The 60,948-nt window shown below is 46.3% G+C and overlaps 1 protein-coding gene and 1 non-coding gene across 2 annotated transcripts; both read left to right on the plus strand.

Moving 5' to 3' along the window:
* Positions 1-37,701: 37,701 nt before the first annotated feature.
* Positions 37,702-53,478, plus strand: LOC137547318 (histone H2A.Z-like). The gene is made up of 5 exons (XM_068270781.1): positions 37,702-37,875; positions 46,151-46,228; positions 47,702-47,815; positions 49,150-49,279; positions 52,817-53,478. Exons 1-5 carry the CDS (start codon positions 37,873-37,875, stop codon positions 52,876-52,878), a joined length of 387 nt encoding a protein of 128 aa, XP_068126882.1. The 5' UTR covers positions 37,702-37,872; the 3' UTR covers positions 52,879-53,478.
* LOC137532855 (small Cajal body-specific RNA 18) lies at positions 48,623-48,716 on the plus strand. The gene has a single exon (XR_011024037.1). It is a non-coding gene; the product is annotated as a small Cajal body-specific RNA 18 (non-coding RNA).
* Positions 53,479-60,948: the final 7,470 nt, after the last annotated feature.

Consider the following 60,948-nt stretch of genomic DNA (forward strand, 5'->3'; position numbering starts at 1 on the left):
ACATGTTGCCCGCATTGCGTTTATTTTGTACTGACATGTTTGCCCGCATTGCGTTTATTTTGTACTGACATGTTGCCCGCATTGCGTTTATTTTGTACTGACATGTTTGCCCGCATTGCGTTTATTTTGTAGTGACATGTTGCCCACATTGCATTTATTTTATACTGACATGTTGCCCGCATTGCATTTATTTTATACTGACATGTTGCCCGCATTGCGTTTATTTTTTGGTGTCCGGGGTAACTGTTACTGCATTTATTATTTAATGGTCATAGATGGCTATGTTTGCTGCTTTGTGGTTGCGGTATACTATTAGCATCACACAGTTTCTGCACACCCATGATGCAAAGTTTCGTTTGTCCACATCATGGCGTAAACACTGCTTTCTTATGCCTCGCTGTTACATCATTACGTTAGCTCCGCCCATACAATGTCATGGCCACGCCCATTTTTTTTTGCAGCGCCCCCCCCTGGTCTTCATCGCTGCGCGCTCCTCAGTCCTCCCCACTTCTCCCCTGTCCCAGGTTGGACTCACAAAAATCTGGTCACTCTAGATTAAGTTAAAATAAAATTTGATTTAAACACAAAAAGTGTTACAGGAATTAATAAGGTATACTCCTCAATGTCTGTTTCAAAAATTGTTTTTTACTTACAGTAAGAAGTATTTGATCCCCTGCTGAATTTGCTTGTTTGCCCTCTGGCCAAGAAATAACCAGTCTATAACTATAATTGTAGGCAAGGCTAGATTTATACTTTTTGTGCCCCAAGGCCAAGTATGTTGTGGTTCCCCTTTCTTATGCAACATTGCCCCTCCCATTCCATGTGCAGTCCCTTCTTCCACGTGTAACATCCACGTACATCAGTCCCTTTTTTTAACCGCTTGCCACCCGCGTCACGCTGATGGGCGTGGCCACGGCGGCAGCCCCAGGACCAGCTAACGCTGATTGGCATAAAGTCCTGGGGCAGCAGTTTACGGGAGATTGCGCGCACGGTGCTCCGCGTTCAGTTTCCGAGTGGCGATCGCCGCTTGGAAGACTGTTAAACGGCAAAACCGCCGTGTATTTACATGTACAGCGCTGCGATCATCAGCAGCGCTGTACTGGGGTCAGCCGCGTGACACGGCTGTTCCCCTGGGGGACAAGAGAGCGATCGGCTCTCATAGGCAGAAGCCTATGACAGCCGATCGCCGTGATTGGCCGACTGGAGAGAGGGAGCGGATTTAGAAAAAAATAGCAAAAAATATTTAAAAAACCCCCAAACAAATATTTATAAAAAAATAAATAAACACAGGGGGGCGATCAGACCTCACCAACAGAGAGCTCTTTTGGCGGGGAGAAAAGGGGTGGGGGGAATCACTTGGGTGCAGAGTTATACGGCCCAGCAGCTTGGCCTTAAAGCTGCAGTGGCCAATTAAGGTTAAATTAGCATGGTCACTAGGGGGGTTTAACACCATGGTCCTCAAGAGGTTAAAGGAGTACTGTAGAGGGTAGAGGGAAAAAGAGATGAACTTACCTGGGGCTTCTAATGGTCCCCTGCAGATGTCCTGTGCCTGCGCAGCCACTCACCGATGCTCCAGTCCCCGCCTCCAGTTCACTTCTGGAATTTCAGACTTTAAAGCCGGAAAACCACTGCACCTGCATGGCCGTGTCCTCAATCCCACTGACGTCACCAGAAGCGTACTCCCCAGGTAAGTTCATCTCTTTTTCCCCCTACCCCCTACAGTAATCCTTTAATGAATAGCTCCCTTGAGCATCAATTGCACTTTATCATGTGCTCCTCCCCATTTTTAGCCTCCTCTTTCATATTTAATATGCCTCTTTCATGTCCAGGTGCCCCTTTCAGCTGCAGCCGCCCAGAGCCTGGGCCTCTGTGCCCTTCCAGAAATCTGGCCTTGGTGGTAGGTTTATTGTAGCTGTGAGAGACAGAATATCAACAAAAGAACCCTCAAAAACACAGTGTCCAAAAGCCAAAGCTTGATGTGTATTGTTATCAGTGAAATAAGTATATAATCAGTATACCGCACCCCACCGCCGGGCAATGAAAGTCTATGGTGACTTCCATACTTCCACGGTACGGCGCGGCGTAAGTGACGTTTTTGTCACATCCCCAACGCAGGTCCAAAACTATGTTAACACTGTGATGATGCGTAGACTTGCGTCAATCTGCGTTGGCCCGGAAGTCATGTTAGGCTATGGCGATGCGTGGACTTTACAGACGTCGCAGCGTGCATGTGCAGAAGCATATTTTAACAATACGCTTCCGCATATTTGGAGCAGGAAATGGCGGCAAGTGTGTGTCACTTCCTGCTTGGCTGGTGGCCAGACAGGGAGCACCGCGCAATACAGTGGTGTTCCCTGAAGGCCTTTTGTTGACGGTGTGATGCGGTGCGTCGGGCGCAACGTACCGCATCACCTATGCTGGTTTATGTTGTGAAACCAGTCTCAAGTTTATTGGTCCCTCAATGCAATGTCCTGCAGTTGTCCTGTTCCCTTAGAAGAAAAACAGCTGCAAAGCAAAATGTTTCCACTTGAAACGGTCCATGGTCCACTCGCTGTACTTCTGAAGACAAGAACATCCGTTCTGTGCCTTGTGCATGTGCAATACAGATGTGCTTTTCTTTATAAGTACTTGGAGACACAAGTACTTCAAAAAGTGAGATGAATATTCCTCAATTTGGAGATAGACACCATGAGAAACAGTTTATGAGCTTTATCCACACTATCCAAAATTAACACATATGGTTAACTGGATCAACCAGTAGAAGCTGTGATTTGCCAATCTAAACTTCTGCCTCCTGGGTGGGGTTGATTAGCATATTAATCATTGTTTCATTAGCTCTGTGTGTGTGATTATAGAAAAGTTAGACCTCCCCTTCACCACTCCCCTGCAGGTCAGTATTGTAGATCCTGATGTGGTTTTTGCCTAGCACTCAAGGCAAAAATGCTAAGGTGCCCCCCTTCCACTCTCATCAGACTTTTTGCTTAATCAGGGCTCCCCCTTCTCTTATTCACTTTTATTGGGAGGTGCGCACCCACACATCCCCTTTAAATCAGACCCTGCTCGCAGCTAGCTCATTTAATCAGGCTGACTGAGAGAGGCGTTGTCCATTTGTATACCACCCCCTTCACCAATCAGCCATACACAGGGTTATATAACCAAACTCTCATCTGCCCTTCTGATATGCCAAGGGCTTGATTCACAAAGCCGTAATAACTCTTATCACGGTTGCACTAGTGTTTTGATTTCATGCGCAAATTTGCATTTGCACGAAAAAGTTACACGAGCTATAACGCTAGCGCGACTGTGATAATAGTTATCACGGCTTTGTGAATAAAGCACCATGTGTGTAACAGAGTGGATGACGATGGGCTGGGACATACACCAGCAATCAAATCCAGCTGCTCATTTTGATCAGCATACTGACTGCCTATACTGACTGCCTACCGCATCGAGGTCTAGCGTATCTGCAACTGGTGTAAGGACAACAATCTCGTCCTAAACGCAGCAAAGACTGTCGAATTGGTTGTGGACTTCAGAAAGCGCCCCCCCCCCCCCTCTAAATCCGGTCTACATCAAAGGCACCAAAGTCACAAGAGTATCAAGTGTCCGCTTTCTGGGTACCACCATCACCAATGACTTGAGATGGAGTGAAAATACCACTAAATGCCAAAAGAAGGCTCAGCAACGGCTGTTCCTCCTAAGACAACTAAGGAAGTTTGGTATGCCGCAGGAGCTGTTGTCAAGTTTCTACACTGCAACCATCGAGTCTATCCTTTGCTCCTCCATCATCGTTTGGTACGGTGGAGCCACGTCTAGCGACAAGTACAGGCTACAAAGGGTCATAAATGCCGCAGAAAAGATTATTGGTACTCCCTTACCACCACTGGACCTCCTCTACGAATCCAGGATGAGAACCAGGGCAAACAGGATCACGAACGATACTCACCACCCCGGTGTAACGATCGGTGAAGCACAGAGAGGATCTGATTACCGGTGATCTGCAGTATCACTGGAAATACAGATGTATACCAGATTATAAGTGATCTGCAGTATCACCGATAATCCGATATACCAACTAACCTCTGTTCACCTGAGTAGAGTGTAGTGTTTTGGTGCAACAGTAACAATTTGAGGACAAGGCCTCAGTGCAGTCAGGAGTACTGCACGGATTCCTTCCGCAGACCTGAACTCTCCGAGACGGGAGGAGTCAGGCTGACAGTAAGAAGGAAGGTCTGAAAGTAACCTTTAGGAGGAAGTGTCACTAACAGAACGGGAAACCGCCTCTAACAGGAAGGTCGGTTCGCGAGGTCGGGCAAGCCAGGTCGTACACACACGGACAGATAAAGTACAAGATCAGGAGGCAAAGGCGGAGTCTAAGTACAGACAGGGTTCGGCAACAGAGTATCAGATATATCGAGGTACAAGATCACGAGGCAGAGGCGGAGTCTAAGTACAGGCAGGGTTCGGCAACAAAGTATCAGATATATCGAGGTACAAGATCACGAGGCAGAGGCGGAGTCTAAGTACAGGCAGGGTTCGGCAACAGAGTATCAGATATATCGAGGTACAAGATCAGAGTTCTGGAGGATAGTCAGGCAGGCAAAGAGTCATAACAGATAAACACAATCAAACTAGTACTTTAAGCTATCAACAGAATCTAGCTAAGTGTAGGATTACAGCTCCAGCTGGTCCCGGCACACTTGCGGATCTGACTACGGATCTGGGTGCTTCCACATATGTGATCGCAACGCCAGACACCAGAGAAATGACCAGCCAGCAGTATATATACCCAGGCACCTCTCCAGCAACACCCTAAGTGCTGGACCAATGAGGAGTGGAGCCAGAGTCAGCTGACCAGCCTGGTCAGCTGACTCACTTCTGCCTGCCATATATTTCCTGCCTGAGTGCGCGCGCGCGCGTCACTCTAAGACTAGAGGGACAACGAGTCCCAGCCACAGCAGCCCCGCTCTGCGGAGTCTCCGCAGCGGGGACATGCGCGCTAACCGCCGCATCCAACGCGGCGGTTTCTCCGTGCTCCGCTGAACCCTGCACGGAGACAGCCGCCTCACACTGAGAGGAGGCGGCTGCCTCTCCGTGTGCAGCCACACTATGCGCGGAAAGAGCCGCCTGCCGCTGACTCATGGTGGCGGCTCTTCCGCGCTTCTTGACACCCGGCAGTCACTTCTTCAACCGCATGCGCTCAGGCCGCTGCTACAGATCTATTCCCGCCAAAATCTACAAGCACAGGAACTCCTTCTACCCTCAAGCAGTGCTCCTTCTGAACTCCAGCTGTACTCGTGCACAGCACACAGCGAAGCCCCCTAGGATGACTGTAACCTAGGCCAAAATAGCTTGTATAGTCTTATTATATGTCTGCTCATTGCATGTTTGTTGTTTTTGTTTTGTTTTATTGCACTACTATGGTCAATGACTTTCTCTTTGTAAATTTCTTTCTCTCTTTATTTTCTCCCTGCACTATGCACTTGCACTATACTACATGTCGATGTGTACCACTTGGCGAAATAAATATGATTCTGATTCTGCAGGGAATGAACGTTTGATTGGGCTATGTGGGATGGCACATGTTTCTTTTGGGTAAATGTCTCTGGCCATACTCACTACCTGCACCCTTAGGGCCTTGGGGTGAAGGTAACCTGGATCCCCTTACCCAACCCCTGCCGCAACACATTCAGTTCCCTGGGCCCCTAAGACAGCTGCCACCCCCTCTCAAGTGGTCTCCCCCAGGGCCCCTGCCTCTAACATAGTACCTTGGTGCTTCTGGTGCTGAGGGCATTTACCTGCCCCTACGCAAAATATAAATTATCTGCTGGCCAGAAACGTACAGCACGGGTGTCCAGCATCCAGCTGGGTGCCTGCAATTTATCAATCCTGTGGGGGCAGGCAAATGTCTTCAGTAACAGGGGGAACGTTGGCACCACATTATTTTCAGATTTAAAAAAAAATTGTTGGAGATTCACTTTAATTGCTGCTTAAACCTTATCATATTAAAAGATTAAAAGGGGAAAAAAATATCAAATAGCATTCAAAGATGTATTACAGTTTAACAATAACAATAGAAAGTGAACAATATTTCAAAATGTCTTCAGCACTTTAAATTCTTCCATCTGACCACTGCTCTGCAGAATCCAAAACTTGACTTCCCAATGAGGGAAGCGATGAAGCAATGTTGATGTGCTCTTATTGGTTTGTATATGATATGTGGGGGTGTGGCAATGCTCCATGTAAAGAGCGAATGTTAAAGCTATTGTGTGTATAAAGAATAATGTCCTGAATAAAGCTCTTCCAAATACCTAACACACTTGTTACATATGGCAACAATTTCAAATCTCTGTAAAGGTGCCCATTAAAGGTACAATTGTTCCTTCAAATTTGATCTTTCAACGCAAATTCTATAATCATTTATGATCAAATCGGAATGTAAAATGTTCTTAAATTGTTCTGTTAATGGGAACAATGGATAATTGCCTTTTGATTAGTTCAGATCATTCAAATTGCGTCAAAAGAGCAAATCTGAAGTAAAAAGTACCGTTGTTGGGCACCTTTAGAGCAATGTTATGTGCCCCACCTCCTCAACATTGCACAAACCAGGACTAGTGCAGGAAATTGGCTGCTGATATGATCTCACAGGTTTAGGTAATGGGCGGGGGCATCATAGAACTATATGTTCAGTGCAAAACAAAACAAAAAAACATTTTTTTTTAAATACTGTGTATTAATGACTTTGGTCAAAGCCCTGAACCCAAAGTAAGAGAACCCATGAAAAACTCACTGCTGCAAGTCTGGGTTCAATTTTTGGTGAATAACAGGTTCAGCTCTAAAGAGGGGCGCTGCCATTACTCCCAATATTGTGGATGATCTCTGATAGGTTTGTGTGATAGATAGAGCTTTAGATTCAGAACTGTAGTGCAAATTACAGATAACGCAGGTACCAGACTTTGATCAAAGGCCCAGATTATTAATATGGGGCCCTGTAAAATCCCCACCTCTACAAGCCTAGGTGCATGCTGTAAATTAAGCAACAGCTCCAGCTCTGAGTTGGATCATCACCATAACCCCCACCCTCCCCAGTATCACATACATCAGTAAGCTGCTGGTGTCTCTAATTGGTTTATGCAATGGGTGGGGGCGTGGCAATGCTCTAAGTTTAGAGCTAAAGTCACAGCTGCAATTACAACACATACACAAGGATCATACATTTTTAGAAACCCATGGACCTCTATGAACCCCCTTCCAAATACCTAGTACACTTGTTAAAGATGACATCAATTTCAGATCTGAGTTAGAGCAACGTCGTACTTCCCACAAATCAGGACAAGTGCAGTGAATTGGCTGCTGATATGCTTTCACGGATTTATGTGATGGGTTGAAAGCATCATAGAGCTCTATGTTCTAAGTTCAGAGTGGTAATTAATGCCACAAATACTATACATACATGCAGAGCCGGGACAAGGTCCTCCAGCACCCAAGGCTGAGACACCAAAGTGTGCCCCTCTATCCCTCCCACCCCAGCTGTCACACACTGATTGCTATTAGACTAAGAGGCGCCCCAGGGCCCACAACTTCCCCAACACCTTAATATCTAGTTATCTGGCTTGCAGTCACTGCCATGTATGCCCTTTACTTATTTCTTTCTGCTTCAAACACAATTAGGAATGACAGCTGAATGAATTCTGCGCCCCCTCCTACACTGCGCCCTGAGGCTGGAGCCTCTCCAGTCTATGCCTCGGCCCGGCCCTGCATACATGACTTTGCTCAAAGCCCTGAACCTACAATAGGGGAACTCATGAAAAAAACACTCTGCAAGCTGGAGCTCATTTTCAGGCCTCTTTTACAGTTGCAGGGGATCGTTGCATTGCAATTTTCTACCGCAAGGGCTGCAAAAGCAATGAAAGTCTATGGAGACATTCACACTTATTGCGGTCAGTTGCGGTGTGCCGGATGTATCCAATCTGTTGAAATTGCAGCAGTGCATTAACACAAGCACTACGCTTAAAGGGAAACCGTAACCAAGAATTGAACTTCATCCCAATCAGTAGCTGATACCCCATTTCTAATGAGAAATCTATTCCTTTTCTCAAACGGATCATCAGGGGGCTCTGTATGGCTGATTTTGTGGTGACCCCCCCCTTCCCCCCACAAATGATGTCAGCGCCTCACAGCACTGAGGTACTGACATCACACTGTGGGAGCCTCGTTGCATTGTGGGAAATAACAGCTGTTTCCAACTGCCAAAAAAACAAGCAGCAGCTGCTTCCAGTGACATCACCTGTCAGCAGTAAAAATGTCACCATGTGATAAATGTCAGAATTTAAATCAGGGAGAGGAAAGATTTTACAATGGTCAATCGCTGACTAAATCCTTTATACATAATTATTGTTAAAATTAAGTACTTTTTCATTACATTATTTTCACTGGAGTTCCTCTTTAACATATAGTGATTGGGGTAAAGAAAATCTATGGGCGACACAGTACGTGGAAACGACAGACCCCAATTCATCACAGCACAATGTTATTCAGCAGGGAGTACGTCACTGAGTGGGGGGTGGCGCTGTGCATATGACCCTGTTGATGCCCTCTGCCGCAGGGTCATATGAGTGATTTTTTTTGTGTTGTGGTGCGATGTAGCAGGAGCACTGCAACACAAAAAACAAGACTAAAGCCAGCCTAAATGACAACAGGTTCAGGTCTAAAGTGGGGCTCTACCATGCCCCCCCCCCCCCAACCCCCATACCCACTAATGTCCCACAAACCAATAAGAGCTCTGCTTATATAGCTGCTGATCCACACTCATAGGTTTGTGTGATGGACGGGGGCATAGCAAAGCTCTTGCTTCAGAAATGATGTGCAAATTACAGATAAAGCAGGTGCATAGCTTTGATCAAAGACCTGAATTAACAATAGGGCACCCTGCAAAATCCTCACCTCTAGGGAGCCTAGTTGTATGCTTTAAATGTGGCAATACTTTAAGCTCTGAGTTGGATCCTTGCAATGTGTCTCCACCCTTCCTGATATCACACAAATCAGTAAGAGTGCAGGTAATAGACTGAATATGTCTCTTATTGATTTGGCAATGGGTGAGGATGTAGCAATGTTCTAAGTTCAGGAATAAAGTCAAAGCAACGGATAAAGCACAAGGGCAAATCATTTTTGGAAACCCCTGGATTAGCCTGAGGAACCCCACTTTCATGACCCAAATTAGACAGTAGCTTCAGTTCTGATTTGGAGATGTCAGGTTTCCCACAGCCCTGACATTATACAAACCGATGAGAGTTCAAAACATTATATGTGTGTATGTGATCTGTATGATGGTGTATAGTGTATGGGAGATGGAAGCAGTGATTCTTATTATATAGCTGCAGCAGATGACAAGAGAGGAAGCAGATGACAGGAGCTGGAGGAGAATTTTGCTTCAGTAGCTGGCAATCATTGCAGGGAATGTTGAAGAAGTCACTCACTGCAGGAGGTGGCCATCACTGCAGGAGATGATTATTATTATTTATTATTTAGTATTTATATAGCGCCGACATATTACGCAGCGCTGTACATTGTATATATATATCTTGTCACTAACTGTACCTCAAAGGAGCTCACAATCTAATCCCTACCATTGCCATATGTCTATATTATGTAGTGTAAGTACTGTAGTCTAGGGCCAATTTTAGGGGGAGCCAATTAACTTATCTGTATGTTTTTGGAATGTGGGAGGAAACCGGAGTGCCCGGAGGAAACCCACGCAGGCACGGAGAGAACATACAAACTCTTTGCAGATAGTGCCCTGGCTGGGATTCGAACCAGGGACCCAGCGCTGCAAGGCGAGAGAGCTAACCACTACGCCACCGTGCTGCCCAGTAAATGTTATGCTAGGTACACACAATACAATTTTATGTCAGATTTACCTGCCAGATCGATTTTTTTGTCAGAACTGAATTTAGATTGATCTCCATAAAAGTGAATGAAAATCGATTGGAAAATCGATTGAGATTCAGATTGGGCATGTTGGAAAAAATCAATCTGGCAGGCAAATCTGCCAGAAAATTGTATGGTGTGTTCCTAGCATTCAAGGAGGCGATCACTGCAGGAGGTGGCCATCAATGCAGGAGATGGTGAGGAGGAAGTATGCTGCAAGAGGTCATAGTCGCTGATCAAATGTTAAAGGAGATGTTCAGTGCAGGAGGCGACCCTGCCTGCAGAAGATGATGGAGATGTTCACTGCATGAGTCGATAGCTGCTGCAGCAAATGTTGAAGGAGATGAGTACTGCAGGAGGTGGCTGTCACTGCAGGAGATGAAACTGATGAAGATGTTTACTGTGCCAATCATGGCCATGAAATAGATGAAATACAGCTGGAGATAATAACGGCAGGTAAAGGCAGGAGTTAGAGCAAGTTGCAGAGAATGCACCAGATGGCAGGAGGTGCTGGTGTAAACAGGAACTTCTGGATATGAAGAAGATTGATATGCTGCCTGCACGAGAGGAGGAGCTGCAGGTGGTGGAAGGTGCTGGATTGGGTGTCACAGGCTATAGCATTTGGCAGTCACTGCTGGTGGTAACAGTCACTATAGAAGATGGAAGGAGCTGGAGGACAGGGCAGAGGGGGCAGGCGCTGCAGATGATATCAGCTACTGCAAAAGGCAAGAAGAGGAATAGAACCTGGACCTGGAGCTCCTACACTGATCACAGGTGTATCCTTGCCCTGGTTGTATGAGTGGAACATCTTCTTTGGTCTTGTATTCACCTTTTGTGGCCAGTCCATGATGGGCCATCCTCTTTCTCCTCCACGCCCAGTGACACTGTGTTCTCATGACCTAAAAAAAAGGTCAAATATAAATTTTAGAAATGATGAAAGTAAGTGTAAAACAGAGAGGAAAATGAATATTTCATATTGTATATTATAGAAATAAACAATGCTGTGACTTGATAGTGACAATTAAAGCTTGAAACAAAGTAAGAGTGCTGAACCCCGTACCTGTTTACATGATAAAGGGACGTGACATGCAGCCTTTTTATTATCAGCATGTATCACCCCCTGTATGATGGGCTTTCACTACAATCTGTACATTATATCCACTTTTCCTTTTCATGCTGAAAGTTTTTTCTAGTGTAATCCTTAAAGGGTTTCCTATCCTTCTCTATTTTACTGTGACATAAAATGTTTTTTTTTTCTATACTTTGTAACACCTAATATGACAGTAATACTATTCTGAGACATCAGGCAGTTTTGGGATAGGGTTGGGTATTGCCTCCCTCCCAACAACCCTTTGTGATAGAGAATGCTGTGATAAAGACACATCAGAGTCACAACTATTATCTCTGACGTTTTCTACAAGAGACTGAAACGCCTGCACTTTATTGCAAGAAGGCGATCTGCCCGTTTTACATTGTGTTGTAGTTTTATGGCTTGTATGTACCGTATTTTTCTTCCCCAAAACTAGGGAGAAAAAGTGGGTGCGTCTTATATTCTAAGGGTACGGCATTTTTGCCCCTGTAATATACTTACCGGATCCTGCCGCTGCGATCCTCTCCTCCTCCCTTTGACTGCGGTAATCCGAGGGTCCCAGTCGTAATCCGAGGGTCCCAGCCGTCATCCAGGATCACACTCGGTCTTTAGTGTCCCAGCCAACAGCTCCTCTTCGCTGCAGTCTCGTATGCAGACAGAAGTATTGCGGTGTACTCGCGTTTCCCCGCGTCAACATCCTCCATAGTTACAGCGTCCTATGCTTAGTTACAGTGCCCCCTTCTGTGTGACGAGCAGCACACATTTGCCTGACATCATGCGTGACCCCCGTGCACGTGCGACGCTCGTCACACAAAAGGGGACACTGTAATTAAGTAGAGGACGCTGTAACTATGGAGGATGTTGGTGGGGCGGCAGCACGTGTTGGCGGGGCAGCATACGAGACTGCAGTGAAGAGGAGCTGGCGGCTGGGACCCTGAAGACAGAGTGTGATCCAGGATGATGGCTGGGACCCTCGGATGATGGCTGGGACCCTCGGAAGATGGCTGGGACCCTCGGAAGATGGCTGGGACCCTCAGATGAGGGCTAGGACCCCACAGATTACTTCAGTCAGAAGGAGGAGAAGAGGATCGCAGAGGCAGGATCAGGTGAGATGCTGCAGGGGTTAGTTAGTTAGTGAAGTGTAGTGTAGTTTGGGTTGGCTGCAGGGGTTAGTTGGTGAAGTGTAATGTAGTTTGGGTTAGCTGCGGGGGTTAGTTAGGGAAGTGTAATGTAGTTTGGGTTGGCTGCAGGGGTTAGTTGGTGAAGTGTAATGTAGTTTGGGTTAGCTGCGGGGGTTAGTTAGGGAAGTGTAATGTAGTTTGGGTTGGCTGCAGGGGTTAGTTGGTGAAGTGTAGTGTAGTTTGGGTTGGCTGCAGGGGTTAGATAGTGAAGTGTAATGTAGTGTAGTTGGCGGTGGCAGCAGGGCTAAGTGAAGCGTAGTGTAGCAGGGATTATTGTAGATGGGCAGTGTAGCTTAGATAGAGACAGTTTTTGGGGGGTTAGAGGTCCATAAGACACCCTGCACCATCGACGCACCTGTTTCATTTTTTTCCCCCTGATTTTTTTCCCTCTAAAACTTTAAGCGGCCTGGGCAGCATTCCTTAAATTCCAGCCCCCCTCCCCATCCCTCCCTGCAGAGATGCCAGGGCCCATAAACAATTACATTTATCTCCTCAGTCTTCTCCTAGGAGAATTTTTCATCTTCTGTTTAAATAACTTTATCGCTCTTAGGGCTGGAACCCATTTGAGTTCTTTTTTGAGTGTTTAGGGCTCAGACACACTATAAGTGCTTTTCTGAGCATTTTCAGGTCATCAGCGCTTTCTGAACCCTTTCAAAAAATTGCTTCTATTCACTTGCATTAACCACTTCCCGACCGCCTAACGCACAGAGGCGGTCGGGAAGTGGAGCCCTGAAGGACCGGCTCACCCACAGAGGCGGCGGTCCTTCTAAGGGCATGGGCGGAGCGATCGCGTCATCCGTGACGCGATCCTCCGCCGGCGCCTGTCACCGCTCGCCCGCCGCAACATCCCGCCGGCTATACGGAAGCGCCGGCGGGATGTTAACCCCGCGATCGCCGCATACAAAGTGTATAATACACTTTGTAATGTTTACAAAGTGTATTATACAGGCTTCCTCCTGCCCTGGTGGTCCCAGTGTCCGAGGGACCACCAGGGCAGGCTGCAGCCACCCTAGTCTGCACCCAAGCACACTGATTTCTCCCCCCCCTGCCCCAGATCGCCCACAGCACCCATCAGACCCCCCCCCTGCCCACCCCCCAGACCCCTGTTTGCACCCAATCACCCCCCTAATCACCCATCAATCACTCCCTGTCACTATCTGTCAACGCTATTTTTTTTTATCCCCCCCCCCCTGCTCCCTGCCCCCTCCTGATCACCCCCCACCCCTCAGATTCTCCCCAGACCCCCCCCCCAGACCACCCCCCCCCCCCTGTTTACTGTATGCATCTATCCCCCTGATCACCTGTCAATCACCTGTCAATCACCCGTCAATCACCCGTCAATCACCCGTCAATCACCCGTCAATCACCCCCTGTCACTGCCACCCATCAATCAGCCCCTAACCAGCCCCTTGCGGGCAATCTGATCACCCCCCCCCCACACCAATAGATCGCCCACAGATCCGACATCAGATCACCTCCCAAATCCATTGTTTACATCTATTCTCTCCTCTAAACACCCACTAATTACCCATCAATCACCCATCAATCACCCCCTATCACCACCTGTCACTTTTACCTATCAGATCAGACCCTAATCTGCCCCTTGCGGGCACCCAATCACCCGCCCACACGCTCAGATTGCCCTCTGACCCCCCCTTATCAATTCACCAGTGCATTAATTACATCTGTTCTTCCCTGTAATAACCCACTGATCACCTGTCAATCACCTGCCAATCACCTATCACCCATCAATCACCCCCTGTCACTGCCACCCATCAATCAGCCCCTAACCTGCCCCTTGCGGGCAATCTGATCACCCACCCACACCATTAGATCGCCCGCAAACCCGCCGTCAGATTACCTCCCAAATGTATCGTTTACATCTGTTATCTTCTCTAAACACCCACTAATTACCCATCAATCACCCATCAATCACCCCCTATCACCACCTGTCACTGTTACCTATCAGATCAGACCCTAATCTGCCCCTTGCGGGCACCCAATCACCCGCCCACACGCTCAGATTGTCCTCAGACCCCCCCCCCCTTATCACTTCGCCAGTGCATTAATTACATCTGTCCTTCCCTGTAATAACCCACTGATCACCTGTCAATCACCTGCCAATCACCTATCAACCATCAATCACCCCCTGTCACTGCCACCCATCAATCAGCCCCTAACCTGCCCCTTGCGGGCAATCTGATCACCCACCCACACCAATAGATCGCCCGCAGATCCGACATCAGATCACCACCCAAGCGCAGCGTTTACATCTATTCTCTCCTCTAAACACCCACTAATTACCCATCAATCACCCCCTATCACCACCTGTCACTGTTACCAATCAGATCAGACCCTAATCTGCCCCTTGCGGGCACCCAATCACCCGCCTACATGCTCAGATTGCCCTCAGACCCCCCCTTATCAATTCGCCAGTGCAATATTTACATCTGTCCTTCCCTGTAATAACCCACTGATCACCTGTCAATCACCTGCCAATCACCTATCACCCATCAATCACCCCCTGTCACTGCCACCCATCAATCACCCCCTGTCACTGCCACCCATCAATCACCCGCTGTCACTGCCACCCATCAATCAGCCCCTAACCTGCCCCTTGCGGGCAAACTGATCACCCACCCACACCAATAGATCGCCCGCAGATCCGACATCAGATCACCACCCAAGCGCAGTGTTTCCATCTATTCTCTACCCTAAACACCCACTAATTACCCATCAATCACCCCCTGTCACTGCTACCTATCAGATTAGACCCCTATCTGCCCCTAGGGCACTCAATCACCCGCCCACACCCTCAGAATGCCCACAGACCCCAGCCCTATTCACCTCGCCAGTGCATTGCTTGCATCTATTCCCCCCTCTAATCACACCTTGAGACACCCATCAATCACCTCCTGTCACCCCCTAGCACACCTACCCATCAGATCAGGCCCCAATTTGCCCCGTGTGGGCTCCTGATCACTCGGCCAAACCCTCAGATCCCCCTCAGACCCCTTCCGATCACCTCCCCAGTGCATTGATTGCATCTATTTTCCCCTCTAACCACCCCCTGAGACACCCATTAATCACCTCCTGTCACCCCCCTAGCACTCCTATCCATCAGATCAGGCCCAATACAACCTGTCATCTAAAAGGCCACCCTGCTTATGACCGGTTCCACAAAATTCGCCCCCTCATAGACCACCTGTCATCAAAATTTGCAGATGCTTATACCCCTGAACAGTCATTTTGAGACATTTGGTTTTCAGACTACTCACGGTTTTGGGCCTGTAAAATGCCAGGGCGGTATAGGAACCCCACAAGTGACCCCATTTTAGAAAAAAAGACACCCCAAGGTATTCTGTTAGGTGTATGACGAGTTCATAAAAGATTTTATTTTTTGTCAAAAGTTAGCGGAAATTAATTTTTATTGGTTTTTTTTCACAAAGTGTCATTTTTCACTAACTTGTGACAAAAAATAAAATCTTCTATGAACTCGCCATACACCTAACGGAATACCTTGGGGTGTCTTCTTTCTAAAATGGGGTCACTTGTGGGGTTCCTATACTGCCCTGGCATTTTAGGGGCCCTAAACCGCGAGGAGTAGTCTAGAAAACAAATGCTTCAAAATGATCTGTGAATAGGACGTTGGGCCCCTTAGCGCACCTAGGCTGCAAAAAAGTGTCACACATGTGGTACCGCCGTACTCAGGAAAAGTAGTATAATGTGTTTTGGGGTGTATTTTTACACATACCCATGCTGGGTGGGAGAAATTTCTATGTAAATGGACAATTGTGTGTAAAAAAATCAAACAATTGTCATTTACAGAGATATTTCTCCCACTTAGCATGGGTATGGGTAAAAATACACCCCAAAACGCATTATACTACTTCTCCTGAGTACGGCGGTACCACATGTGTGGCACTTTTTTACACCCGAAGTACGCTAAGTGGCCCAAAGTCCAATGAGTACCTTTAGGATTTCACAGGTCATTTTGCGACATTTGGTTTCAAGACTACTCCTCACGGTTTAGGGCCCCTAAAATGCCAGGGCAGTATAGGAACCCCACAAATGACCCCATTCTAGAAAGAAGACACCCAAAGGTATTCTGTACGGAGTATGGTGAGTTCATAGAAGATTTTATTTTTTGTCACAAGTTAGCGGAAAATGACACTTTGTAAAAAAAAACTATTAAAATCAATTTCCGCTAACTTGTGACAAAAAAATAAAAACTTCTATGAACTCACCATACTCCTAACGTAATACCTTGGGGTGTCTTCTTTCTAAAATGGGGTCATTAGTGGGGTTCCTATACTGCCCTGGCATTTTAGGGGCCCTAAACCGCGAGGAGTAGTCTTGAAACAAAAATGACCTGTGAAATCCTAAAGGTACTCATTGGACTTTGGGCCCCTTAGTGCAGTTAGGGTGCAAAAAAGTGCCACACATGTGGTATCACCGTACTCGGGAGAAGTAGTATAATGTGTTTTGGGGTGTATTTTTACACATACCCATGCTGGGTGGGAGAAATACCTCTGTAAATGACAATCTTTTGATTTTTTTACACACAATTGTCTATTTACAGAGGTATTTCTCCCACCCAGCATGGGTATGTGTAAAAATACACCCCAAAACACATTGTACTACTTCTCCCGAGTATGGCGATACCACATGTGTGGCACTTTTTTGCACCCTAACTGCGCTAAAGGGCCCAAAGTCCAATGAGTACCTTTAGGATTTCACAGGTCATTTTGAGAAATTTCGTTTCAAGACTACTCCCCACGGTTTAGGGCCCCTAAAATGCCAGGGCAGTATAGGAACCCCACAAATGACCCCATTTTAGAAAGAAGACACCCCAAGGTATTCCGTTAGTAGTATGGCGAGTTCATAGAAGATTTTATTTTTTGTCACAAGTTAGCGGAAATTGATTTTAATTGTGTTTTTTCACAAAGTGTCATTTTCCGCTAACTTTTGACAAAAAATAAAATCTTCTATGAACTCACCATACTCCTAACGGAATACCTTGGGGTGTCTTCTTTCTAAAATGGGGTCATTTGTGGGGTTCCTATACTGCCCTGGCATTTTAGGGGCCCTAAACCGTGAGGAGTAGTCTTGAAACGAAATTTCTCAAAATGACCTGTGAAATCCTAAAGGTACTCATTGGACTTTGGGCCCTTTAGCGCAGTTAGGGTGCAAAAAAGTGCCACACATGTGGTATCGCCGTACTCAGGAGAAGTAGTATAATGTATTTTGTGGTGTATTTTTACACATACCCATGCTGAGTGGGAGAAAGATCTCTGTAAATGGACAATTGTGTGTAAAAAAAAATTAACAAATTGTCATTTACAGAGATATTTCTCCCACCCAGCATGGGTATGTGTAAAAATACACCCCAAAACACATTATACTACTTCTCCTGAGTACGGCAATACCACATGTGTGGCACTTTTTTGCAGCCTAACTGCGCTAAGGGGTCCAAAGTCCAATGAGCACCTTTAGGCTTTACAGGGGTGCTTACAATTTAGCACCCCCCAAAATGTTAGGACAGTAAACACACCCCACAAATGACCCCATTTTGGAAAGTAGACCCTTCAAGGTATTCAGAGAGGGGCATGGTGAGTCCGTGGCAGATTTCATTTTTTTTGTCGCAAGTTAGAAGAAATGGAAACTTTTTTTTTTTTTTTTTTTCTCACAAAGTGTCATTTTCCGCTTACTTGTGACAAAAAATAATATCTTCTATGAACTCACTATGCCTCTCAGTGAATACTTTGGGATGTCTTCTTTCCAAAATGGGGTCATTTGGGGGGTATTTATACTATCCTGGAATTCTAGCCCCTCATGAAACATGACAGGGGGTCAGAAAAGTCAGAGATGCTTGAAAATGGGAAAATTCACTTTTTGCACCATAGTTTGTAAACGCTATAACTTTTACCCAAACTAATAAATATACACTGAATTGGTTTTTTTTTATCAAAAACATGTTTGTCCACATTTTTCGCGCTGCATGTATACAGAAATTTTACTTTATTTGAAAAATGTCAGCACAGAAAGTTAAAAAAATCATTTTTTTGCCAAAATTCATGTCTTTTTTAATGAATATAATAAAAAGTAAAAATCGCAGGAGCAATCAAATAGCACCAAAAGAAAGCTTTATTAGTGACAAGAAAAGGAGCCAAAATTCATTTAGGTGGTAGGTTGTATGAGCGAGCAATAAACCGTGAAAGCTGCAGTGGTCTGAATGGAAAAAAAGTGGCCGGTCCTTAAAGGGATACTGTAGGGGGGTCAGGGGAAAATGAGTTGAACTTACCCGGGGCTTCTAACGGTCCCCCGCAGACATCCTGTGTTGGCGCAGTCACTCCCCAATGCTCCGGCCCCGCCTCCGGTTCACTTCTGGAATTTCAGACTTTACAGTCTGAAAACCACTGCGCCTGCGTTGCCGTGTCCTCGATCCCGCTGATTTCATCAAGAGCGCACAGTGCAGGCCCAGTATGGTTTGTGTCTGCGCAGTACACTCCTGGTGACATCAGCGGGAGCGAGGACACGGGCGTGCAGGCGCAGTGGTTTTCTGACTTTAAAGTCAGAAATTCCAGAAGTGAACTGGAGGCGGGGCCGGAGCATCGGTGAGTGGCTGCGCCAACACAGGATGTCTGCGGGGGACCATTAGAAGCCCCGGGTAAGTTCAACTCATTTTCCCCTGACCCCCCTACAGTATCCCTTTAAGGGGTAGAAAGCCCTAGGTCCTCAAGTGGTTAAAATCGCGATAAAGTCGTGTAAAAATCGGCGTGATTGTGTACACTTTTTGCGTTTGCGATTTTACACGATCACAGCGATTTTTATGCAATTTTACTGTGATTTTAATGCAAGTGAATCGGAGCGATTTTTTAAAAGCGCTCAGAAAACGCTGATGACCAGAAAACGCTCAGAAAACCGCATATAGTGTGTGTGAGCCCTTAGGGATTGCTTTAAATCACTAGCTTTAAATCACTAGCGATTTCCCTAAACGCTCTGCCAATGTAAATGGATGAAACAAAATCGCAATTGCAGGACATGCAGCATTTTGGGAGCGTTTGTGCTCCAACGTAAAATATTGAAGCATTGGCATTAGCAATTTGTGTGTGATTTTGAATTACTGCAAACTGTAAAAAAAATTATAATAATTTGAAACGACCAATCAGAATTAAAATCGCTAATCGCAATTACAATCGCTGGCAAAAACCTTACACTTTTTAAAATTGCTACCAAAATCGCCAGAAAACATGAAATCGCTTACAAAACGATAATTCAAAATACTAGCGACTGCGATAGCGAGTTGTGACTTGTAGTGGGTTACAAGCCTTATACAGATCAACAGAAATTTAACATGGCATCTTATGGCAGAAAACTCTCAAAGGAGCTTGAAAAAAGAATTGTTGCACTACATAAAGGTGGCCTAACTATCAGAAGATTGTCAACACACTGAAGCTGCTCAGTGGCCAAGACCAAACACCAGTTTCCACCTAGAACAGGCCTCACCATCTTTGACCAAAGAAAGTGAGTGCACATACTCAGTGTCATATCCAGAGGTTGTCTTTTGCAAATAGACACATGAGTTCCTGCAGCATTGCTTCAGAGGTTAAAGGGGTGGGGGGACATCTTGTTAGTGCTCAAACCATACGCTGCACACTACATCAAATTGGTGTGAATGGCTGTTGTCCCAGAAGTGAGACTTTACTAAAGATGATGCACAAGAACGCCCACAAACAGTGTGCTGAGGACAAGCAGACTAAGGACATGGATTACTGGAACCACATCCTGTTTTCTGATGAGACCAAGATAAAATTATTTGGTTCAGATGTTGTCAAGCATGTATGGGGTAACCAGGTGAGGAGTACAAAAACAACTGTGTCTTGCCTACAGTCAAGCATGGTAGTAGAGTGTCAAGGTTTGGGACTTCATGAGTGCTGCCAGCACTGGGGAGCTACAGTTCATTGAGGGAACCATGAATGTCCATGAAAAAGGATTGCCCCAGAGCTCAAACGACTGACAATCGTATCACCAGGGAGTCAACCAGCATAAACTTGGATCCCACAGGGGTGTACAATCAGATGCAAAGAGTAAAGAAAGCTGGGTCTCCACATGGATTTTTCAATATTAGCTTAATTTATTAGTGGTACCATAGCCACAGAAAGCATCAAGTTTTGGCACACAGGCCTTCGTCAAATGCTAACACACTCACAGAAGTGACATCTTTATAAAACCTTTTGCATAAACACACCCACAAAGGGACGGCCACAACTTTAAAGGGAGACTAACATTTTAAATAGCCATTGACCAATCATAGAAAATAGAAAACATCTTAAATTAAAGTCATTCAAACCATCTGGAATAAGATTGTTCAGCGTGTCTATCCAGTGGCTTATGAAGTGGTTTTGTTATACATTCCTTCACTTACTGATACTCTTTCCAATACACACCACGGTAGGTTGCAAACTGTATGATGGCATTAAAAAAATGGTGACCTATGGGGAAATCAAATTTCTTTTTGTTTATTTCCCTCTTTTCAACGTTTGCCTGATTTTTCTTATAGAGTTACTATGATGCTTTAATGGTTTAATTGTGTTCAAATAAACCATGAATGTCAACATGTCAACATGTACTGTGACATACTGAAACAGAGCATGATTCCCTCCCTTTGGAAATTGGGCCGCAGGGCAGTATTCCAATAACAACCCCAAACTCACCTCTAAGACAACCACTGCCTTGCTAAAGAAACTGAGGGTCAAGGTGCTGGACTGGCCATGCATATCTTCAGACCTAAACTCTATTGAGCATCTGTGGGGCATCCTCAAACAGAAGGTCCACAATCCACAATCAATAACAGCAGATATTTATGTGTGGGGCCCAACAGCAAAAGGCCGCACACTAAATTTTAAATGACCATCGCCCCATAGGATCGTTAAACGATGCAGGATCTAAGCAAAGTGCCATAGACTTTGTGGACACATAGCTTAATAATCGGTCATAGCTCTGTACACACTGCTGACTATGATCAATGATCTGCCGAAGTGATCTGTTGTGATGGTCGTTTGAAATGCCAGAGCATTGTCCCAGATCATTTGTTGAAGCTGTCGTTTGTCTCTTTAATTTTTGAATTGACATCTGACCAATGCATCGTTCAATGGTTGATTCAGATGATTTTCTCCTCCCTATGTGTATGAGGCTTTATATAAGCTGTATACAAGCTGCACACTGACTAGTGGCTGGAAGTGTACTGGTTAAAGAGACACTGAAGCGAGACTAAATCTCGCTTCAGGTCTTATATATAGCAGGGGCACGTGTGCCCCTACTAAAACGCCGCTATCCCGCGGCTTAACGGGGGTCCCTTCACCCCCAACCCACCCCCCGCAAAAGTTGGTCGTAAAATGGTCGCTGGTAATCTTCTTCCTGGAGGCAGGGCTAACGGCTGCAGCCCTGCCTCCCAGCGCGTCTATCAGACGCGCATCGCCGCCTCTCCCCCGCCCCTCTCAGTGAAGGAAGACTGAGAGGGGCGGGGGAGAGGCGGAGATACGCGTCTGACAGACGCGCATGGGGCAGGGCTGCGGCGGTTAGCCCTGCCCCAACCAGGAAGCGCTCCCCCGCTGCACGGACTGGGGTTTGGGGGGACAGGGACCCCCGTTAAGCCGCGCTATAGCGGCGTTTTAGCAGGGGCACGCATGCCCCTGCTAGCTATGAGGTCTGAAGCGAGATCTATTCTCGCTTCAGACTCTCTTTAAGGGCACTGCCTTTGACATAGGCGACCAGGGTTCAAATCCTGGCTAGAGTCAGTACCTGTTCAGTAAGGAGTTCAAGGCAGGACTCCCAAACATTGCAGGGTGGCTTCTTGAGTGCGTCCCAGTGGCTGCAGCTCTTGAGCGCTTTGAGTTGGACAGGGGAAAAGCTCTATACAAATGTTCGGATTATTATTATTACTTTACATTGTGTCAAACAGGTTGATTCATCAAACCGTGCTGCTCTAGCAGCACGCGTTAAAAAACAACTTGCACTATGCACTCTACGCAGGCTATACTGCGTAGTGTGCAGGCCTTAGTTACACGCATTGTTTACTAAGTTACCTGCGCTCCTCTAATAGCCATGCGATATGAAGCATCAACATACTTCACTAGCACAGCCGCTATTAATTAATTAACATAGTAGGGGCTGCGCTAGTGTAGTATCGCGGTCTGGATACTTCACAGCTAGTAAAAAAATGCTGGTAACTAAGGACCACACGCTATGCAGAATGGTCGTGCATAGGGTGCGTAGCGCGCACAAGTTGTTTTTTAACTCGCACTGCTAGAGCAGCGCAGTTTGATGAATCAACCTGCTTGTTTGTGTAATTTCTTCACTTTTGTCCCATTAATATATATAATAAAAAATTACAAAAATGTGAGAGGTGTACTGAAACTGTAACTTTTTTAGAAAGAGCACCTGTTAGGCTTAAAAACCAAAATCAATTCCCTATTTCTATCTGCAATACAGATAAAAAGGATGCTAAAAAGGCAATGCCTAACTTAAAAACAAATCTTACTTTTTTTAAATCACAGATAAATCCTCATGTCCCCAGCTCTAAAGGACGCAGCACTAGGCCGCATAACAGAAGATGCAGTGCAGGCTGGGGCGGGGAGTTCTCTTTTACTTTTCTCCCCAGACACAGCTAGTTTAGCCTGATTGGCTGCAGCCTGTGTCACCCATGCCTGTCCCTCTCTCATTGGCCGCCTCGCATCTGCACTGTCCGCCCCCTCCCCGCACTCGAGCCCGACAGGCATCTCCGTCCATTTATTCGGGGGGCAGCGGGCATCTCCGCATCCATGGGGACCCCCGGCCCTGCTACTATTTACAAAGGGATTACCCCTGCATTATCCTTCCACTCTGTAACATCCCCGCTCAGCCCGCAGCATTATAGAGCGGGGAAGAATATATGCAGCGCACACAGATTCTCCTCTGGCGCTGGAGCTGCATTTATTCTTCCCTGCTAAGCACTGTTATGCTGTGAGAATCACTACTGATATAGTAGCAGGGCTGGGGGGTTCTCATGGATGCAGAGGTGTCACTAATATAGCGCTGGCAATTGCTGTGGGTAGGAGGGAGGGGTAAGGGAGGAAATTACTTCAGCATTGGCTTCGCTGAAGGGACTAAAGATGGCCCCTGCCAGGGAACAGGATTTTCTGCATTTTCATATTTTTGTTTTATAAAATTCACTGAAATCAAATCATGGACAATGCAATACATCTATCATGTAAGTAGAGCTAGTATTTATCTACTTATATGTGTGTTTTTTTATCCTGGCATAGTATGGCTTAGAGCTCCTATTTAAGCGACTTCGGGTTTTCTTAAAGTCTAGTATGTGTGCAAAGTATTAAAAAATGTCACAATTTTATTTGGCCCCCCTATAACATGTAAAGTTAAAAGCAGATATAAGAACAATTGCATGACTAGCTATATTCTACTGCTAATTGTTTTCTGAGAGTCTGAGATCAGCTTACACAAAGATATATCCATTTGCATGAAAAGTCCCAGGAGATGCCAGGCTTTTGTGAAATGTTTTGCTCTCACTCACACATTTATCAGCTGGCTAGCTAGTTTTACATTTGTATAGATCTGTTTTTATCGCCTCCTATTGAGATTTCAGTCACTCTGCTTCCAATACCTTCCTTCTGAATACCAGACCTGTTGACTGCAAACAGATGTATTTGCTTTCCCATAGAATATGCTGATAGCTTGAAACATGAAAACATGCATATTAGTAGTATAGTAGATCTGGAGGTTAAAGAGTAACTGTCGGGCATAAAATAAAAAATCAATTCTTTATTTTTATCTGGTAAACAAGTGATAAAAATGCTAACCAGGCAATACAAAAGTTAAAGTCACTATTACTTTTCTTCTTGATAAATGATCATTCCCCAGTTTACCTGACTCTTATTTGGTACACACAAAATTTGGTACACAAAAAGGAAGTTGCAGGGCATGCTGGGTTGTCCTTTTTTGCTTCTGTACTTCCACTCAGACTTAAACTAATACAGCCTGATTGGCTGAAGCCTCTTTCCCTCCTGTCCCCCCCACACACCTCTGTTCCTCTCTGATTGGCCAATATTTCTCATGCTGAGACAATGCACTTTCTATAGCGAAGGGCGGGCAAATCAGGCAGAGGAGACTAAGGGAGGAAATTACAGTGGTGTGAAAAACTATTTGCCCCCTTCCTGATTTCTTATTCTTTTGCATGTTTGTCACACTTGAGGCTAAGTTCACAGTGGGACGTTAAAGTCGCGTGTTAAAACAGCATTTAACGCAGAATAACTCACTGCAATGAAAAATCAATGCGCCGTTCACAGTGCACACAATGCGTTGGTGTCTAATGCTGCACGTTAAGTAAAAGTACTGCATGCAGTGCGTTATACACGTCATTAGCTGCGTTGGACTGTTTGCACATGCTCAGTAATGACTTGGAAGCATACTTTTCATTGCCTGTATTTTTTACTGTATCTGCTGTATGCGACGGTAATGCTGCGTTGCCACTTTTTGGGCGCGTTGCGTTGTAAGTTTGCGGTGCGACTTTAACGTGGCATCAAAACGCAACGTCCCACTGTGAATCTAGCCTAAATGTTTCTATTCATCAAAAACCATTAACTATTAGTCAAAGATAACATAATTGAACACAAAATGCAATTTTAAATGATGGTTTTCATTATTTAGTGAGAAAGAAAAACTCCAAATCTACATGGCCCTGTGTGAAAAAGTGATTGCCCCCCCTTGTTAAAAAATAACTTAACTGTGGTTTATTACACCTAAGTTCAATTTCTGTAGTCACCCCCAGGCCTGATTACTGCCACACCTGTTTCAATCAAGAAATCACTTAAATAGGAGCTATCTGACACAGAAGTAGACCAAAAGCACCTCAAAAGCTAGACATCATGCCAAGACCCAAAGAAATTCAGGAACAAATGAGAACAAAAGTACTGTAATTGAGATCTATCAGCCTGGTAAAGTTTATAAAGCCATTTCTAAAGCTTTGGGACTCCAGCGAACCACAGTGAGAGCCATTATCCACAAATGGCAAAAACATGGAACAGTGATGAACCTTCCCAGGAATGGCCGGCTGACCAAAATTACCCCAAGAGTGCAGAGAAAACTCACCCGAGAGGCCACAAAAGACCCCAGGACAACATCTAAAGAACTGCAGGCCTCACTTGCCTCAATTAAGGTCAGTGTTCACGACTCCACCATAAGAAAGAGACTGGGCAAAAAAATGCCTGCATGGCAGATATCCAAGGCGCAAACCACTTTTAAGCAAAAAGAACATTAAAGAGACTCTGTAACATTCAAAAGATCCCCTGGGGGGTACTCACCTCGGGTGGGGGAAGCCTCCGGATCCTAATGAGGCTTCCCACGCCGTCCTCTGTCCCACGGGGGTCTCGCCGCAGCCTTCCGAACAGCCGGCGACTGTGCCGACTGTCATTTTAAATATTTACCTTTGCTGGCTCCAGCGGGGGCGCTGTGGCGGCTTTCCATTCCGAACTACACGGAAATACCCGATCTCATTCGGGTCCGCTCTACTGCGCAGGCGCAGGAAACTTGCGCCTGCGCAGTAGAGCGGACCCGACGGCGATCGGGTATTTCCGTATAGTTCGGAGCCGACAGCCGTCAGAGCGCCTGCGCAGGAGCCAGGAAGGTAAATATTGACGTCACCGCTGCCCGGACTCCACGGAGGGCTGCAGCGAGACCCCTGACGGATGGAGGACGGCGTGGGAAGCCTCATTAGGATCCGGAGGCTTCCCCCACCCGAGGTGAGTACCCCCCAGGGGATCTTTTCATGTTACAGTTCCTCTTTAAGGCTCGTCTCAATTTTGCTAAAAAAACATCTTAATGATTGCCAAGACTTTTGGGAAAATATCTTGTGGACCGACGAGACAAAAGTTGAACTTTTTGGAAGGTGTGTGTCCCGTTACATCTGGCGTAGAAGTAACACAGGATTTCAGCCAAAGAACATCATACCAACAGTAAAATGTGGTGGTGGTAGTGTGATGGTCTGAGGTTGTTTTGCTGCTTCAGGACCTGGAAGGCTTGCTGTGATAGAAGGAACCATGAATTCTACTGTCTACCAAAAAATCCTGGAGGAGAATGTACGGCCATTTGTTTGTCAACTCAAGCTGAAGCGATCTTGGGTGCTGCAGCAGGACAATGACCCAAAACACACTAGTAAATCCACCTCTGAATGGCTGAAGAAAAACAAAATGAAGACTTTGGAGTGGCCTAGTCAAAGTCCTGACCTGAATCCTAATGAGATGTTGTGGCATGACCTTAAAAAGGCGGTTCATGCTAGAAAACCCTCAAATAAAGCTGAATTACAACAATTCTGCAAAGATGAGTGGGCCAAAATTCCTCCAGAGTGCTGTAAAAGACTCGTTGCAAGTTATCGCAAACGCTTGATTGCAGTTATTGCTGCTACGGGTGGCCCAACCAGTTATTAGGTTCAGGGGGCAATTTCTTTTTCACACAGGGCCATGTAGGTTTTGAGGTTTTTTTCTCACTAAATAATAAAAACCATCATTTAAAACTGCATTTTGTGTTCAATTATGTTATCTTTGACTAATAGTTAACGGTTTTTGATGAGCAGAAACATTTAAGTGTGGCAAACATGCAAAAGAATAAGAAATCAGGAAGGGGGCAAATAGTTTTTCACACCACTGTACATAAGAATTGGATTCAAAATAGCCACACTTAAAATGGGAAATGCTAAGAAGGATTTTCTATTTTTTTTACTGTAGAAAAATCACTGAAATCATAACGTGGACAGTGCAATACATATGTTCTGTAAGTAGAGCAAGTATTTATCTACTTATATATGTATTTTTTTTCTGAGATAGTATGGCTTACAACTCCTCTTTAAGAAAATCGCATCAATTTTCCCATTTGATTCCCGGCAGATCTTTGTGACCGAATCTGCCAGAAATCTATTATACCATGTCTCATCAATGGAATTCCAACCGTTTTCTGACCTAATGTTGATCAGACATATCGATGGAACTGAATGGAAAATTTATGTTGATCGGGGGTGGGCCAAGAGCAGTGGTCAATCGACGATTCAAAGTGTTGCACTGCATTGCACGGGTCTATTTGAAAAGGGCTCCTGTAAAAAAGGGCTCCTGGTGTAGCCCATATATACCAAATTCGGCTGCAAAAAGGGCACCTGGTGTAGCCCATATGCCAACTTCGGCTACAAAGGGCACATGGTGTAGCCCATATATGCCAACTTCGGCTACAAAGGGTGCCTGGTGTAGCCCATATGCCAACTTCGGCTACAAAGGGCACATGGTGTAGCCCATATATGCCAACTTCAGCTACAAAGGGCGCCTGATGTAGCCCATATATGCCTAATTAGGCTACAAAGGGCACCTGGTGTAGCCGAAAAAGCTAGTTTTAGTTTATTAGGCAAAATTTGTTGGGTTATAAAAGGGCTCTAGATATAGCTAAGAAAAGTGATTATTATGACCTAACTGCTCCCTACTTTCACACAGCACCCTCCCCCGAGGGTGCCTAACCCTAATCCCCTAGGAGGTGCCTAACCCTAAGACCCCCCCCCCCCCGCCCCCTTGTGATGCCTAATCCTAACCTCCCCTGCACCCTCGAATCAAAAATCTCGGCTATAAAAGGGTGCCCTTTTGTAGCAGAATCAAAAACCTTGTAGCCTAAAACCTTGTAGCTGAATAAAAAATATGGGCTACAAAGGGGCGCCCTTTTGTAGCCGAAAACCTTGTAGCTGAATAAAAAATATGGGCTACAAAGGGGCGCCCTTTTGTAGCCGAAAACCTTGTAGCTGAATAAAAAATATGGGCTACAAAGGGGTGCCCTACTGTAGCCAAAAACCTTGTAGCCTAAAAAAAATATGGGCTACAAAAGGGCGCCCGCTTGTAGCCTATATCAAAACTCCGGAGCCCTTTTCACCACCTTGTAGCCCATATTTGCAGAAATAACATTGATGTCTATGGAGGAGCCCTTTTCATACAAGCAGCTCAGGAGCCCTTTTCAACAGATCCCGCGAAGACCGTTCGCGAACTTCCGCGGAAGGTTCGGTTCGCGTAAAAGTTCGCGAACCGCAATAGACTTCAATGGGGAGGCAAACTTTGCAAAATAGAAAAAATTATGCTGGCCACAAAAGTGATGGAAAAGATGTTTCAAGGGGTCTAACACCTGGAGGGGGGCATGGCGGAGCGGGATACATGCCCAAAGTCCCGGGGAAAAATCTGGATTTGACGCAAAGCAGCGTTTTAAGGGCAGAAATCACATTGAATGCTACATTGCAGGCCTAAAGTGCTTTCAAACATCTTGCATGTGTATGCATCAATCAGGGAGTGTAATTAGAGTACTGCTTCACACTGACACACCAAACTCACTGTGTAACGCACCGCAAACATCTGTTTGCGTAGTGACGGCCGTGCTGGACTGGTGCGCAACATAGCCAGAGTGTAGGCCGTGGCAGTTTTCCAGCCCATATGGTCGCCGGGCTGTGGTAGCTCAATGATAGAACAACAGTGACTGTCAAGCTGATCAAATTTGGTCTGTCCACAATAAAGGAACGACCTTATTATCTTCTTGTATTTAGGTAGGCATAGGTAGGAGTTCCAGTATAGGTAGGTAGGCATAGGTAGGTGCCTCAGTAGTTAGCTAGGCATAGGTAGGAGACCCAGTATAGGTAGGTAGGCATAAGTAGGTGCCTCAGTAGTTAGCTAGGCATAGGTAGGAGACCCAGTATAGGTAGGTAGGCATAAGTAGGTGTCCCAGTAGTTAGCTAGGCAGAGGTAGGAGACCCAGTATAGGTAGGTAGGCATAGGTAGGAGTCCCAGTATAGGTAGGTAGGCATAGGTAGGTGCCTCAGTAGTTAGCTAGGCATAGGTAGGAGACCCAGTATAGGTAGGTAGGCATAGGTAGGTGTCCCAGTAGTTAGCTAGGCATAGGTAGGAGAACCAGTATAGGTAGGTAAGCTTAGGTAGAAGTCCCAGTATAGGTAGGTATTTGCCTTAGTAGTTAGCTAGGCATAGGTAGGAGACCCAGTATAGGTAGGTAGGTGCCTCAGTAGTTAGCTAGGCATAGGTAGGAGACCCAGTATAGGTAGGTAAGCAAAGGTAGGTGTCCCAGTAATTAGCTAGGCATAGGTAGGAGTCCCAGTATAGGTAGGTAGGCATAGGTAGGTCCCCTAGAATAGGTAGGTGTCCCCGTATAGGTAAGTAGGTGCCCCAGTAGTTAGGTAGGCCTAGGTAGGTGTCCCAGTATAAATAGTTAGGCAGGGCCTGGCTGGCACAGTAATATCAATTACCAAGGTCCAGCTGCAACAGATAGGGCTGTATAATGTCAGTGTCGGTGAGCAACACACAAAAAAAAACACATCAGGAAAACATAAGAGCTCTCAAAAGAGCTGTTGAGGGGTGCTATTTTAGCAATAACAATTAGCCAGGAGCAAGCCAAGAGCCTAACTAATCTTTCCCTAGGAGAAAAAATCTGCAGCAGCTCCCTAGTCTGTCTATTTGCAGCAGGCACGCGAGTGAGTGTCATGGCCAGCGAGCCTGCCTTATATAAGGGGGGGCTCCAGGGCTTAGTGTAGCCTGAATGGCTACAATGTGCCTGCTGACTGTGATGCAGAGGGTCAAAGTTGACCCTAATAGTGCATTATGGGGCGAATCGAACTTCCGCAAAAGTTCGCATGGTCCAGGCGAACGCGAACCACCAAAGTTCGCCTGGAACCGTTTGCAGGCGAACCGTTCTCGACATCTCTAACTACAACTAGATTACCGGTAGTTTACTTTCAATAGTTTTTTTATTAGATTTTAGACAATAAAAACATGCGAAATTGGCAATGTCAAGTAGCCAATGATAGAATAAAAACAATACAAATCAGCCAATCATTGGAAAGGGCTTCAGTCGCAAGTAGACAAGGGCTATATGACCGGCAGGGGGCACCAGCGTGCAGGAAACTCCCTCTCATCCGCCCCCCTCCTAACTAAACTGCCTAAAGGAGCTGGAAATGAAGTTTAAAATATGCAAACACTAGTGCACCTGACAGGTGGGGGTCCCGAGCACTGCCACTGCGCAAGACCCCCAAACCAGCATGTAACACAATAGGGGAGTGCAGGCAAGCCCTGGAGCTGCAACCACCAGGAACTCGCCCCCACCACTCCTTCAACTTACTAAACACAAAAGGCTCAGCCTGAATTGCTCAGCCTCTGCTTAATTAAGAACTGCAGACTAGAGATGGCCCGAACCGTTCGCCGGGCGAATCTCTCTGGGCCTTGTACTACTTCCGGGTCGCTATGACCCGGAGTAGTACGCCTGCACTGGCCCGGCGGTGTGCATCCTATATCGCGCTCCTGTTGCCGGGCACTCTCTGCGCATGACCGTGACGTCACTCATGACGTCACGCACATGCGCAGAAAGTGCCCGGCAACAGGAGCGCGATCTAGGACGCGCACTGCCGGGCCAGCGCAGGCGTGCTACTCCGGGTCATAGCGACCCGGAAGTAGTACAAGGCCCAGAGATTCTGAGATGTTCGCCGGCGAATGGTTCGGGATCCGTTCGCAACATCTCTACTGCAGACTAGGTGTAATGTATTTGCATTGTAATGTATGATTGCTCCTCCTAGTTCCCAGCGCGGCGCAGGGGGGGCTGGCATCAGCGGTACAATGACCCAGAGTCATGTCAATGTGCACACTACATGCCTCTGGGTCTTATTAGGATTAACATATGCCACCTCGGGTTCTCTATAAGCTGGCTGAGGTGGCCAATAGCGACCGATCAGGTGTGTATACGGCTGCTACCGACCCGACACCCATCCTGCAAGCAATTCTGTCTAATCCAAAAATGATCTAGTGTGTGTACAAGACTTAGGGAAGCTGTCGTTACCTGACCTCTGGGCAGAGTACATATGTGCAGGCTAGTAGGTTGGGAGATGGCACACCTTGGTGTAGTAATAGGGGATATAGAGTTTGTGAATGCACCAGGGCTTCTAAACCAGAGGAGCTTATAAGGGGCCTTCATTCAGCCACTGCATTAGCTCTTCATTGGTGCCATGCTGGTAGTGGTCACTTCTATATGTGCTTTAAATAATGGTTATTATTAACAAACTGCTCCTCTCTCCTTGTTCACATCTCTGTAACACTCTAGTTATCCTTGGCAGATTTTGGAACTCCAAACCAATGGTTATGTATGGAGTACTTCTGGGGGAGCAATGTAAAAATTGCACTGGATCCCAGAGCTGCTTGGCTACACTACTGATGTACACTTTCTGGACATTTGATGATGGCAGCTTAGATGTATACCATTCATATCTACCGTATTTAGTTCAACATTAAAAGCCAAACTTTCATCCCATGGCTGAAGATACGCATACGCCTAGGCAGGTAGGAATTTTAGACTGTCAGCTAAATGGAAACTCTGAAGCGAAAGTTGTATATGAAAGCCCCCGCCCCTTCACCAGAGTACTATCTTGGCTTGTGCACCATCGATCATCGTCATCTACTGTAGTGTGCTGAGAACAAAGTAAGGGAAAGGAAAATTTTAGTCGATAGGGGAGCTCTTTGCAACTCTACTTGATAGTTCAGTGGTTGGGTCCAGGTTTGCAACTTGTGCGTTGTGTACCACCAAACAGCAAAAGCAATGAAATAAAAAACATAAGGAGCTCCTTGCCTGTATATGTACTAAATATACAAGTTCTCTAAGGGCCCGTTTCCACTAGGAGCGGTGCGATGCGGCTACATAGCAGAAACCACGATAACCGGCACCATCCATGAATATATGCTCTTTTATTTTCTCAAAAATGCATTACAGCAATCAAGGCAACAGATGATTAGCATTCTGTAATCATCTGACCCATCTACAGATGATTACAGAGTGCTATATGATTGGCTAATGACTGCTTGAACTGGGGTATAAATAGAGATGTAAGAGCATTATGTGTTTGTACATTGACAGCATAGCTTGATAAAGGGGCGGCTGCCCTGAAACGTTGCCTTGATTGCTGTAATGCATTTTTGAGAAAATAAAAGAGCATATATTCATGGATGGTGCCGGTTATCGTGGTTTCTACTATTGAACAACCTGGAGTGCAGCTGGGTACACTGTGGCACATCTTATCATTCGATATTGAGGAGTGCTCCACTACCTACAAATACAATGCGGCTACATAGCTGCAATGCACCGCAGGTGTCCTGAAACACATGCACGGCAATGGAAGAGTTTCCACTGCGTGCATGTTGTGCGGAGCGGTGCAGCATGCTGCAGATTCTCACACGGCCGCATCCGCCCGCAGCCGCGTCCCATCTCCTCAATTGACTTCCGCATTGGGAGATGCGGAAGTGATGCGGCCGGCGGCGGAAGTGATGCGATGTGGCTAGGTAGCCGCATCGCATCACTAAGAAGTGGAAACGGGCCCTAAGACCTCGTTTACACTTAATCAGTTGCTCTCAGTTATAGCTGAAAGAAAACTGATTTTCAAAGTAATGCCCATGTTTTCCTATGGCACCTTTTACACTTAGCGCATTTTAACTGAAATCTTTTTCACAATGCACTGCTATGGAAAAAACGTGTACTAACACGTATCAACGCACACTAACGCACACCAACTGATTAAGTGTAAAAGGGCCCTAAGGTTTTTCAGTGGTCACACCACTTGATCTTATTGTTTTGATTGTGATCATCACGTCTAAGGCTGGTTTCACAGTGGGACATTAAGGCTGGTTTCACAGTGGGACATTAAAGTCCCACGTTACAGCAGCCAGTAACGCAGCCTAACTCACAGCACTGTAAAATCAATTGTGCTGTTCACAGCGCACATGTTGCGTTACATTGTAACGCAGCACATTTAAACAAAGTGCTGCATGCTGTACGTTATACTAAGCTAAGCAGCGTTAGACTGCTTGCACATGCTCAGTAATGTTGGAGGCGTTAGTCTCCCAGCCACATGGCTAATTAATATTCATTGCACTGCAGAGACTCGTGGTAGGACTGTAGTGTTGTCCGGATCATGAACGAATCGTTCATTTGATCCAGATCTTTTTTTGAGTCGAATCATCCAGATCATCACAATGAAAGATTCGGTTCACAGTGGATGTCTGTCTGGAAGAAACAGGAACATACAGAATGTACAGTGCAGGGAAAGTCCTGTCCTGCTAGTCATTTCACCCAGTCTGCTTCCCTAGTAAAATGATTCAAATGATTCGGTTCAAAGATCCGGATCTTTTCAATGATCCGATTCAAAATGATCCGAATCCTTAAGAAGATCCGGACTTCCTATCACTAACCTGCTGCTTTGAGAGCTGCATAACGCAGCTCAATCTGACGTCCAACTTCAACACCACCATACGTTGCGTTAGGGGCACGTTATGCGACCATAACGTCCCCTAAAATGCAACGTCTTGGTGTGTAAGTAGCCTAAGGGTAGATCATTTTTGCAGGGAAGCAAAGAGGAAGCCACCAGGCTCTCCAAGTGGATCCGAGGCGGGATGTTTTCCTTGTATAAATCACAGGTTGACTGCGCCCATAAGTGAATGCAAGAGCTTACAAAATGAAAAACTTTTGCATTCACTTATGGGCGCAATCAGTCACTTGGAGAGCCTGGCGACTTCCTCTTTCCCCTCCCTGGGCAAACTAAGAAACATGCCCACGGATGCTGACAGTTGAGCTGACAATGGCACACAATAATGTGCAATGTGCCACCGCAAGGCCCTAGCTCTCAGGGAATCACAAACACGTCTGTTAGTTAAACGCAAGTTTAAATCCTGATGTGTCAGTCATTAGTAAGCATGGGGAATAGACGTAGGGTGCTCTAAGCAATGTAGATATTGATCATCAGTGGGCAACCATGTTTTATTATACTTTGTAAATAAACGTCTTTATTTTATCCAGCGGTAGTGGTGCATCTAAGGTTATTTTTGACGCAAAGAGCCACATTGATCATAATTTTAATCAATATCGATTTATAGCAAAAATCGATCACATCTTAAATTTCAATTGATTGAAATCTATTAAAAATCTGCATGCTGTGCATGCTTGGATTTCATCCCTCCCTTATCAGATTAAGATCAGAAAGGGATTGATCTGTTTGCCATATTGGGTGGCAATCTAAACATGTATGACCACCTTAAAGGAAACATCAAGGAAATGAAGCTAATCCCGGGTTAATTACCTGGGGCCTTCTCCAGCCCCTGCAAGCCTATGTGTCCTTCACCGCAGCTCCACTCTCAGCGAGTCACCCGGGGACCCTCCATAGCAGCCGCTGACCTATCAAGGTCGGCAGCTAATGAACATGTGCAAGCTCGTGGCCGATTTGCTTGTTTTCACGCTCCCGTTGCCAGGAGTGTCCTGCACAGGCGCAGTACCTCTGCGCAGAACGCTACTGTCGAAGGGGGGCGTGAACACAAGTGGAGTGGCCACACGCTCGCACATGTGCAGTAGCCGCCAACCTCGCTAGGTCGGCGGCTGCTACGGAGAGTACTCCAAGCGACCCTCTGAGCAGCGATGGGCCTTCGAGGAGGCAGTCAGTCTAATTCAGAATTAAAATGAGGCTTAATTAACGCAGGTGTGAGCATGGGAGATGGAGTTACTTATCCAGAAGTCTGTTGGCTTCTATGCGTCTCAATCCACTCGCACGCGACCTATGGGACACATTGCACTACTCATTACTGCACTTACTCCTTCTGGCTTGAAGGAGGAAGTGTGTTAGCGAGCAGTGGTGTGGCTAAGGAGGCGTGGGCCCCGATGCAAGTTTTACAATGGGCCCCCCCCCCAAGCACTCTATACATAACAATTGATACAGCACACCAAAACCTGCCAATGTCAACTACAGCGTCAGAGGTGTAAGAAGGGGATGGGGAACAATTTGTTAATGATTACCACTATTCAAAGTATCCATAGAAGTAATTATTATTATGAGCACAGGACCAATAGAGAGCTAATATTGTAGTTGAGGGAGGGCCCTTTTGGCCCAAGGGCCCCATGCGGTCGCAACCTCTGCAAACCGAATTGCTAAGCCCTTGTTAGCGAGCCTTGGAATGCTTCCCATAGGTTGCGTGCGAGTGTATTGAAACGCAAAGAAGCCGATGGACTTCTGGGTAAGTAACCCCGTCTCCCGTGCTCACACCTGCGTTAATTAAGCCTCATTTTAACTCCGAATTCGAATGGCTTCCTACTCGGAAGCCCATCACTACCACTGAGAGTGGCACTGCGGTGAGGGAAACAAGCTTGCAGGGGCTGCAGAAAGACCCTGAAGTAGATCTTAGTGTTGTCTGGATCATGAACGATTCGGATCTTTGATCTGAATCTATTTTGTGAGTCGAATCATCCGAATCATCAAAATGATTGATTCGGATCGCAAAAGGGGCGGGGCAAGGAGCGACACGCCCCCTCTCAGCGGGCAGCGGGGTCCTGGAAGCAGAGCAGAGATGGGATCGCTCTGTTGGAGGGGAGCCAGCCTTGCAGCCACAGGTAGATGAGAGAGAGGGGACATGGGTGCCACTGCCAGATATGTGTAGAGCACACATACTGGCTATAACGTGCTGCCCATTATAGGCTGTCTGTTCCTTAGTGCTGCACAGTGATCACATGGGAAGCTTTTGGCTCAGCTCAGCTCAGTAACTTTGCAGGCACTGTGATTGCAGCGCAATATGGTCCTCCTGCACTCGGCACTAAACAGCTGCACTTATCTTCTGGGAATGCTTTCTTTCACTGTGCGACGTTGGCATTCAAAGTATACAGATGAACATATAGGTGAAATACATGTAAAGCATATGATTGCAGCATGTGGGTATTGTGTGCAAACATTTCTGCTCTCTGCTCGTCCCTCCTCCCTTCTCTGTCCACTCCCTGCCCTCTGTCCATCTTCTCCCCTTCTCTGTGTGTCCACCCCCCTCCCCTTCTCTGTCCACTCCCTGCCCTCTGTCCATCTTCTCCCCTTCTCTGTGTGTCCACCCCCCCTCCCCTTCTCTGTCCACTCCCTGCCCTCTGTCCATCTTCTCCCCTTCTCTGTGTGTCCACCCCCCTCCCCTTCTCTGTGTGTCCACCCCCCTCCCCTGTCCACTCCCTGCCCTCTGTCCATCTTCTCCCCATCTCTGGCCACCCCCCTCCCCTTCTCTGTCCACTCCCTGCCCTCTGTCCATCTTCTCCCCATCTCTGGCCACCCCCCTCCCCTTCTCTGTCCACTCCCTGCCCTCTGTCCATCTTCTCCCCTTCTCTGTGTGTCCACCCCCCTCCCCTTCTCTGTGTGTCCACCCCCCTCCCCTTCTCCTGTCCACTCCCTGCCCTCTGTCCATCTTCTCCCCATCTCTGGCCACCCCCCTCCCCTTCTCTGTCCACTCCCTGCCCTCTGTCCATCTTCTCCCCATCTCTGGCCACCCCCTCCCCTTCTCTGTCCACTCCCTGCCCTCTGTCCATCTTCTCCCCATCTCTGGCCACCCCCCTCCCCTTCTCTGTCCACTCCCTGCCCTCTGTCCATCTTCTCCCCTTCTCTGTGTGTCCACATCCCTCCCCTTCTCCTGCCCTGCTAGCAGAGCCGGGATAAGGTCCTCCAGCACCCAAGGCTGAGACACCAAAGTGCGCCCCTCCATCCCTCCACCCCAGCCATCACACACTGATTGCTCTTAGACTAAGAGGCACCCCAGGGCCCCCAACACCTTACTCTCTAGTTATCTGGCTTGTAGTCACTTCCATGTATCTCCTTTTCTTATTTCTTTCTGCTTCAAACACAATTAGGAGTGACAGCTGAATGAATTGTGCCCCCCCTCTTACACTGCGCCCTGAGGCTGGAGCCTCTCCAGCCTATGCCTCGGCCCGGCCCTGCCTGCTAGTCATTTCACCCCCCAATGCTTCCCCTTGTAAAATGATCCGAGATTCGGATCAAAGATCCGGATCTCTTCAATGATCCGATTCGAATCATCCGGATCATTGAAAAGATCCGAACTTCCCATCTCTAGTAGATCTGGATTAGCTTAATTTCCCTGATCTTTCCTTAAATCATTGTCCCAACTTTATGAGAAGAGAGTGAGATTCTATCTTAGAACTATGGGCAAAAGACACAACCCTATCACCTCCCAGTCATACCTGCATTAAAGCTCCTTTCAGCAATGCCATAAAGAATTCAAAAGCAAAAGACATATTTTAATTTTTCGAATTATACTGGTCCTTTATTCCATCACTAATCTACCTTTGTTCGGAAATAAGCAAAGCAATTCGAGGATAAGCAAAACAACAGTATTCCTCATGGAACATCAAATTCAACATGGCGTCGCCACAATACTTGTAGGTAAACACAAAACATTATTTTTTACAGATCTGACCATCAGGCCAAACAGCGGGACATTGGGAGGTAAAGGGGGACACCAGTCTTTGTTTCCAGAGTGTGTGTTTTGTACGTATTCTGTGAAACGTGTCCTGCTTTGCATATTGTTCTGTTCTGTGGGACTGCCCAGCTCTCTACACTCTTTTGTTCGTACACTTCCTTGTATTGGGTGGTTCGGGCACATTCATACCGCCCACCGATCACATGACCGTGACATCATCAAAGGTCTCCCTTTGCACAGTTACAGGGACTCATATAACAAGCCACGTGCAGCGGGCCGCTCAGTTTTGAATTTGCGCTTTGCTTTGTGCTGGGACAGCGGCGATCTACGCTCTACATACAAGATGGTGAGTGCGGCGGGGGGCTGAGGAGGGCGCATTATGCTAGATGCTTGGAGTGTGATGGAGTTGTAGCGCGCTGTACGGTTTATTGGCGCTGTAGCCGGAGCGGAGTGGAAGTAGAAATCCCGCCGGATTTAGGCAGAGGTTCCGCTTTTCGCGCTTTCTCGTCTTGCGCCTGGTGTGCTGGATTTCAGACGCTATTTAGATTAAAATGTTGTTGCTGATTGAAAGCTCGGATATCTGGTGTGATAAATAGCTATTTAACACTAGAGGGCAGCAAATGTTCATTTTATTATGTTCAGAAGTGTATACACTATAAATCTAGTTGAACTTTTGATAAGGGATAGTTTTTCCCCCCATTTTCTTGTATGAGCAGTTGAGCACAGATTAATTTTACCGTTTTTACTAGTTTATTAGGTAGATGACTGATAGATCCTAGCGATATTTATTTATTTTGCCTGGTTTCCATTTTTCAGTACTATTTGAGAGTTTAGGAAAAATCGACTTTCAAGTGCTTTGGAATTCAAATGGTCATTTCCGATTATTTCCAGTAAACATTTTGAAAACAGTAAATGAATTAGAACGTTGCCACTGCTAGCTTTGTGCAGCACACAAAGCTTGTGGCCTATTGTCAGCCAGTTCTATTGTCAGCACTACTGTGATCAGTCAATAGAAAAACATTCTTTCCTATTTAGTTTTTTAGTCGAAAAATTGATCCTTTTTTTTTTTTTTCTTTTAAATACTGTATTTGTCATCAGATATTTTTATCAAAAGCCTAATCTATTAAAAATATTCACTAGTAGGGAATCTGAAGTAATGCTAGGGACACACGATATGATTTACTGCCAGATTTACTATTTCCAAAAGGGCAATCGTTTTTCTGTTCACTACTTTGGAAAATTGATTGGAAATAGTTGATCTGACTATAAATCTGGCAGAAATTATCGTGTGTACCTAGCATAAGGGGGATGTGGAGGCTGCCATATGTATTACCTTTAAAACCATGCAAGTTACCTGGCTGTCCTGCTGATCCTCTGCAACTTATAGCCAAAGAGCCTGAACAAGAATACAGATCAGATTTTCTGAACTGATTGGCTGCATGCTTGTTTCAGGTGGGTGAGCCAGACACCACTGCAGACAAACATCAGCAGGACTGCAAAAACAATGGCAGCCTCCATAACCCTCTTATGCTGGCCATACACGGTACGTTTCTGTACCGTGTATCGACCAGCTGAACCAGCCAGCTGATAATATTCCGCTGGCTCGATTCCCGCCGGCGTACAATGGCAGGGAATCAAGCGGCTGATAAGGACCGCCAGCGGGGACGCGGCTCAAACCGATCTGGTGGCTAATCGAGCCGCCGGTCGACCCGTGTATCCACAGCATTATGGGGCCCATACACCTAACTATTTTCCCGCCGATATACTGCAGATTCAATCACTGTGATTGAATCTGCTGTGAAATCGTTGCGCTAACGCTGACAGAACGATCGATTTCCGTCTGAAATCGCTCCCGTCGATCTGTCCGTGCGGAAGATTTTGCTCGATTGCTGGTGGGTCGGGAGTGCGTGGATAGCGGTGTTCGAATGCCCGACGACCAACGCAATACATTACCTGCTCCGGCAGGCGCGAGTCCTCCCGGTCACCGCTGTCTCTTCTCCGCTGGGCTTCAGTGCTGCAGCTTCACTGAACTTCCTGTCCCTGCAGGAAGTTTAAACAGTAGAGCGCCCTCTACTGTTTAAACTTCCCCAGACAGAAATAAGTGAAGCCAGCCGGAGCCTAGCAGGAGAAGGAGCAGCGGGGACAGGGGGACACGCGCCGGCGGAGCAGGTGATGTATGCGGGGGGGGGGGGGGCAGCGGCAGCACCACCACCACAGATTGTGATCGGTTTCATGCTGAAATTGGTTCACAATCTGTTTGCAGTAAAGGCAGCCATACGATCCCTCTGATCAGAGAGGGATCTGTTGGTCGATTCTGATGACAAATCGACCAGTGTGTGGCCACCTTTAATTAAGGCTCCTGGTGTTCAAATTAGATAAAGAAGAGATCAGTGGAAAATCAGTTGCATGAGTCTTAAAGTGATCCTTAACTGAAAATAAAAGCAAGAGTTTCACTTACCTGGGGCCTGGATCAGCCCCCGCAGCTGTCCTGTGCTTACGGCGTGCCGAACTGATCCTCTGTTCCCCTGCTGCGACGTACTTGTGGCCTTGCCATGCATATCCTCGTCGTTCACGCCATTGAACACATCCTGCGCAGGTGCAGTAAAGCGAGAACATCTTACTGTGCCAGCACAGGGTGCTTTTGATGACGTGAGCGCTTATGAGGATACGCATGGCGAGCTCCGCACAGGTGCAGTAGGGCCACTAAGCCGCTGCTGGGGAACGGAGGATCGGTTTGGTACGCTCTGGGCATAGGATGGCTGCGGGGTTTGGTCTAAGCCCCAGGTAAGTGAAACTCTTGCTTTTATTTTCAGTTAAGGATCACTTTAAGATGTGTACACATCTTTTGAGTAAAGTTGCTTGTCGAGGATCAGGACCCAATCCCCTGGGGCGACATTGCTGGGCTGCACAGACGCCAGTGTAGCTGACGCACTGTTGCTGTGGGGGATGGGGGGGCCAGGGGGACAATAGAGCGGTGTGTGTGAAATGTCATGTAGTGGAGCAGCGTGTACAAATGGATTGTCTGTTGCGTTGCACGGGGTGAGTTGATCCTCGTGCAGGTTGCCGATCGGAGGAAGCGATGATCACCTGATGAAATCTGAATGGGTTTCATTGGGATTTCATCCTCCTAATTAGTGCAGGTGGGCGAGGGTGGGTGAAACTTACCCAGCAGCCGTTGTGCACTGCGTTCCAAGCTGAGCCACGTGACTACAAACACTTCCTCCTTCCGGGTTGAAGGCGGGCGGAAGCGTAGTAGTTATGTGACGCAGCGTGGGACGGATTAAAGATGGTTGCTGGGTAAGTTTAATCCCCCCCTCACCAAGTCGCTTAGGTGCACTAATTAGGAGGATGCAATCCGAATGAATCCCATTTGGCTTTCATCCGGACTTAATCCGGAGACCATCATTAATTGAAGTCTATCGGCTGAGGTGGTAGTTATCAGCCACTTTAGCAGACTTTAATCAAGCGAGAGCGTGCGGCTTTAAGCATGATGCACACATATGAGGCATATTGCTCGGCAGGGATCTCTACCTGATCCCGTAAGTGGCACTGTACAGACGTTTCACTAGCTTGCATGTTAGCAATGTGTTCTGTTGCTGTGCGGAGGGCTGACGGAACATTTTGTGTGTGACGTCACACGGCGGTGGGATGAGTGGCTAGAACAATGCCATTGCACAACTGACTGAATCGTTCAGCGTTTTATAGGGCACTAATCTATCACGAATTGCAATTGGGTTAAAATGTTTGCTATTGATATTAAGTGGTAAGATAGTTCTAAGACTCACCATTGTTTTTAACCACACACCTGATTTAGGAAGAATACACAATTATTACCCTCTCGGAGGAAAAATAGCAATAAAACATAACTTTTAATTCATGTTTCTAAAAGGATCAAATACAAATACTACTAATAGTGAATACGTGTAACAATTGGGTTGGTAGGTACGGGTAGTTAGTCATATCGACAAGCCTGCCAATTTCCCATTGTTGATTATTATAAACCCCACACCAAAAAACCCTACATGTTTCGTTTCAATAAATTAGAAACTTCGTCAGGAGCTAACAGTGTTAAAGTGCTAAGGTGCCAAAGTGCTAAAATAATACAGACATTATCAGTATCACATAGTACACATATTAGAGTAATAGCTAGTATGGCTACCATACTGGGGCCATACTAGCTATTACTCTAATATGTGTACTATGTGATACTGATAATGTCTTTATTATTTTCAGGGCTGTGGAGTCGGGCAATTTTGGGTGCCTGGAGTCGGAGTCGGGAAAAAATGCACCGACTCCGACTCCTAATGAATTTGTAACTGTAATTAAAATAGAAAATATGATAACATTTTCTATTTCTCAGATAATAGTCATTAAAAATAATGTATATATACAGTAATAGCTGTGCTTTGTCCACAAAAATGAAATAAACCAATCAAAATTAGTTACTTGTGCTGCTTCAATAAAGCAGTCCCCGTATTTTTAAGGTCAGATATACATATCTGATTGTGACTGTATATATGATGTGTACACAGGAATCTCTTATATATACTAAATAACATCTATGCTGTAAGAATAAAGAATGATGTGTAGCCGTGTCACTAATAGAGATGGTCAACGAGATGGAAATAATTCCGCATTGATGCTGATTTATGCAAATGTATGCACTCTCTTTGCTCATGAAATCAAATAATTTGATATGTTATTAAAATTTGGTTTGGTGACTACAAATTAAAGGGTAACTGAGACGGATGAAAAGTAAAGTTTTATACATACCTGGGGCTTCCTCCAGCCCCCGTCAGGCTAATCAGTCCCTCGCTGTCCTCCACCACCCGAATCTTCTGCTATGAGTCCTGGTAATTCAGCCAGTCAGCGCAGTCCAGCCGCATGCCGCTCCCACAGCCAGGAACATTCTGCACCTGCGCAATAGTGCTGCGCAGGTGTAGTATGCTCCTGGCGGCGGAGTGTGTGCATGCGCACTACGCCCGACTGGCTCAAGTACCTGGACTCATAGCAGAAGATCCAGGTGGTGGAGGAGTACAACGAGGGACTGATTATCCTGAAGGTGGCTGGAGGAAGCCCCAGGTATGTATAAAACTTTAATTTCATCTGTCTCAGGTTTACTTTGTTACACAGTAGTACTATACTCTACATATGCACTCCCCACAGAGCTGCAGGGAATCCACTGAGAATGCTGTGCACATTGAACACAGAGGTGTTGTCTGTCACCCATAAACCTTGTTCAGATTGTGCATGAAGAATGTGTAATAGAGGAAGAATCTCCTTATTCCCCTGCAGAGTACCTGCACATCATTCTTAGATGTACCCACACTTACATTGCCTAGGGCCTGATAGATGTTCTTTGTTCCGGTTTGTACCTTTTACAAGTACTCTTACCAAGGACTAGTTTTGTCTAAAGGGAATAAATATAGTAGTCTACATATCCTTCTCACTTCAGTTGTCTTGTAAAATTCCTAAGCGTTGGCAGTTAAGAGACGAATTTCATGTTACATACTTTTAATCAACAAAATTGTAATATGCAAATTAGAGGAGTCGGAGTCGGTGGAATCCTAAACTGAGGAGTCGGAGTCGGTGGATTTTTGGACCGACTCCACAGCCCTGATTATTTTAGCACTTTGGCACCTTAGCACTTTAACACTGTTCGCTCCTGACGAAGTTTCTAATTTATTGAAACGAAACATGTAGGGTTTTTTGGTGTGGGGTTTATAATAATCAACAATGGGAAATTGGCAGGCTTGTCGATATGACTAACTACCCGTACCTACCAACCCAATTGTTACACGTATTCACTATTAGTAGTATTTGTATTTGATCCTTTTAGAAACATGAATTAAAAGTTATGTTTTAGTGCTATTTTTCCTCCGAGAGGGTAATAATTGTGTATTCTCACCATTGTTTTTGTCTGTTGATCCGAATGCTGTATGCTATGTATGTATGTATGTATGTATGTGTATATATATATATATATTTATATATATATATTTTTTTTTTATTTATTTATTTTTTATTTTTTTATTAAACAATATGTAGTCTAGTAAAAAAAGGTTCGTGGTTGGCTAGCGTAAGGTTCCCTGTCCTCCTGGATATAGTAGGTAAAGGTGCATAACCACCCGTGTTTGATATCGCCCGTAGGGGATTGGTACACGATCACCTTGGGCAACATCGCTGGGCCAGCCAGTACAGGCATGTCAGCTGTGCAGCTGACGCGTACTGTAGCTATGCAGAGGGACGACTGAGTGGCGTGCATGTGATGTCACGCGGTGGGCAAGGAAGCGGCATCTTCAAACGGGTTGCCCACGGATGGGGTGAGTAGTTCGGGTGGATCGGGGGCTGCTAGACAGGCTTGTCGGCTGAGGCATGGCTGACTTCAGTCAAGTGCGTGTATGAGCCTTAAAGAGACTCCGTAACAAAAATTGCATCCTGTTTTTTATCATCCTACAAGTTCCAAAAGCTATTCTAATGTGTTCTGGCTTACTGCAGCACTTTGTACTATCACAGTCTCTGTAATAAATCAACTTATCTCTCTCTTGTCAAGACTTGTCAGCCTGTGTCTGGAAGGCTGCCAAGTTCTTCAGTGTTGTGGTTCTGCTATGAACTCCCCCTTCCAGGCCCCTCTATGCACACTGCCTGTGTGTTATTTAGATTAGAGCAGCTTCTCTCTTATCTTTTACAAGCTGGATAAATCGTCCTCTGAGCTGGCTGGGCTTTCACATAGTGAGGAATTACAGACAAGGGCAAAGCTGTTTGCAGGAAGAAACAAGCAGCCTGAAACTTCCGTGCATGAGAACAGGGGGAAAGAAACACACAAATGATCTCTTGAGATTCAAAAGGAAGGCTGTATACAGCCTGCTTGTGTATGGATGTATTTTCTATGTGTGGACATACTGTACATCAACTTACTTCCTGTTTTGGTGGCCATTTTGTTTGTTTATAAACAAACTTTTTAAAACTGTTTTTAACCACTTTTAATGCGACGGGGAGCAGCGAAATTGTGACAGAGGGTAATAGGAGATGTCCCCTAACGCACTGGTATGTTTACTTTTGTGTGATTTTAACAATACAGATTCTCTTTAAAGAACCTGAGATGTCGAATGGGTGCATTTTATACTTACCTGGGGCTTCCTCCCGCCCCATGAGGTGCTTGGGCTCCCTCCCCGGCTGCTCCTTTTCTTATGCTGGTAATCTAGCTGGCCGTGCTGTTCTGCATATGCTTGGCTGCACGCGCACCCCTTGCAGGCTCTCGCAGCTGGGAGCATTCTCCGCCTGCGCAGGCGTAGAATGCTCCTGGGTACGGGAGCGTAGTGGGGGAGTGCGAGGGCAGGCTGTGCTTTTTTTTTTTTTTTGCCGCTTACCTTCGGCTACACGTGCACCTCAGACTAGCTCCCGCAGCCGGGAGCATTCTGCGACTGTGCAGAATGGAGGGGGGGGGGGGGGTGCCGCCGCCGGGCACACTGATGCATTCCACCATATAACATATGGGGGAAAGCATCTGCCCTGGGCTGCAGCCAGACCACAGCAGCCCATCTGCTCCCGCTGGCCACATTTGGTCCAGAACTTATGGGAACACAGATGATGGCAGCAAAGTGGACCTGGTTTTCTTGCACAGAAAGAAAAGTCTTTCTCAATAGTCACACACTGTATTTTTTACAAATGACGGGTCCGTCAGATCCTCCCGCGGGGTGGCCGACAGTAGCATCAGTCTGCAATCTTATCAGTCTGCTGACAGCTTGCACGCATGTGCTACTGTCGGCAGATCAACCGCCCCGCGGGAGAGTCTGACAGACCAGTCGTCTGTAAAAATAAGGCATGTGTGTGTATGCGCCTATACAGATGCTGAAAAATTGCACTTTGTATTCTGTTTAGGCAGTTTAGGCAGATAAACCTGTCTAATTAGTTTTTATCAACACTGTACACCGACTGCAGGAGATTTCTACCTAGGCAGGCTTAACCATATCCATGCCTTCTGCAAATGTGAAACCAAGTAAAACATTTTTTTCCTACAATTTCCATAAATTGTAGTATTTAATTTTTTCCCATAAACTAATGAAGAATTTTTTAATTTTTTTCCCAAATAGTTATGCTGTGGCTAATCCCTTTTCTAGAGCAGAGATAAAGTTCTGAGTTTAGTTCCACTTTAAGGACCTGTTTCCGTTAGAGCTGATTTTGCCTAACTTGTGTGCATACAAATCCTGAATTCCAGCCTATTGAAATTGCCCTCGACATGTCTTTGTGGGGCTGCTCCCTAGCCCCCAATTTGTATGTGCTCCATCTTCTCCAGGGAAACCTGCAGGTGGCGCAGTTTCACGCTCCTGCAGTGTCACATGTTCTTGGCTGTCGCATTGCTTATTGGGAGATCTTTTCTTTTTTCTTTTTTTAGAGTGTGCAGATACCTTTACATTTCAGCAAACCCAGAGCAACTTGTTTCCCTCTTTACCCCTCCATAAAATTATGTCTATACACTGCCCGTTCTTCAGTGCCACCCTGTAGATTGAACTCAATCCTGATGGGTAACAGCAATGGGGTGTGTGTGTGTGTACCCTAATGGTGTTTACATACCTTTTTTACTCTTCCAGCCTAATGACTGATGTCTTCTTCCTCCACAGGCTGGTGGTAAAGCTGGAAAAGACACAGGCAAATCAAAGGCCACATCTGTAACACGCTCTGCAAGAGCAGGACTACAGGTAAGAAAACAAACAAAACTAATACAGATTATTCTACAGCTGTGTTGGCCAATTACCCATTTTCTTGAGTTACAGCTCATGGTGAACCAGACCTCATTGAAGTGTGTAGGGGGCTACAAAGGACGAAAAAAAAAGCCCTCTTGCTAAAATGTTATGCAAAACAAGTTTGCTTTGTTAAAACACAAGCCCAAGTACAGACCATTTTTTCTTTTGTGTGAGGCGCAGCCGTTTCCACGATCTCGCGGAGTGGGTATAATCACATGATCATGCAAGCATTGCTTAGCGTTGTGCAGCTATAACAACCATCTCTGCGGATTTTTAAGATCTCAGACAACTTGGCGCAAAAGTGCTGTGATCGATTGACTTCGTTCTCGCCCATCGTGTTGCGTCACGTGCAGGGAGAAGCATCGCTTAATGACCGTCATCAAGGCCTCAGTAGTCCCGTTGACAGGAAGTAGGTAGTAATAGGAAACCGTCGGGGAAATTAACCGAATGCGGACTGATGCAGTTTAAATCTACGTCAGGCGTAAGCTCTATGTCCCATTTAGCGCGCGTTCCCGCCGCTTTCTACCCGCCGCAATGTGCTGCCCTGCCGCCTCTGACGGCAGGGCACTGTGAGCCGGGTTCATTGGCTCCTGGCCCTGTCATTACTGTAAGCCAATTCCATTGGCTTACATTGAGTGACAGGGTCAGGAGCCAATGAAAGCGGCTCCTGACCGGTGCACAGCGCTCTGCCTTTAGAGACAGCACAGAGCAGCCTGCGGCGGGGACAGAGCGGATTATTGCGGCGATTCGTCGGGATGTGGCGTTTTAGCGTACCAGCAGCCTCTGGTCCTTAAAGCCAGAGGCTGCTGGTACCGAAGTGGTTAAAGAGAATCTGAAGCGAGAATAAATCTTGCTGATTCATATATATATATATATATATATATATATATATATATATATTATAGCATTTTTGCCCCTGCTAAAACGCCGCTATACTGCCGCTAAACGAGGGTCCCAAATCTCCCTTTTGCTGCTGCTGAAGGCAGGGCTAATGCCCGCAGCCCTGCCTCTCAGCGAGTCAACGGCGATTCTCCGCCTCTCCCCCGCCCCTCTCAGTGAAGGCTGACTGAGAGAGGCGGCGATCAGCACTGACAGACGCACTGAGAGGCAGGGCTATAGCTGTTAGCACTGCCTCACCAGGAAGTGATCCCTGCGCTGCACGGAGTGGATTTGGGGGGTATGTGACCCCCGTTCAGCGGCGGTATAGCGACGTTTAGCAGGGCAATATAAGAGAATCAGCGAGATTTATTCTCGCTTCAGATTCTCTTTAAGCTGCTTGTTTATGTAGTCAAGATGTTAAATGATGCATATGTAAATAGTGTTGCAGCAGCCTCAGGAACTAAACCTTTTTGAAGACTAAACAGTTTTACGTTGGGTGGATTGCTACAAGAGCTAATCTGATCAACTATTTCTGCCTTTTCATTGCAGTTTCCAGTTGGGCGTATCCATCGACTAATGAAGAATCGAACAACCAGCCATGGGCGTGTTGGAGGGACTGCTGCAGTGTACACTGCTGCCATTCTGGAGTATCTGACTGCTGAGGTATGTGATCTTAGACTTCCATTTATCTGGTTTGATGTTTTGGTGCCATTTAGGATAAGCCATGAAAGGGTTAGGGTCTTGGTGTTTGCTGTCTGTCCCTTATGGATGGATTCCTTTCACTTGCACTGTGGTGCTACTTAAAGTGGGGATAGTCCCTTCAGGTTCTTCACACCAGTGAAATCTGTTTTAAGGAAACATTACTTTTGTTAGAACTTATCAGTAAGATGGAAATATTTCCAGTATCTCTTCACTGGGGACACAGATACAAATACAATCCTTACTTGAGGTTTCTGTAACCATTTGATGAATGTTCTTAGTCTCTGTTATGGAGAGGCTCGATTGTCAGAGTGGTTGTCATTGGCATTCCACCCTCTACAGAGTGGTCACCCACTGCCCACCTTCCAGCTTTGTACATGGTTAAATGGTTCTTGGTCAGTGCGTTTGCCAGTGATGTTCCTTGCAGATTGTCTCGGCTGAAGGCAATTAGAAATTCTAACTTGCCCTGCCCACTGTGTCCTACAGTGTGCTACTAGTTTAGATATGTATCTGCTATACATGGCAGTTCAGGTGGCATTGTACACCTTAGTCAGCAGAGTGACTGTTTTGCCACCTACTCCCGGTTTATGTACATCTGTCATGCTCAGTAATGGGTCATGACTTGCTAGGTGTTTGTGAGTGAAGTACAATAGGCAGCATGTAGTGGCTTTAGATGTGGAACCCTATCCCCATTGTATACATGTATAAAATGCTTTGTTTGCTTTTTTTTATGGATTGGTGAAGATAGTAATTACAAGAGCAGCAAATTCCTGGTCTGTGATGACTAGCCCACTGCGCAATCTTAGTTCATATGAACATATGGACAATATGGTAGAAAAATGTGCTGTATGAAAGTCTGAGACCAGAAACTAGAAATAAGTTCCTCTCACTTGTGGGCAGAGTGGCTGCTTCAGTGAGAGTGCATATGAACACTTCTAAGAGCAGCAAGCAGATGAGATCAATAGTTCAAGAACTGACTGTCCCAGAGATGCATAAACCCCCCCCCCCCCCCCCCCCCCTCCCTCCCTCCCTCCTGGAAAAAAAAAACAAAAACCCACAAACCTCTTCGTTCGCCAGTCATAGAAGTGTATATGTACAAATAAAAACGTAACCTTTAATAACCTTTGTTAAAGTATTGCTTTGATTTCATCATGAGCTAAACGAGATTGGGTTTACGTATTCAAAACTGATACGAGTCTGCCATCCAGGCAGGTCTATGGCGTTCACCCCTAATACTCGACTGATTGGCTTAATATAATGGATTACTTGACTGAGATCTTGTTTGTTGTGTGTTCAAGGTACTGGAGTTGGCGGGCAATGCTTCAAAAGATCTGAAAGTCAAGCGTATTACTCCACGCCACTTGCAGCTCGCCATCAGGGGTGATGAGGAACTGGATGCCCTTATTAAAGCTACAATTGCTGGTGGTGGTGAGTATAATGGCCTCCAATCAGAATTTTAGCTAAATATAAACTGTGTATCCTATAAAGAATCTTCCATTGACTGTACATTATAGAAGGGAAAACATGGAAGTGAACCTGTCCTTGTCTGTACCCTGCAGCGGTTAAGACAACTGAAGCAAGAGGTATATGGAGTCTACCATATTTCCTTTCAAACAGTCCTGCTGATCTATTTGGCTACAGTAGTGTCTGAATCACACCAGAAACAAGCATGCAGCTAATCTAGTCAGATCTGACGTTGTCAGAAATACTTGATATGCTGCATGCTTGTTCAGGGTCTATGGCTGAAGTATGAGGCAGAAGATGAGCAGGGCAGCCAGGCAACTGGCATTGATGTAAAAGGAAAAAATATGGCAGCCTCCATACACCTCTTGCTCCAGTTATCATTTAGGCCTCTTTCACTGTGCGACATTAAAGTCGCACGTTAGAAAATGTTGCAACGCAGACTAACACATAGCAATACTAAGTCTGTGCGACATTCACAGTGCACACGTTGCGTTTGTGTGTAGTTCTATTAGAAAGTGCTGCATGCTGTGCGTTATACACATTAGCTGGACTGTTTGCACATGCTCAGTAATGACTTGGAAGCATACTTTTCATTGCCTGTATGCTCGAACGTATGCGACCATAACGGGGCATTAAGTTGTGGTGCAACTTTTTTTTTGGGGCATTGCGTTGCGACTTTAACATTGCATCCAAACGCAAGGTCCTACTGTGAAAGAGGCCTTAAAGATAGCCAAAAATGTTAAAGGGAATGTCCAAGCAAAATAAGAGTTTCACTTACCTGGGGCTTCTACCAGCCCCATGCAGCCATGGTGTGCCTCCAGGACCCCCCTGCGCGCCGCTATACCCCCCGCAGTGCTGGCGACATGCAGCGTGACGCCAGCACAATGTTTACCTAAGCGCTGTCTGTCAGCGCCGATCCCCCGCCTCCTCCGTATCGGCGCTACCTGCCCGCGTCACTTCCGTCCAATCAGCGGGAGGGAAGGGACACAGGCGGGGAGCGTCGCTGACAGACAGCACTTAGGTAAACATTGTGCTGGCAACACTCTGCGTGTCGCCAGCACTGCGGGGGGTATAGCGGCGCGCAAGGGGGTCTTGGAGGCACACCATGGGGCAACAGAGGCTGGTGTTAGTGTGCACAACCAGCCTCTGTGCCCCACTAGCATAATAAAATCCCACCTTGGGTTCTCTTTAATGTGGTACCACCCATTGCATACAAATAAAACTGTTCTTCCAGAGAACTCAGATGGCCAAAGGCAGGTACATAAAAGGGTGTGGTAAAAAAAACTACAATCTTAAATTTAATCTTATCCAGCCTATACATTTCAAATGGAGGACTTTGGCTGACAAAATTTCTATATGTTGTGCCAAGGCAGTTCACACACCTGAAGCGTGGAAACTTTTTTCAGGTTAGATACTTTATTTAGAGGGAATGTTCTGGATTCTTTAGAGCCTATGTCCTTGCTGTGCCCCCTTGTTCCATTGCCCCACCCCTTGAATTTTTGCATGTACTCCTTGGCAGGTTCCGGAAGTACTAGTGTCTCCAAAGACGGGCTCATTAGTACTGCACGTGCCCAGTATGGTGCCGCTAATTTTTGGAAGTACTTGGGGACACCAGCACTTCTGAGGTCAAATTAAAGGATAGCAAAGCCCAAATGAATGAGAAATGGTGTGTGTGTGTGTGTGGGGGGGGGGGGGGGGGGGCATGTATGGTGAGCTGTCCTGATGCTCACTGCTCCCCCTGTTCTCCATTCTGCCACTCCGATCCCCCTAAGTGCCCTCCACCACACTCTTCCTGGTCGGCTGGTGTAGGATGTGCGCAGTGATACCCGGCCGACCAGGAAGAGGGGCAGAATGGGGGGAGCGGTGAGCATCAGGACAGCTCACCATACATGCCTGCTCCCCCTGTTTCTCAATCATTTGGGCTCTGGTATGCTTTAGGGCTCTTTCCCACTAAGACGTTGCGTTAGATACGTGCCCCTAACGCAACGCATGTGAGCTTTGAAGTTGAATGTTATATAGAGCCGCGTTATGAGTCTCTTGATGCGTCCGTGATGTGTACTTTTTGACGCATACTATCGGGCGGAAACGGCAAGACTGTCGAGACCACGTGAACGGAATAGTCAGCATCACGTGGTCCCGCCCGCCAATAAGCGGCCGCTCCAGGAAGTAAACACTGCAGTGCAGTGAATATTAATTAGCCATGTGGCTGGCTACAAAAGCGGACTCTCCCCTCCTGCACGAAAAATAAAAAAACACACATTACTGAGCATGTGCAAACAGTCTAACGCGGCTAAAACCACATATCACGCACAGCATGCTGCACTTAAACATCCAGCGTTACACTGTAACGCAACGTGGGCACTGTGAACGGCCCATTGATTTTTCATTACTGTGAGTTGGGCTGCGTTACAGGGTGCTCTAAGTGCGCCTGTAACGTCCCACTGTGAAAGCAGCCTTAACCTTCCTGGCGGTAACACTGAACGTAGTTCGGGGTAAGCCGCGCAGGGGGTTTTCTCAGGCCCTGCTGGGCCAATTTGTGCAATTTTTTTTTTTTTTGCTGCACGCTAGCACTTTGCTAGCTGCGTGAGCACTCCGATCGCCGCCGATTCACCGCTATCCGCGTCGCTGCAGAGCCCCCAGACCCCTGCGCTGCCTGGTCTATCAGCGCCAGGAAGCGCTGAGGGGTGGATCGGGACTCAGACGTTGTGACGTCATCCCGCCCCGTCGCCATGCCGATGGGGGAAGCCCTCCAGGAAATCCCGTTCTTTGAACGGGATTTCCTGATCGCTGAAGGCGATCGAAGAGGGTAGGGGAATGCCGCCGCACAAGCGGCTATCATGTAGCGAGCCCTAGGCTCGCTACATGATTTAAAAAAAAAAAAAAAAACAGCTGCGCTGTCCCCTGGCGGTTTTTAATAGACTGCCAGGAGGAATAAAAGGGTTCTGTGGAGGGGTTGAATAAAAACGCACTTACCTGGGGCTTCTATCGGCCCCTGCAGCTGTCTTGTCCCGTGCCGTTCGCATACGATCCTCTGTTCCCCGCCGCCAGTCCTGGTCTAATATTCGTCTAACAAGACGAATAGTGCTTGCTCCCACACGTGTCATCGGGAGCTTACTGTGCAAGTGCAGTACTACGTTTTTCTTGTACTGCGCATTAAGCTCCCGCCCGGGAGCGAGCATTACTGGGCGCACAGTAATGCTGGCCCTCCAACACTGCATGTTTTGTGGCAATCCAGATAGTTAATCAGCTCTGCTGAGACACTAATTACCTCACCTATGAATGTTTGTGGTTTCCTGCAAAACATGCACTGTTGGTGGTGCTTGAGGACAGGGTTGGGGAACTCTGCTTTAATTTAATGGGGAGCAACAGTGGAACCATTGAATAGACCAAGGCCCATTGGCTTGGCAAACACATTTTATACTTTTTAAACCTTAAATCATTTATTGATGTGGCATTGGTAATGTTATAAGAAAGTTATTAAAATCTGCTTGTTCTTTACAGGTGTCATTCCTCACATTCACAAGTCTCTGATTGGAAAGAAAGGAGGGCAGAGCAGCGTATAACTACTCCACCCAGTTTGGAAAATACTCCATCTAGAGTTTTGTTTGCTGCTTATCATTTGCAGCATTCAAGCCTCTGGAACTGGATTGTAACCTGTTTTTATGTTTTGGCTTCAGGGAAGCCAGTTTTGAATGAACACTGCTGCTGGTTTTAACTTTTTTAAATTCAGAAAACAATGTCTGTTTGACTGGCAATGAAATGATCCATTACTTGAACATGTATTAAACAAATTATCTGTAAGTCTTGCATAACATGACTGGTAAAAAGGTTGGTCCTCAGCTTGTGAAAAAACTGAGCTTTGTACTTCCTCATTCCTAAATGTGTTGGTAACATTGTGCCCTCAACGCTGCATATCTTGCAAGAACAACAGTTTCCCTTGTTGGGCAAAATTGGACACCCTCTGCAGGAGGGCCCAGCGGGACTACACACGGGCATATGCATCTGCAAACTGACTTTTCTTTAAGGTTTCTGGGTATTTTAAAGTTTTTGCTTATTCATTCTTCATTTGTATCTGTTATTTTTCCATCACCTTGTATGCCATCTCACAATTATCTGTTTTGGTACGTTCATTAAAGGAAACTCCTTTCTATTTACAAATGAAATATGGCTATGTAACTTATTTTTTGCTATCTATAGGATTTTTTTTATTTAGCTGTAAACAAAGTGTAGTAAAACAAAACTGCATTTCATTAATTTTGATGTTTATATTTTAACCAATATCACGGTTGTTGCTATAATAGTATATTAGGCCATCAGCAGTGCGTATAAAAAGCTTCAGAAGTGGTTGATGGCTATAGTAATTTTTAATGTATTTGAATTGTAATTTTACTTTTCACAAAATATTTAATGTCTTGGGTTACCAGGAAGTAGCTACTGCCGATTGACAGGATGTACCAGTATGTCCTGTTAGCAAGGCTCAATCTGGTACTGGTACATCCAGATCGAGTAAACATCTTAAACCATGTATGTAGTGAGCCTGCAGCATCATGACCTGTTTCTGTGTTGCTACACCTTTGTCAGATTCCCCCCTAAAATCAAAATGGAACAATCTCTGATGTATAGAATAGAGGTCTCAGGTGTTTCAATCAGGCTATGTTTAGTTCTGAATCATTGGACCAGTCCTGCAGACCATGTGTTTTTACATGTCTAGCTTTATGCAATTCATCCACACCCTTCTGACAGATGCATTGCCATTCATCCAATAGCTCTAATCCAGACCTTTGGAAGTGGTATCACACCTGCAACACGCAAAAGTTAGGCCTCTTCCAGATGGATGACCGAACTAGGCACTTGCCAAGCAGTTCAGCCTCATCTGCAGCTCATAAGCACCATTCAGGTGCAATTAAAATGCAGACAAATGTCAACGTTTAACACCAGGCGTGGCGACTGTTGACACGTGGGGTTGTTACCTGGGGGCAAAGAATATCAATATATCACACCAGAGCACAGTGGCCATACTCAGATGTGACTCCAGAGGGGGCTACCTGTCCAGCACCAGTACGGAGTGCTAACAAGCACCCTGCTTGTGCAGGAGAGCAGCTGACAGGTGATGAATTCGCTGCCTGTCTCAGAGGTCTTACTGGTGTAAGAACACAAGTGCTTCATTAACCACTTGCCGACCGCCCACAGCCGATGGGCGGCGGCAAAGTGGACGCTGAAAGGACCGCAATACGCCCATGGGCGTTGCGTCCTTTCGGCATGGCCGGGGAGCGATCACGTCACTGGTGACGCGCGCTTCCCCCGGCAACTGGCTCCGCCCACCCACGGAGACAACCCGCCGGCTGTTCGGAAACGCCGGCGGGTTGTTAAACCCACGATCGCTGCATACAAAGTGTATAATACAGGCTGCCTCTTGCCCTGGTGGTCCCAGTGTCCGAGGGACCACCAGGGCAGGCTGCAGCCACCCTAGTCTGCACCAAACACACTGATCCTGCCCCCCCCTTCCCTCTGTCCACAGCACCCCTCAGACCCCTGTTTACACCCAATCACTCCTCTAATCACCCATCAATCACTCCCTGTCACTATCTGTCAACGCTATTTTTTTTTTATTAGGTCCCTGACTGCACCCTGGGGGCTCCTGATCACCCCTACCCCTCAGATTCTCCCCAGACCCCCCCCCTGTGTACTGTATGCATCTATCCCCCCTGTAATAACCCACTGATCACCTGTCAATCACCCCCTGTCACTGCCACCCATCAATCGGCCCCTAACCTGCCCCTTGCGGGCAATCTGATCACCCACCCACACCATCAGATCGCCTGCAGACCCGCCGTCAGATCACCTCCCAAGTGCATTGTTTACATCTGTTCTCTCTAAACACCCACTAATTACCCATCACCACCTGTCACTGCTACCCATCAGATTAGACCCCTATCTGCCCCTAGGGCCCCCAATCACCCACCCACACCCTCAGACCCCAGCCCTGGTCACCTAGCCAGTGCATTGCTTGCATCTATTCCCCCCCATCTAATCACACCTTGAGACACCCAATCACCTCCTGTCACCCCCTTGCACACCTACCCATCAGATCAGGCCCTAATTTGCCCCGTGTGGGCTCATGATCACTCGGCCAAACCCTCAGATCCCCATCAGACCCCCTTCCGATCACCTCCCCAGTGCATTGGTTGCATCTATTTTCCCCTCTAACCACCCCCTGAGACACCCATCAGTCACCTCCTGTCACCCCCCCCTTCCCCAGCACTCCTATCCATCAGATCACGCCCAATACAACCTGTCATCTAAAAGGCCACCCTGCTTATGACCGGTTCCACGAAATTCGCCCCCTCATAGACCACCTGTCATCAAAATTTGCAGATGCTTATACCCCTGAACAGTCATTTTGAGACCTTTGGTTTCCAGACTACTCAGTTTTGGGCCCGTAAAATGTCAGGGCAGTATAGAAACACAAGTGACCCCATTTTAGAAAAGACACCCCAAGGTATTCTGTTAGGTGTATGACGAGTTTATAGAAGATTTTATTTTTTGTCAAAAGTTAGCGGAAATTGAGTTTTTTTTATTTTTTCAGTGTCATTTTTCACTAACTTGTGACATAAAATAAAATCTTCTATGAACTCACTATACTACTAATGGAATACCTTGGGGTGTCTTCTTTCTAAAATGGAGTCACTTGTGGGGTTCCTATACTGCCCTGGCATTTTAGGGGCCCTAAACTGTGAGTAGTCTAGAAAACAAATGCCTCAAAATGACCTGTGAATAGGACGTTGGACCCCTTAGTGCACCTAGGCTGCAAAAAAGTGTCACATGTGGTATCGCCGTACTCAGGAGAAGTGGTATAATGTGTTTTGGGGTGTATTTTTACACATACCCATGCTGGGTGGGAAAAATCTCTGTAAATGACACATTTTTTACTTTTGCAGCCTAACTGCGCTAAGGGGCCCAAAGTCCAATGAGCACCTTTAGGCTTTACAGGGGTGCTTACAATTAGGCACCCCAAAATACCAGGACAGTAAACACACCCCACAAATGACCCCATTTTGGAAAGTAGACACTTCAAGGTATTCAGAGAGGAGCATAGTGAGTCCGTGGCAGATTTCATTTTTTTTTTTTTTTTTTTTTTTTGGTCAGTGTCATTTTCCGCTAAGTTGGGACAAAAAATAAAATCTATGAACTCACCATGCCTCTGTGAATACTTTGGGATGTCTTCTTTCCAAAATGGGGTCATTTGGGGGTATTTATACTATCCTGGAATTTTAGCACCTCATGAAACATGACAGGTGGTCAGAAAAGTCAGAGATGCTTCAAAATGGAAAAGTTCACTTTTGGCACCATAGTTTGTAAACGCTATAACTTTTACCCAAACCAATAAATATACACTGAATGGATTTTTTTTTTTTATCAAAGACCTGTAGCAGAATAAATTTAGACAAAAAATGTATACAGAAATTTGACTTTATTTGAAAAATGTCAGCACAGAAAGTAAAAAAAATATTTTTTGACAAAATTCATGTCTTTTTTTGATGAATATAATTAAAACTCGCAGCAGCAATCAAATGACATCAAAAGAAAGCTGTATTAGTGACAAAAGGAGGTAAAATTCATTTAGATGGTAGGTTGTACGACCGAGCAATAAACCGTGAAAGCTGCAGTGGTCTGAATGGAAAAAATGCTCGGGTCCTTAACCAGCCGGGCGGTATGGACGAGCTCAGCTCGTCCATCACCGCCGGAGGCTGCCGCTCAGGCCCTGCTGGGCCGATTTTCATCAAATAAAAAGCAGCACACGCAGCCGGCACTTTGCCAGCCGCTTGTGCTGCCTGATCGCCGCCGCTTGAAAGAGGGTCCCCCCAGCCGCCTGAGCCCTGCGCAGCCGGAACAAATAGTTCCGGCCAGCGCTAAGGGCTGGATCGGAGGCGGCTGACGTCAGGACGTCCATGACGTCACTCCGCTCGTCGCCATGGCGACGAAGTAAACAAATCACGGAAGGCCGCTCATTGCGGCCTTCCGTGTTACTTCTGGCCGCCGGAGGCGATCAGAAGAACTCCTCCGGAGCGCCCTCTTGTGGGCTTTCATGCAGCCAACTTTCAGTTGGCTGCATGAAATAGTTTTTTTATTTTTATTTAAAAAAACCCTCCCGCAGCCACCCTGGCGATCTTAATAGAACGCCAGGGTGGTTAAGGGGTAGAAAGACTGGTCCTCAAGTGGTTAATCTGGACTTGTGATTCAGAATACAAAGGCAGATATTTAGCACAAGAGAAAAACAAGACAGTAGCCTTCATACCACTTTTGTCACAAGTTAGCATAAAGGGTAAGTGAGGCAAGCAATTAAATCCCTTTACTTACCTGGTGCTTCTTCCAGCCCTCAAGGCATTTGTGTTCCTCACTGCATCTCCAGTCTTCTCCGGTATGCCGCTGGCAGCCTCTGCGCAGTAAGCGGCCAGTGACGTGGGCGCACATGTGCAGAACACTATCTGGGGTCGGCGATCCTTAGAGCCTGACAACGGGACAAAAGAGGAGACCAGAGCTGCAGAGAGGGAAACAAAAGGGATGCTTGCGTGGATTATGTAAGACATACTCCAATAACCTTTCACTGCACAGTATTTGACAGGCCAAACACATCTGGACCCTTGCTTTCATCTGCTTGTATTAAGCAGGCCATACACTCTATGGCCTGCTAAAATCTAAAGCTCTATGTGCCACATAATCATTATTTCAAATGATTTTCAGGAGTTGGCAAAAAATGCACCGACTCCTAATGTATTGAAACTAATTAAAATAGAAAATATGATAAAATGTTCTATTTCTTAGATAATAGTCATCATAAATAATTTATACATACAGTAATAGCTGAGCTTAGTCCACAAAAATGAAGTAAACCAATCAAAATTAATGACTTGTGCTGCTTCAATAAAGCAGTCCCAATATTTTTAAAGTCAGCTATACACATCTGATTGTGACTATATATGATGTGCACACAGGAATCTCTTAGGGCTCGTTTCCACTTGTGCGGCGTGCGTCTCGCAGCCGCACGCCGCACAGAGCGGGTGGGCGGGATCGCAGGCGAATCCCATGAGCCGTGCCATGCACGGCTATGGGATTCGCAGCCTCCGCTGTGAATTCTGCGGGGTATTCCGGGCGAATCGCTCCCGTGAGCGATTCCGCAGCGGCCCCGTCATCCCCTATGGCAGAGTTTCCCCGTGCGAATCATGTGCGGGGAAACTCTGCAGAATCGGCGGCGAAATCGCCGCAGTGGAAATGGGCCCTTATACTAAATAACTTCTATGCTGTAAATATAAAGCCTGATGTGTAGCTGTCACTAATAGAGATGGTCAATGAGATAGAATTCTGTGTTTCTGATTTATGTAAATGTACTTGAAATCAAGTAATTTTGATATGTTGCTAAATTTTGGTTTGGGGACTACGAATTAAATGGTACCTGAGAAGGATGAAAAGAAAAAGTTTTATACATACCTGGGGTTTCTTCCAGCCCCTTTCAGGCTAATCAGTCCCTCGCTGTCCACCTCCACCACCTGGATCTTCTAAGAGTCCTGGTAATTCAGCCAGTCAGCGCAGTCCGGCCGCATGCCGCTTCCACAGCCAGGAGCGTTCTGCACCTGCGCAATAGTGCTGCGCAGTTGTAGTACGCTCGCGGCGGAGTGTGCATGTGCACTATACCAGACTGGGTCAAGTACCTGGACTCAGCAGAAGATCCAGGTGGTGGAGGAGGGTAGCAAGGGACTGATTAGCCTGAAGGGGGCTGGAGGAATGTATAAAACCAGGGCTGTGGAGTCGGTACAAAACTTCTCCGACGACTCAGTTTAAGATTCCTCCGACTCCTTGACTCCGCATATTACAATCTTGTTGATTTGAAAGTATGGAACATGAAATTCGTCTCTTAACTGCCAACGCTTAGGAATTTTTAAAAGACAACAGAAGTGAGAAGGATATGAAGACTGCCATATTTTTTCCTTTTAGTCATAGACTAAAACTAGTCCTTGGTAAGAGTACTTGTAAAAGGTACAGGCTGGAACAAAGAACATCAGGCCCTAGATTGTAATATGCAAATTAGGAGTTGGTGGAATCCTAAACTGACTCCACAGCCCTGCAGCACCACACTAGTGTGAATGAGCCCTAAATCTTTTACTTTCGGAGAGGAAGCAATCATTTTGGCACATTGAGTGGCAATTAGTGTATGGCGACTAGGGATGATTTGAGGGAAATTTCTCCTTACATTTACATTTCATGTACATTATATGCAGCTTAAAATTGGACCAAACAAAATAGCTTCCTGTCAACTTTTATTGGTTCATGTTGCATACCATTTATATACAATGTGAATGCAAGGAAAATTACTTGCATCTTAGTGATCACCTCTAAGAGCTGGAACTCACTAACTCACTCACTAACACATTTGTGAGCGGTTTTGGATTGCTGACAATCAACAGTTATTTCAAAAAATACTTAGCCACTGAAAGTGAATGGTGGTGAACCCACTAGAGCAGGGGTCAGGAACCTTTTTGGCTGAGAGCTATAAACACCACATTTTAAAATGTTTTGTGTGAGCCATACAATATGTTTCAAATTGGGAAAGTAGGGCTCACGTCCCTGTTACCATGGTAATGTGTATACAGTTGATCCGCCAGGCAGTTGAAGTGTCAGGCACGTCTTCAGCTTCTCTTCGGTTTCAGCAACATCAGCAATTTCCCCAAGAACCAGACAGGAGAAATACCGACTAACAGCTTGTACAAATAGCTATCTGACTTGGGGGTCGATACACTTTGTAGGACGAGATCCCCGTACTTTGGCACAATAGACTGCCTGTCAAGTGACAGGCAGCCTATTAGGGCAATCAAAGTGTGGGGATCTCTTTCTACAAACTCACTTGCCCTGGCAGGGTCCAGCGTGGGACAATTGGAGCAGCTGTTTGTTTTGGGGTAGCATGAGTAAGTTAGTAGTGCATGCTACAGCAACAGCATGCACCACTTTAAAAATTTTACTTGCACTGCCACACTAAAGCTACGCTGCTTGAGCAGAGTAGCTTAGTGAATCAATTTCTGCTGATTTGTATGTGAGCCAGATGCAGCCATCAAAAGAGCCATATCTGGCTCCCGAGCCATAGGTTCCCTACCCCTGCACTAGAGTGGTTGTGATAGAGCTAATTGCTATCACAGGACATGCAGCATTTTGTGTTTGCACTCTAATGAAGTGTATAGGAGCAGGGAAATTGCTTCTAAAATCACTTGCAAAGCGCTACAACAAAATGCTAACAATTATGATAGCGATTCGTACTCCATCCCTGTGCTAAAAGCCACCTTTAGGCTTGGTTCACACTGCACGGATCGAAAACTGGCTGGCTGTCCATAGCTAGCGATACATGGCGCCGGACACTGCCCCTAGCTGTTTCTGAGGACGAGCTCCTTCTGCTTCTATCATGGAGTCGTCTCCTCCTACTCCTCTCTGACTCCCCCTCTGAACTGTCCCCCTGGTCAGCTCCTCTACTGGGAACATACGTGGCATCCATATAATCGTCATCATAATCCTCCTGCCCAGCTTCGCTTTCCTCAGACACCTCCTCAACTGCACCAACTTCAGGTGGTTCACCCCCCTCCTCACACGTT

This window comes from Hyperolius riggenbachi, chromosome 1 (genome assembly GCF_040937935.1).
Source record: "Hyperolius riggenbachi isolate aHypRig1 chromosome 1, aHypRig1.pri, whole genome shotgun sequence".
Lineage (NCBI taxonomy): Eukaryota > Metazoa > Chordata > Amphibia > Anura > Hyperoliidae > Hyperolius > Hyperolius riggenbachi.

Coding starts and splice junctions, on each gene's coding strand:
- LOC137547318 (XM_068270781.1), top strand. Junction 47,816..49,149: donor TGGAGTATCTGACTGCTGAG/GTATGTGATCTT, acceptor TGTGTGTTCAAG/GTACTGGAGTTGGCGGGCAA. Junction 49,280..52,816: donor AGCTACAATTGCTGGTGGTG/GTGAGTATAATG, acceptor TGTTCTTTACAG/GTGTCATTCCTCACATTCAC.